This window comes from Saccoglossus kowalevskii, chromosome 11 (assembly GCF_978046115.1).
Source record: "Saccoglossus kowalevskii chromosome 11, keSacKowa6.1, whole genome shotgun sequence".
Lineage (NCBI taxonomy): Eukaryota > Metazoa > Hemichordata > Enteropneusta > Harrimaniidae > Saccoglossus > Saccoglossus kowalevskii.
In genome coordinates this window covers 12,810,195-12,882,283 of record NC_140651.1, presented here as the reverse complement: position 1 = coordinate 12,882,283, position 72,089 = coordinate 12,810,195, and the positions used below count along the sequence as shown (strand labels likewise).

Sequence of the window (72,089 nt, the reverse complement as noted above, 5' to 3'; positions counted from 1 at the left end):
ACAGGTGGCTGATTTCAATGTAAAATCTTTTTTTCCATAAAACTGAGCAGTAACGCAACCTCGAGGTTAAATGTTTCACATGTCAAGTTAAATGTTGCTTTGTTCGTATCCTGATTTATCACTTAGAGAGGGTCTCTATCTTAAAATGACTAACCTTTATATATCAATGATTGGACCCATTCCTGTAACGCCGCTTACAGCTTTGTTTTCACACCTTCTAATTACATCTATTTTCTGTATTTCCCTCACCAGTGTAAGTTTTATAAATGTGTATACCTGTATGAAACAACATGGCCCTATTCGTCTGAGCTAAAGTTCAGGAAAATAAGCTGAGTAAAATATTGAGAAATTCTGCTCATTGTTTCAGTTAAAAAACCCTCTCAAACAATGAGCAGAATTTCACCTTCAAACAAACAAGGGCCCAAACATTTTGAACTAAAATTGGGTGGACAAAATATTCATATTTAAAAATAAACAAATGTTATATTGAAAAGTTTCGGGTGCAAAATATTTCATTAATTTATTAATGATGATAGTGTGTCTCATTAGAAATCAAAATGGTCTTGGGGTTGTGTACATTCCCTATGAATTAAGTTTATCATGAAGTCTAGTCACATCTACAGTCAGGATAATATTAATAAATAGTTAAATAATAATTGCCACACAGCGTTGGGTTACACAGCTATCAGACACACGACTTCGTTTAAACAAGCTCAATGGCATTATATTTATATGTACACAAGTACACTGGCGGATCCAACAAAATATATTGGGGGGTCCAAGCTTCGCTTAATATATACAGAGCGTAAATCGCAGAGAAGCTATGCGTAATCCAGATGATATGAATCGTCATGTGTTTTGGGGGGGGGGGGGCATGCCCCCCTGGCCCCCTTCTGGATCCGCCACTGCACAAGTGTACTACCAGTTAAAGATATTTCATTCAAACCAACAATTTATATATTCAACAAATGAAATTCCATTCCGTAGTCGGTCAAATTATATCCCCACAATCGAGAAATTATAGGAATATCTAATTTAAAAATTGCTGTCACAGATTTTAAAAAGCACACAAAATAATGGCTGCACATAATTGAAACTACCACGACAAACACTATTTTGTAGTGGACGGTCAGGAAAAGGTCAATGACCCGGGGTCAATGATAGCTGGGTAAATTAATTCACATGTTCAAACGTAGTAGTTACATTTAACATCATATACATCGTATAATGAGGGCGGTAAAACAAATGTTCGTCATACGTACATATTGGTCAAAAGCTGGCCTTTTGAGTCAATTTCAAGGCACTGATTTACGTATTTGGTAGATTCTGTCTCCTTAATGTAAAATTTAGCAGGATAAATAATAAAAATGTAATCATATAATTCAGGTGTGTTGGTGTATAACAATTAAACTATATATGAATGTGGGAGCGGACCCACTGAATCAACCGCCCCATCCTGACTGCACGATATACGACGCAGACATTTGCAACGCCCTCTTCAGGCAGGTTCCAGCATACATAGCTCTACGGAATATGGGCTCACCAGATTAGTAAATTACCTGTTGATAATTCTTTGTAAACTGCTAAATCGTGTCTTCTGGCATTAAAAAGAATAGTATGTAATTCGTCTTGATCTAACATTACTCATTTAGTCATTCACGTGAAATTGTTGGAAGTAACGTGTAGATATTAACAATTACATATTTCCGCGTGGTTCAATGCTGTCACAACAACGATGTAAATAATCACGTCGACGGCCACAGCGTGATGTCACAAATTATGGAACTCCAGTGTTGTAAATTACCCTCTGCAGCAACATAATCACTCGCATGGTTCGACAAAGTGACATTGGTACATACTGATGCACGTGGTGGCGATATAATGCGCTTATAGTTTTAGTCATCGTGTTAGGTATAGTAAACTGAGAAGACCGTGACTGGTCGCACAAGGTTTTAAACACCTGCAAGGAATCTTAGTTACGATAGGTATTCACAAGCGTGGTCGGTCAGTCGGCCTGGAGATCTGTTTACATATATTGGAGCTAATGTTTCAAAGAATGAATATACCATATGTCGTTTTATTAGAATTATTGTGAATATTACTCATGCTTTTAATATCGAGTCGGAAAAGTGTATTTTGAATTCAACAACACAACAATGAAGGCGTCGAGCCCTGATAGTGTTTAACACAGTAGCAAAACAAAGTTGCTATTGGTTTATTGACCTTGTGTTTTAATTCAATAACATTTGTTATTAGAACACATCATTGTGGATCATTTGTAACAATTTCATAATGTTCCATGTTTGAGCCTATTTTCCCGTTTCTGTCTTTTAAAAGTGTTTTGACTGTTATTACGCCAACATTTCTAAAATTGAACAACACAACAGCATCTACATTCGAGAAGATGCAAATACTTCTATATATCGACTTGGCTACTGTGCCCGTGGCAGTGGCATATATCCCCATGCAAATACTCACGTTTCTATTCATTTTGTAGGCGATATCTCCCAATGTAGAAACGCGCATCGTGTGTAAAATTTGATTGATTTTCATTTTCTTCACTGCATTAACTGTAGGCAAAACGTATGGGAGGGACAGCCATTATTCGGTTTTGAATAATGATCTGTGACACTTTGTACAAATAAGTATGGTTTTATTGTTCTTGAGTTTGCATATGCGAATTGATTTCTGATCTCTGCTCTGTGCCTAACGAGATGCACAATAATAAGTGTATTAAGAATTTCGGTAATAGCTGTCAAGCATGTGATATTATTGCACAATTTTATTTCTTTTATCATATTGGAATTGATTTTAAGAACCTTTGTCTGTTTATTATGTATATAGTTCACGCAAGGGTTAATGGAAAATTGACCGAGGTTGAATTAGAACGATTTACAAATTTTGACACCCAAATTATCAATCATAGCGCCCTCATTGTTATGAGCTATGTGAAGCTATATGTGACTGTATTATTTTAAGCTGGTACGTTGTTTACCTAGGTACTGTTGACAAATCCCTGTCAGAACAGTAAAATGGGCACATTACATTTTATTTTATTTTTTAAAATTTGAGGTAAGTTTATCTAAATTTAAAAAAAAAATATTTGTCCGTTATTGCGCCCTCATTGTGACTGTTATATTTTAACCTGGTATTGTTGACATATCCTCGTGTCATGTCCGGAAAACGGGAACGTAACACTTCGTTGTAGCTATCGCTCTTTCTTCTTCTCCTGATTTCGCATGTTGAAGTAAGTATTACCGAATTTCAAAAATATTTAATGCATCAAACAAAAAACCAGCCAAGCAAAATTATAGAATGTTTTTTTCTGTGTCAGTTTCAACTCCGCGCAGCTATTATTTTGTTTGCTCTTGGAGTTTGTGCAAGGAACGAGTATTCAATTCAGTGTTCAATTTAGTTTACGTGTTTGATTTTAGGATAACGTTAAGGTCATTTAACAAGACTATGGGTCAATAAAGTGTTTTTTGATCGAAAAACTAATAACTTTTCATTCTGAGAGTTAATTTCGAAGTATTAGGCCACTTTTTCATTTTTTTAATCAGACTGAAGCGTGACTTAATCTCTCTTCGTACTAACAGACATAAATATCTTAAAATCATCTGCATTGAACGGGTGTATTTGCACATACCTCAGACAGAACAAATAACACAGTAGTAGTCCATGCAAGTACGAGACGCATTGCCATTGATAACGACACTATGTGTTCTATTATGAAGACTCGACTATATCAATGATAATATATAACCACTGATTCGAAGCGATATATACTAAGTTTGTGGATTAAAAGAGGGTGTGATACTGAATGAAACGCTTCGCTGAATTCAGAATAAGTACTGTCCACTTGCTGACGTGTATCTATGACGTGAGTAATAAAGTCCACATAGCAAGCAAGATTAGTCGTGGTGACTTTATCTTTGTCAATTATAATAGTAATAATCCGGCAAGAACGTCCAGGGATACGCCGTAGTTGTTTTCGGTAGGATATCTTTCTAAACTATCTTTTATAATAGTGATTCATAATCAGTTCCATATTGTTTCTTAAATTAATATAGAATGGGGCAAAGTCAGTGTCTCAGGTTCGAAAGTCTTACAGCTTACATTGGTCGGCATATTGGCTCTGAATGTAACTCCGTACCCTTCGTACGTTTTGTTCACCTGTGCAAACTGTGCTTGTTTTTTGTGATTTCATAAAAATCGCCCACAACTTCTAAATATTCTTCCGTGACACTTTCCATGACGTTTTCGACTTTGTCTTCACTAAATAATAATGAGTGCAAGGGTCCCGGGATTGATATGGTACATTATTTCACGGCTCGCACATAGGGATTCCCCTAGCGTTAGCAGCCGGGCAATAATAGGTATATCATAATATTACTAATTGTAGTAACGTCAATATAATTAAGAACAAAAGAATCCATTTCTCAGGGGTAGCTCCACCTGTTGTTTATATTACAAGTTAATTTTAACGTTAGATAACGACGCGTGTGTCATTGTGCAGTGAGATTTAATATATACATTTACTGGGAATAAATCAGGAACCTAAGTTATACCCAATTCTGACCAGAAGACAATTTCCGCCAATCACAATACATTTGTGCTTCTAGAATACTTGATAAAAAGCCCGATCCGTCTACGTAAAAGTAACAGTTCAACCTCATGTATATTTTAATCATAATTAACATCTCTTAATATCATTGATTTATGCTCGGTGTATTAAATATAATGATATAATAAATATATAATTATCTGAGTAATTTTAATTCTGCCACTCAAATCAGAATTAGTTTTTAATAACAAAGCATAAAGTCTACGGAATATCACGGTACAATCTAGGTTCGTTGTTCTAACATTAGACAATATACGGTGGAAGCAAAATTGGCAATTTTAGCAGTTTATAGAAAAGCGCATAGGAAATCATCTGATAGGTGTTTTAATTCAGCTAAAGCGATTTTCATGACGAAAATTAAATTCATTTTATATCATATATCTTTCTTTCAGCGCATACCATTTCTCTTTATGGTTGGAATCACAGTTAGTGCAGTGATAGGTTACATTATGTTCGTAGCGGGAAATATTGATGTGTCATCTACCAGACCGATTAAGTCGCGACCTGCATTTATTGAAGCAAATCACTTTGAACCAGTCACAAATGTCGTGTATATCAAAACACACAAAACAGCGAGTACGTCTTTACATTGCATAATGTGTCGCTATGGTTACACAAATAAACTTTCGTTCATATTTTCGAAGTATAACAGGAAAAACGGTCATTTAAGAAAAACTGCTCTCCGCTTATCACGATTCCTTCCGCCGATTGAGAGCACGAACAAGTCTGTGGAGAAATACAACATACTGACTGGACACGTGACCTATTCTAGAAGTCGGATCGGTTCATTCATGGAGGGCATTCCTAAATACATCACTATTTTACGAGAACCAGCTGCACAAATAGAATCGCACATGAATTTTTTTAAGACAAGGAAGCGTGTGATGATGGACGTTAATTTTTTTGCTAAAAACGCTACCAAATTTGAAAATGGAGGCAAGACATCAAGTCGTAATAACCAGATTTCGGATTTGGGTTTAAAGTTCAGTGAAACATCAAATGAAACTACCATAAACGCAACAATTCAAAAACTTGATAAAGAGTTTGACCTCGTTCTAATAGCCGAATATTTTGACGAATCACTTTTGCTGTTAAAACGTATTCTACGCTGGAGCTTTGATGACATACTATACTTGGTAAAAAATCAACGAATGCATCGTGAGAATATTGAACACATGAATTTCGTCAACAAATTTACCAGTGGTCGAGAGCTGATGTCTTGTTATACAAATATTTTAATGAAACGCTATGGAGACGAGTTCAGCATTATGGTCCCCAGTTTGAGGATGATTTGGTTTACTTCAGGCGCTACCTTCATGAGATTAATCGCTGGTGTGGTACGTCGGAAATGGTAGTTAAAAAATCTAATAAATTACGAGTAATAGAATACAGTAGTAAAAATGATTCTTTACTTTGCCAGCATTTGTCGTATTCAAGTATGGATTGGTATAAACACATAGCAGCTCGACAAACTAAAAGACTAAACCCAAATCACATTACTAAACCCAATAAATAATTTAAATGTGGAAACAAAAATATGGATTCCCAAATGAAAAGTACGAGCAGTCCGATCGGTCATCAAAAGTTGACGGAAAGTGATCTCAGAATCTATCAGGCTACATCAACTACAGTTGAAGAGAGCAAGGATTAAATGCAAAACTGTTATTCTTATTAGCTAAACTAGAATCTAGGTAAACCAGAAACTATTTTAAAACGCGAGTGTGGGCGGGAATACCTGTCAGTTGTAGTTCATGAATACTCATATCGAGTTCACAGTATTTTATTTACAAACATGCCGAAATTTATCGGAATTTACAAAAAGGAAAATTAAAACACTGTTCACAGAGGGAGTTTCTAACAAGGAAATCGTAGCCGTAGAAGAGTGCGTACGAGGTGTATTAAATTTACAATGCAATTTGGTGGTAGAGGGTCATTGTGTGGGGCTATTTTAGGCTACCTGCTTTGGATTGCTGGTCTGTGTACCGACGATCAAGAATCGATGGACATATTTGGATATCCTGAAAAACGAAATTATACCGTCGCCACTGAGGTTCGTTTGGCCCGATTTCTATTTCCAACTAGGATGATGTCCCGTTTCACAGCATTATCAGTAAAGGATTTTCTAAATAATCGACAAGACTGGACATCTTTTCGGCAACTTCACCACTTTGAATAGTCACCAGATTTGAACCCCATCGTTCGACTTACAGGTGCATTCCCGATCAGTCGCTAATATCGAGGATTTATATGCGAGTACAATTATTATAGAAGCATGGGAACAGTTCCAGTTGAACATGTCTCGGAAACTCGTCGATACTATGCCAAAACGGCTGAGAGAAGTAATGCAGCGAAGAGGTGGACACACGAATTATTGAGAATGCCGCATTCTATTACTCATAAATGTATGAGCTTACGTTTACACGATACTCTCCACAGAGAAATAAAACGTTTTGTAACCGTTTCGTTCATACTGCCGTTTTTATTCAATCTTGCATGACAATTGTATAATTTTTTCTAATGGCGCCCTCACACATTGATTCTTATGAAACCGAACCCACTATGAAGCAAACAACAATATGGCGTATTCTAAGTATGAACTTTTTTATTCAAAATCGCGACTACGAGTTAGACGAGAATACTTGATACTCATTAATACTTGATTGATATTGGTAACTTCTGCAACTAGTAACAAGATAGCAATCCTCATTCATTCATTCATTCATTCATTCATTGGTTACTGTTTTAATTAGTAATAGTCGCCTCTACTTGTCACATTATGTATATGACTTGTACTTTGTATTACCTATTAACGTTTAGGTAAACAATTATATTTTCAATTATATGACCACTTCACATATTGCAGTTGCAAAGGCCTTGTCGGATTTCCATACAGAAGACTAAGACAGATTTCCACTCATAATATCAAAATTAAAATATTTAGAATATGCTATCAATCTTCGGCATTATTGACTTTTCAGATATTGGATCTGGACAACTTGTGTAGATTTCGGAGAATGTTTTTCCAAAAATCTATTCTATATGCTTTTTGAACTTCAGAGCAATGTTTTAGGTAATTATATCTCACGCATTATGTTATATGGAATTTTTTTTTAAATTTGTTTAGATAATTTTCCCCGATGACATTAACACAAGAAAAATCCCCTTTGTCATCTTGATTTTAAGATATAAACTCATCAAATAAATTCAATAGGGATCATACACCAAATATAAATATAAATTGTATTCGTATCTATTTCTAATCTGTTGATTGGCCAGCTTACATAAGGCAACGATTCAATTTAACTTGTGAAGTTGATTTTTTAGGCAAATAAGGTTGTGGGCGTTTTCTACTAGATAAACGTTTTTCCCAGAGAATAAGTTACACTAAAGGAATTCAGACTGGACCATGTGCATATGATTCGATGTTTAATGTAACCCAACACGCCAGTTATGTAGCCCGAACGTCCACGTGTGGGAATAACAGTCATAAACCCCTGATTCAATCCAATTTTAAAATGCATAAACACACCTTATACCACACCTGGCCAGATTTCAATTTCTAAACTACTCGGATACGGACCAGGGCAAACACTTTTAGTGTAATAGCTCCGGGATGGGTCAGATTCACTCACCATCAATAAATGCACAATACTACACGTGTTGAAAGTATCAGCAATAAACAAGGCAGATTTGTATTCTCCACAAAAAAACACTACACAACACTATGGAAATAATGTTACTCATAAAACAAAATTCAAATACATCAAATGTTAACCACTCTCAGCCCAACCCACTTTTATAGAGCTCTGAAAACAACGATGACTATCGATTCAGTCCCTCGTCACGCGTGTACTCACGGCAAAGTTCTCAACGCGCACGTAGTAGGCTAGTCAATGACAAAGTCAGCGCATTCCAATTTACCATCAAGTCCCGTCGAATTATCAGCGTACCATCGATGGAGGGGTCTTATCAAGTCTTCTGTCGGTTTTATGTCGTCCACCTTCCTCAATTTCCGACACTTCACTTGGTTTTAGCCATAACTATGAAAACACCACTACCACTTTCAAAATGTCGTTCGCGCGGTGAGAGAGTTTCCTGACAGCCTCGTTCGCAGGCCACACTTTCCAGCCTCTCTTTCATGTTTCTATATCCCATAAACAGCCCACATTTTAGTCTGTCTTCCAAATACATTACATTCGGAGAAAATTCAAATCATCAAAGTTAAATAAAGATAAATAATTAACAGAGTTCAATAAAGACTTCTCGTCTCGGTGGAGGAAATAATTAACAAAACACAATTCCTATACTTAACACACACAGTGCGATTGTAATGTTAAACACAGTTATCGGCTGACTTACTAATGAACAAAACATATACGATCGCCAGCACACGTTGTGCGGCCATAGGTACATATATATTCCCTTGAATACACAAACTTTATACTGTAAAATCCTTCATCGCAAAATCAATGCAACGACCAATGCGTAAATAAAAGCATTACCTAAAAACGCGAAATGTCGTTTAGAATATTCTTTTAAGATATTTACATTAATTATATATTATTTAATTGGGTAAATAATAACATGCACCATGTTATTATTATAATTAGTATAATTGCACATAGTTAGTGGAATCATTGTTAACATATCAGCATTTACTGAAGGGTTACACGCCAATCAAACAATCAATTAATCCCAGAGCATATTTTATAGATAAACAAGACTCCAACAGACTGTGAAAGATGTACAGGACATAGTGTAGTTCTCTACAAAGAGAGTGTTGGAAAACAATCTCATCAAGTATGAAAACAAATATTCAATCACTTTATAGTAACTGCTCACCGTGTACGATGTGTTAGCATCGGTTTTGTTTGAGACAAAATAAGCTATAATACAATGTATTTAAGCACATTTTAATTTTTTGTTGTAGAATTTGTTATGTTGTATTGATACCTTATCGCATCTTCAAATGTGATATCGTAGTATAAAAGCGTTTCTAGAAAAAACATGAACACTTAAATCATCTGTTATACCGCCCTCATTTATATCAGGCACGTGATATTAACTGTGGCTGGCTCTATCGAGCATCTGATGTAATTAACCTGGCTATCGCTGACAAATCCCATGTCTAATCCGATGAACGCATATATATCACAACACGTATATGTTACTCCGTGTTGTAGCTAATTTAACTTGCTCTCACTCTTTCTCTGGACAGTTTTTAGGTAAGTCAATATAAAACAGTATGCCAACATTGTTTTGTTCAACTATTTGAAATGACCATTTTTTTTATTTCTCAGATATATACACAAATCAAACATTCACAACAGAATATTGTTCCTCGCGGAAGTTTGAATTATACGCAGCCATTGTTTAGTGTTTTCTTTTTGAAATCTCTGTGAGAAATTTTCAACTTGGTTTTTAAATGTGAGATAACGGCATGATTGTGGGGACAGCATATTTTGACCGACGAAAGAATAGAATTTGAAAAATATTGAATATACAACTACTTCAATAAAATAAATGTTATTTCAAACTAATTCAAACATATTAGTTTTAAGAACATATGTTTGACTGCTAGCACAAAAACTATGTACATATAAAGGTGATGTCCTTGGGCTTAATTAAATCAGGTTGTGTGTTAATGATTGATAGTTGTGTATCACAACGCTGTACGGATATTCTGTAGTGAATGGACTTTTATGGTTTTATGAGATAACTATACAAGACTTGAAGGCCATTCGATATGATTCGTGAAGTCCAGGCATTTCAGATATATGAATCCAGAGCTGCATTAATTAAAACAAAATTGCTGTTGGTTTGAACTCAATTTAGAAAATAAAATGATGTGTCTTATTGTGTTTAATACATGAACCAAGTCGACCCATATCTTTCTATACATTCAGTTCAGAAATGGTGAACGTGTTATTTTGAAAAAAATGTGGATTTGAAATAGCTGTCATTCGATAACTTTGAACTAAATTCGAAAGATTAAATGCCGTACATGTTCAACTTATTGAGCGACGTATCGTGAAACAAGTACATGTGCATATATCCGACGAAGATCCGGTGTTGGAAAGGTGAAATGTGTGATTTTATTAATGTATTTCTGGCCTTAAAATATCATAGGAACATCTTGAATCGGATCTTAAAATTAAAGTCTACGTACGATCCCATTTAAATTTGATGGGACTATACGTGTGTGAGATACTGCTGGACTCATGAAGGTCAATCTATAAGGAGGTTGGGTAAATTTCGCCAAATCAAACAAGGAATCCTTGTCATAAACAGTGAGCAAAACTTTTCTTTGAGGGATAATCTGTTTACGTGTACGTGTACCAAACATTTTTTTTACACTTTCTTTTCTCAGTATGTCGTTATATGTATTTCAGTACTAGATTTCAAAAACTTACTAATTTTAAATTTAAATATCACAAGTAAATACCTCTTCTTGTCACGTAATTCTAGTTCAACGTGCGGGTTCTTAACTGTTTCAAGGAGAACATTAGTTGAGCGTACGAGAATGATTCCTTATTAGAATTGTTGAGAAAAACATAAATTTTACTCATTAATTACCTACTGTCGTCTATGAGACCCCGTTTTTTGGACGTTAGCTACAACGAATAGGGTCATTCGTTAATATTGGATAGCTGTTATTTACAAAGCAGTGCGGTCTCACAGTTACTAGTCATGTTCGCGACTGGTTAAGTTAATAAATGTTAAGTTTATAGCAAATATAAACGACATGTAGGTCACTTTGCTTCATACGGGATACACACTAGCAACATTTATAAAAAAAAGAGTACACAGTTTGACTTATTTGATTAAAAATACCAGAAACAAATTGTAAAATAAAATAGTGTGAAACAATCCATTCAAATACTAAGATAAGTGTGGACAATGCAAAAACAGGAAGGGTAATTAGAGAGAACAAAACAAACTGAGCAGCGGTGCCGGAGAGTGTCTAAACATGAGTATGGGGAGATTAATCAACTCAAGATAGAGACCCATTCATGCGATATATCACATCATGAACAATGTAGCATTTACGTTACAGGTGTGAAACATTTGACACGTTTGACCTCAAGGTTCAGGTGCTGCTACGTTTTTAACAAAACTTTACCACATTTTCTGCTATATTTGAAGAAAGTGGTGAACAAAGTTAATAAACTAATTGGTTATTTCTTCAGAAGCACACAAGATAATTCAATCATTTAAAGTTTTTTCCCATACCTGTTAAAAGTTGAAAATGACAGCCAAGCTACATGACTAATTCGAATTATTTGTTTATCTCCTAACGGGTTCTGGCCAACCATGCCACAAGCCAATTTTCAGATTAATATGTTGATACATACAGTTTTAACATATTCTTCAACTTTGGCGAATTCTGCCTGAAATCCAGGCGAACCATGTGACTGATCAAAATTATTTATTTTTCTGTAAAAGTTTGTGCAAGATCCTGTTTGGGCGAATTCCTTGCACATGTACTTTTGTATTGTATTATCCGATTAAGCGCAATCCTTCCAGTGCAATACAATGCTAGTCAGTTGTGATATGTTATGCGAATCCAAAACGAATAATATTTGATGTGTCACAGTTGAGCGCGTATATAATGTAGTATTTTGCTGGTTCACTCTCCATATATTTGTAGTTTGACATTAGCCCAGACAAACTCGTTTTGGTTCACATGCACGGCTCTTGTCACTGTAACTAAGAAGGCAAATATCCGAAGGAATCGCTGTTTTAATTATGTACATTTTATCGAACAATATTCATGCATTATATTGTATCTGAAATGAAACTTCCAATTCAAACGGACATTCATTATCTTTGCAGGAAGTGACGCAGTCTAGCTCTGCAATTACCACTAAAGTACTGAAATGGCGCCAGCACAACAGCTTGTAAGTGTGATTGGATTGAAGAATATACCACTTTCTTTATCTGGAGTCGATTATTTGACAATCTCTGGTATTATGTGTGCGTCGTTATTTTTAAAATACATCGTACATAATTTATCATTATATCCATATCTTAAAGCCTTGCCGACTATTTTCCTGCTGATATTTGACGTCGTTTTGCAATAATACCTAAAATAATGAACATAGTTTATGTATTATGTGGCTGTCAAAAGCTCACTCACGAGAGTACCGAAAGGTATACTATACTGAAGGTTTAATTTAATTTTACATATGATTTGCACCAAGCACAATCAGTGCATATGTTTATCTTAACGACATGATATCTTATCTATATGGCAACGATACAAAAATTAGCATACTTGGATCGGATGCCACCACTAACAAAATAACGCATAAATACTATCATTTTCACTTTATGATTTACTTTGGAAACAATTTGTGAGATCCAAGTTGAATTTTATCGCATGGTTTGAGCAATGAGATATGTCAGAGTGTTTTATTTCTCATAATACCGTTGCTAATTAATGAACTTACGCGTTTACATTACTCGATCGGTACCACAAGCAGCCCTGTTATTAAAACAGGCCATTGGCTTCAGGCCAATATACGAACATACATACAAGGTATATTGTGCTTGACTTACTTAGCCTTATCCAGAGTTTCCTCAGAATTTTAAAGATCGTTTGAACAACACTCCCTTCCCTTCATTATTCACTCACGTTAACACATTCGTCTTACATATCATGTAGTTCCCTAGTGAAAGTTTCGTGCATGAAAAAATACAGGTGTGTACCACGCAATTACCAAACTGACTTCTTCTTTTTCAAGTTACCACTGAACGCACGATTTTACGGTAATTTCGATTTCAAGAAAGGACTCGGAGCTGTGTAATTATGTATGATAATATGGCTCGAACGAGGATGTTTGCCTAAAATTGCCTTCTTCACTATTTATTACGCAAACACATGTTTTAGCTGCTCAGGAAAAGTATATACATTTGTTACGTGTTACGTGTTGCATCGTGAGAATATTACACATGAATTTCGTCTACAAATTTACCAGTGGTCGAGAGCTGATGTCTTGTTATACAAATATTTTAATGAAACGCTATGGAGACGAGTTCAGTATTATGGTCCCCAGTTTGAGGATGATTTGGTTTACTTCAGGCGCTACCTTCATGAGATTAATCGCCGGTGTGGTACGTCCGAAACGGTAGTTAAAAAATCCAATAAATTAAAAAAAATAGAATACAGAAGTAAAAATGATTCTATATTTTGCCAGCATTTGGCGTACTCCAGTATGAATTGGTATAAACACATAGCAGCTCGACAAGATCCAAGCGGAACAACAACACATTTGAAGCAGTATTTAAAGCATTTAATGTCTCAATTAATTGTTTAAATATGAATGAAACAAATATGAAATCCAAAACAAAAATATAAAAGGCAATAGACATGTAATCTGGGAGAATTAACATTGATACGTTACATTATGCGTGATTAGTTATCATTATCTAGCATGTTACAGAATTGAGATAAAGACACCAAACATCAAATTCAAAACTGACTTTATTATCAACTAAACTAGAAGAAATATATTTATACACGTAAAACAAATGAAACGAATATGTTCTTAAAAATACGTGGGCGGAAATGCACGAGCACATTCCCATGAAAATAAACGCATTTTGCCAATGTACGCCTATTGGTCGGAGCTTGATGTGCATCGAAATATATTCACTCAGTTTGTCAACATTTGATCTACATGACTTATCTTTAAACCTATTTCTTGAGGAAAGGTATCTCAGGTCAATCCCTACCCTTCCATCGGTGCGAATCGTAACAATGTGCTAGTTTATACAAGTACGAACAGCTTTTAGTCTCGATGGCGTATAATTGATATGGATTATATATATGATGAGATAAGGATAAAACATAACAAACTTGGCGCTACTTTCATACGACTAATCGCTGGTGAAACTCTGAAAAACGTTGAAACAAAAAAAATACAAAATTAAATACAGTAGTCAAAAGGGTTCTATATTGTGCCAACATTTGGTGTACTCAAAAAAAATCGAAGACGTTCAAAAAGACATATAATAAATATGGACTGATTCATCATACTATGTCTAATTGCTTTACATATGAAATATCATCGTTTGTTTTGATGTGCAATTATAATGAAGCAAAAATTAAATTTAAAACATTTGCTATGATCATGATTGCATTATATATAAATTACATATGTAAATGAGCTCATTTTGGGTTAAATCGTATTTTATAACCTATTATCTTTTTTAGTTTTAAAACACTTGGAAAGATATTCTGCTCAACAATGTTGTATTTTATGGTAAATGAGGACTAAATTTTGGCGTGTTCTTCACGATTTGTTTTAATTTAAAACATCTGTTCATGTACTTCATTTTTCTGTGTTATTGTAGCTAGTCATCCCACTGGTTATTCAGATTAAAGGGCCGATTAACTGTCGCTACACAGCTGAAATGGTAAAAGACTTTTTTTGAATGACCTAACTTAAATTCAGACAGTTGAACAAGCACAAAACACACGCCTACTATTGTGCTTGGTTCCACAGGTGGCTGTTTTCAATGTAAAATCCTTTTTTTCCATAAAACTGAGCAGTAACGCAACCTCGAGGTTAAATGTTTCACATGTCAAGTTAAATGTTGCTTTGTTCGTATCCTGATTTATCACTTAGAGAGGGTCTCTATCTTAAAATGACTAACCTTTATATATCAATGATTGGACCCATTCCTGTAACGCTGCTTACAGCTTTGTTTTCACACCTTCTAATTACATCTATTTTCTGTATTTCCCTCACCAGTGTAAGTTTTATAAATGTGTATACCTGTATGAAACAACATGGCCCTATTCGTCTGAGCTAAAGTTCAGGAAAATAAGCTGAGTAAAATATTGAGAAATTCTGCTCATCGTTTCAGTTAAAAAACCCTCTCAAACAATGAGCAGAATTTCACCTTCAAACAAACAAGGGCCCAAACATTTTGAACTAAAATTGGGTGGACAAAATATTCATATTTAAAAATAAACAAATGTTATATTGAAAAGTTTCGGGTGCAAAATATTTCATTAATTTATTAATGATGATAGTGTGTCTCATTAGAAATCAAAATGGTCTTGGGGTTGTGTACATTCCCTATGAATTAAGTTTATCATGAAGTCTAGTCACATCTACAAGTCAGGATAATATTAATAAATAGTTAAATAATAATTGCCACACAGCGTTGGGTTACACAGCTATCAGACACACGACTTCGTGTAAACAAGCTCAATGATATTATATTTATATGTACACAAGTACACTGGCGGATCCAACAAAATGTATTGGGGGGTCCAAGCTTCGCTTAATATATACAGAGCGTAAATCGCAGAGAAGCTATGCGTAATCCAGATGATATGAATCGTCATGTGTTTGGGGGGGCATGCCCCCCTGGCTCCCTTCTGGATCCGCCACTGCACAAGTGTACTACCAGTTAAAGATATTTCATTCAAACCAACAATTTATATATTCAACAAATGAAATTCTATTCCGTAGTCGGTCAAATTATGTCCCCACAATCGGAATAACTAATTTAAAAACCAATCTAAAAATTGCTGTCACAGATTTTTAAAAACACACAAAATAAGGGCTGCACATAATTGAAACTACCACGACAAACACTATTTTGTAGTGGACGGTCAGGAAAAGGTCAATGACCCGGGGTCAATGATAGCGGGGAAAATTAATTCACATGTTCAAACGTAGTAGTTACACTTAACATCATATACATCGTATAATGAGGGCGGTATAACAAATGTTCGTCATACAAATTGGTCAAAAGCTGGCCTTTTGAGTCAATTTCAAGGCACTGATTTACGTATTTGGCAGATTCTGTCTCCTTAATGTAAAATTTAGCAGGATGAATAATAAAAATGTAATCATATAATTCAGGTGTGTTGGTGTATAACAATTAAACTATATATGAATGTGGGAGCGGACCCTCTGAATCAACCGTCCCATCCTGGCTGCACTATATGACGCAGACATTTGCAACGCCCTCTTCAGGCAGGTTCCAGCATACATAGCTCTACGGAATATGGGCTCACCAGATTAGTAAATTACCTGTTGATAATTCTTTGTAAACTGCTAAATCGTGTCTTCTGGCATTAAAACGAATAGCATGTAACTCGTCTTGATCGAACATTATTCATTTAATCATTCACGTGAAATTGTTGGAAGTAACGTGTAGATATTAACAATTACATATTTCCGCGTGGTTCAATGCTGTCACAACAACAATGTAAATAATCACGTCGACGGCCACAGCGTGATGTCACAAATTATGGAACTCCAGTGTTGTTAATTACTCTCTGCAGCAACATAATCACTCACATGGTTCGACATAGTGGCATTGGTACATACTGATGCACGTGGTGGCGATATAATGCGCTTATAGTTTTAGTCATCGTGTTAGGTATAGTAAACTGAGAAGACCGTGACTGGTCGCACAAGGTTTTAAACACCTGCAAGGAATCTGAGTTACGATAGGTATTCACAAGCGTGGTCGGTCAGTCGGCCTGGAGATCTGTTTACATATATTGGAGCTAATGTTTCAAAGAATGAATATACCATATGTCGTTTTATTAGAATTATTGTGAATATTACTCATGCTTTTAATATCGAGTCGGAAAAGTGTATTTTGAATTCAACAACACAACAATGAAGGCGTCGAGCCCTGATAGTGTTTAACACAGTAGCAAAACAAAGTTGCTATTGGTTTATTGACCTTGTGTTTTAATTCAATAACATTTGTTATTAGAACAAATCATTGTGGATCATTTGTAACAATTTCATAATGTTCCATGTTTGAGCCTATTTTCCCGTTTCTGTCTTTTAAAAGTGTTTTGACTGTTATTACGCCAACATTTCTAAAATTGAACAACACAACAGCATCTACATTCGAGAAGATGCAAATACTTCTATATATCGACTTGGCTACTGTGCTCGTGGGAGTGGCATATATCCCCATGCAAATACTCACGTTTCTATTCATTTTGTAGGCGATATCTCCCAATGTAGAAACGCGCATCGTGTGTAAAATTTGATTGATTTTCATTTTCTTCACTGCATTAACTGTAGGCAAAACGTATGGGAGGGACAGCCATTATTCGGTTTTGAATAATGATCTGTGACACTTTGTACAAATAAGTATGGTTTTATTGTTCCTGAGTTTGCATATGCGAATTGATTTCTGATCTCTGCTCTGTGCCTAACGAGATGCACAATAATAAGTGTATTAAGAATTTCGGTAATAGCTGTCAAGCATGTGATATTATTGCACAATTTTATTTCTTTTATCATATTGGAATTGATTTTAAGAACCTTTGTCTGTTTATTATGTATATAGTTCACGCAAGGGTTAATGGAAAATTGAATTAGAACGATTTACAAATTTTGACACCCAAATTATCAATCATAGCGCCCTCATTGTTATGAGCTATGTGAAGCTATATGTGACTGTATTATTTTAAGCTGGTACGTTGTTTACCTAGCTACTGTTGACAAATCCCTGTCAGAACAGTAAAATGGGCACATTACATTTTATTTTATTTTTTACAATTTGAGGTAAGTTTATCTAAATTTAAAAAAAAAATATTTGTCCGTTATTGCGCCCTCATTGTGACTGTTATATTTTAACCTGGTATTGTTGACATATCCTCGTGTCATGTCCGGAAAACGGGAACGTAACACTTCGTTGTAGCTATCGCTCTTTCTTCTTCTCCTGATTTCGCAAGTTGAAGTAAGTATTACCGAATTTCAAAAATATTTAATGCATCAAACAAAAAACCAGCCAAGCAAAATTATAGAATGTTTTTTTCTGTGTCAGTTTCAACTCCGCGCAGCTATTATTTTGTTTGCTCTTGGAGTTTGTGCAAGGAACGAGTATTCAATTCAGTGTTCAATTTAGTTTACGTGTTTGATTTTAGGATAACGTTAAGGTCATTTAACAAGACTATGGGTCAATAAAGTGTTTTTTGATCGAAAAACTAATAACTTTTCATTCTGAGAGTTAATTTCGAAGTATTAGGCCACTTTTTCATTTTTTTAATCAGACTGAAGCGTGACTTAATCTCTCTTCGTACTAACAGACATAAATATCTTAAAATCATCTGCATTGAACGGGTGTATTTGCACATACCTCAGACAGAACAAATAACACAGTAGTAGTCCATGCAAGTACGAGACGCATTGCCATTGATAACGACACTATGTGTTCTATTATGAAGACTCGACTATATCAATGATAATATATAACCACTGATTCGAAGCGATATATACTAAGTTTGTGGATTAAAAGAGGGTGTGATACTGAATGAAACGCTTCGCTGAATTCAGAATAAGTACTGTCCACTTGCTGACGTGTATCTATGACGTGAGTAATAAAGTCCACATAGCAAGCAAGATTAGTCGTGGTGACTTTATCTTTGTCAATTATAATAGTAATAATCCGGCAAGAACGTCCAGGGATACGCCGTAGTTGTTTTCGGTAGGATATCTTTCTAAACTATCTTTTATAATAGTGATTCATAATCAGTTCCATATTGTTTCTTCAAATTAATATAGAATGGGGCAAAGTCAGTGTCTCAGGTTCGAAAGTCTTACAGCTTACATTGGTCGGCATATTGGCTCTGAATGTAACTCCGTACCCTTCGTACGTTTTGTTCACCTGTGCAAACTGTGCTTGTTTTTTGTGATTTCATAAAAATCGCCCACAACTTCTAAATATTCTTCCGTGACACTTTCCATGACGTTTTCGACTTTGTCTTCACTAAATAATAATGAGTGCAAGGGTCCCGGGATTGATATGGTACATTATTTCACGGCTCGCACATAGGGATTCCCCTAGCGTTAGCAGCCGGGCAATAATAGGTATATCATAATATTACTAATTGTAGTAACGTCAATATAATTAAGAACAAAAGAATCCATTTCTCAGGGGTAGCTCCACCTGTTGTTTATATTACAAGTTAATTTTAACGTTAGATAACGACGCGTGTGTCATTGTGCAGTGAGATTTAATATATACATTTACTGGGAATAAATCAGGAACCTAAGTTATACCCAATTCTGACCAGAAGACAATTTCCGCCAATCACAATACATTTGTGCTTCTAGAATACTTGATAAAAAGCCCGATCCGTCTACGTAAAAGTAACACTTCAGCCTCATGTATATTTTAATCATAATTAACATCTCTTAATATCATTGATTTATGCTCGGTGTATTAAATATAATGATATAATAAATATATAATTATCTGAGTAATTTTAATTCTGCCACTCAAATCAGAATTAGTTTTTGATTCAGGACAAATGATATTTGGTGTGTCAGTTGATGCGTGAATGATTTTAGTATTTTTCTGGATTATTATGACGAATACATGTATCAAGAATTGAAACGCTAAAATGGTTGCATGCAAAAATGAGTGAGACAATGTTTAAATGTGTAAAAAAAAGTACACTCTCGTAGTTTTAACGAAGCACATGTCATCACATAATGTCCACACATCATATTGTATCTGAAATTATGGTTCCAATTCTAATGAATATTCATTATCGTTACAGGAAGTGAAGTACCGTTCTAGCTCTGCATTTCCAACAATAGTACAGACATGGCGCCAGCACAACAACTTGTAAGTGTGATGCGAGTATTTGTATGATCATTTATAATGTATGCAATATTATGAATTGACAACGCTGGTTACTATGACAACGTATCAAATTTGGTTTAAATGTTTTTCTGGTTCAGTGCAAACCAAACCGTGTGAATAGTTGAAACATTTAAACGGCAACTGTTGTCATTAGTATAAGAAATCTTGACAATTTTATCAGAGAAAAGATAATCTTATCATATGCACCGACAAACTACATTCATAGGGCTACTTCTTAGTTGTTATTTCTTAAAATAATTCAGCTCAATTTGCACAATATTGGATGATTCTTATAACCAGAAACATTGGTGCACTATTGTAAACATCGCGCAGTTCATATGAGGAAACACAATACTATTACTTTGTACACTCACTGTAATCGTGGTTGGGGACTACATCCAGTGATCGTTATCTCCGCTCAAGAGTTAGCGGTTGTATAACAGTATTTTAATAACAAAGCATAAAGTCTACGGAATATCACGGTACAATCTAGGTTCGTTGTTCTAACATTAGACAATATACGGTGGAAGCAAAATTGGCAATTTTAGCAGTTTATGGAAAAGCGCATAGGAAATCATCTGATAGGTGTTTTAATTCAGCTAAAGCGATTTTCATGACGAAAATTAAATTCATTTTATATCATATATCTTTCTTTCAGCGCATACCATTTCTCTTTATGGTTGGAATCACAGTTAGTGCAGTGATAGGTTACATTATGTTCGTAGCGGGAAATATTGATGTGTCATCTACCAGACTGATTAAGTCGCGACCTGCATTTATTGAAGCAAATCACTTTGAACCAGTCACAAATGTCGTGTATATCAAAACACACAAAACAGCGAGTACGTCTTTACATTGCATAATGTGTCGCTATGGTTACACAAATAAACTTTCGTTCATATTTTCGAAGTATAACAGGAAAAACGGTCATTTAAGAAAAACTGCTCTCCGCTTATCACGATTCCTTCCGCCGATTGAGAGCACGAACAAGTCTGTGGAGAAATACAACATACTGACTGGACACGTGACCTATTCTAGAAGTCGGATCGGTTCATTCATGGAGTGCATTCCTAAATACATCACTATTTTACGAGAACCAGCTGCACAAATAGAATCGCACATGAATTTTTTTAAGACAAGGAAGCGTGTGATGATGGACGTTAATTTTTTTGCTAAAAACGCTACCAAATTTGAAAATGGAGGCAAGACATCAAGTCGTAATAACCAGATTTCGGATTTGGGTTTAAAGTTCAGTGAAACATCAAATGAAACTACCATAAACGCAACAATTCAAAAACTTGATAAAGAGTTTGACCTCGTTCTAATAGCCGAATATTTTGACGAATCACTTTTGCTGTTAAAACGTATTCTACGCTGGAGTTTTGATGACATACTATACTTGGTAAAAAATCAACGAATGCATCGTGAGAATATTGAACACATGAATTTCGTCTACAAATTTACCAGTGGTCGAGAGCTGATGTCTTGTTACACAAATATTTTAATGAAACGCTATGGAGACGAGTTCAGCATTATGGTCCCCAGTTTGAGGATGATTTGGTTTACTTCAGGCGCTACCTTCATGAGATTAATCGCTGGTGTGGTACGTCGGAAATGGTAGTTAAAAAATCTAATAAATTACGAGTAATAGAATACAGTAGTAAAAATGATTCTTTACTTTGCCAGCATTTGTCGTATTCAAGTATGGATTGGTATAAACACATAGCAGCTCGACAAACTAAAAGACTAAACCCAAATCACATTACTAAACCCAATAAATAATTTAAATGTGGAAACAAAAATATGGATTCCCAAATGAAAAGTACGAGCAGTCCGATCGGTCATCAAAAGTTGACGGAAAGTGATCTCAGAATCTATCAGGCTACATCAACTACAGTTGAAGAGAGCAAGGATTAAATGCAAAACTGTTATTCTTATTAGCTAAACTAGAATCTAGGTAAACCAGAAACTATTTTAAAACGCGAGTGTGGGCGGGAATACCTGTCAGTTGTAGTTCATGAATACTCATATCGAGTTCACAGTATTTTATTTACAAACATGCCGAAATTTATCGGAATTTACAAAAAGGAAAATTAAAACACTGTTCACAGAGGGAGTTTCTAACAAGGAAATCGTAGCCGTAGAAGAGTGCGTACGAGGTGTATTAAATTTACAATGCAATTTGGTGGTAGAGGGTCATTGTGTGGGGCTATTTTAGGCTACCTGCTTTGGATTGCTGGTCTGTGTACCGACGATCAAGAATCGATGGACATATTTGGATATCCTGAAAAACGAAATTATACCGTCGCCACTGAGGTTCGTTTGGCCCGATTTCTATTTCCAACTAGGATGATGTCCCGTTTCACAGCATTATCAGTAAAGGATTTTCTAAATAATCGACAAGACTGGACATCTTTTCGGCAACTTCACCACTTTGAATAGTCACCAGATTTGAACCCCATCGTTCGACTTACAGGTGCATTCCCGATCAGTCGCTAATATCGAGGATTTATATGCGAGTACAATTATTATAGAAGCATGGGAACAGTTCCAGTTGAACATGTCTCGGAAACTCGTCGATACTATGCCAAAACGGCTGAGAGAAGTAATGCAGCGAAGAGGTGGACACACGAATTATTGAGAATGCCGCATTCTATTACTCATGAATTTATGAGCTTACGTTTACACGATACTCTCCACAGAGAAATAAAACGTTTTGTAACCGTTTCGTTCATACTGCCGTTTTTATTCAATCTTGCATGACAATTGTATAATTTTTTCAATATATGAATAGTATCGTAGGTAGTTACTGTGGTGCTTAAATACTGTCTGGCTGGTTTGTATATTCATTGAGTTAATTTACAGTATGTGGTGAACTTATTATATGACAGTTTCCAAAGTCCATACTTGCGTTGCAGTTAGTAACGTATACAAAGGAGGACAATAATTGATACTTATACTATGTACCTAATGTGCAGCTTATCTCGAGTATGATTAACTCATGACAGTTGACACACAATCCAAGCTAATGTTGTCCATATCTTACAAGTAAATAGTAGCATAACAACGTCAGATCTGAATCTTAGTAATATGTATAGATCGTACACGTGGCATACTTACCTCATCATAAGTACATATTCGTTGAGGCCAGGTATGACAGTTCAACTTATATATGTACGAACCGTAGAATTGTGCATGTGTATACGTGTGCACAAACCTAGTTGACGTATAAGTTGATGTTGTATTGTGGTTAAAACAGACTGAATATCGTGTCATACTGTTCTGGCTAATGGCGCCCTCACACATTGATTCTTATGAAACCGACCTCACTATGAAGCAAACAACAATATGGCGTATTCTAAGTATGAACTTTTTTATTTAAAATCGCGACTACGAGTTAGACGAGAATACTTGATACTCATTAATACTTGATTGATATTGGTAACTTCTGCAACTAGTAACAAGATAGCAATCCTCATTCATTCATTCATTCATTCATTCATTCATTCATTCATTCATTGGTTACTGTTTTAATTAGTAATAGTCATCTCTACTTGTCACATTATGTATATGACTTGTACTTTGTATTACCTATTAACGTTTAGGTAAACAATTATATTTTCAATTATATGACTACTTCACAGATTGCAGTTGCAAAGGCCTTGTCGGATTTCCATACAGAAGAGTAAGACAGATTTCCACTCATAATATCAAAATTAAAATCTTTAGAATATACTATCAATCTTCAGTATTATTGACTTTTCAGATATTAGTTCTGAACAACTTGTGTAGAATTCGCAGAATGTTTTTCCGAAAATCTATTCTATATGCTTTTTGAACTTCAGAGCAATGTTTTAGATAATTATATCTCACGCATTATGTTATATGGAATTTTTTGAGATTTGTTTGGATTATTTCCCCGATGACATTATCACAAGAAAAATCCCTTTTGTCATCTTGATTTTAAGATATAAAATCATCAAACAAATTCAATAGCGATCATACACCAAATATAAATATAAATTGTATTCGTATCTATTTCTAATCTGTTGATTGGCCAGCTTACATAAGGCAACGATTGAATTTAACTTGTGAAGTTGATTTTTTAGGCAAATAAGTTTGTGGGCATTTTCTACTAGATATTTTTTCCAGAGAATAAGTTACACTAAAGGAATTCAGACTGGACCATGTGCATATGATTCGATGTGTAATGTAACCCAACACGCCAGTTATGTAGCCCGAACGTCCACGTGTGGGAATAACAGTCATAAACCCCTGATTCAATCCAATTTTAAAATGCATAAACACACCTTATACCACACCTGGCCAAATTTCAATTTTATAAACTACTCGGATACGAACCAGGGCAAACACTTTTAGTGTAATAGCTCCGGGATGGGTCAGATTCACTCACCATCAATAAATGCACAATTTTACACGTGTTGAACGTATCAGCAATAAACAAGGCAGATTTGTATTCTCCACAAAAAAACACTACACAACACTATGGAAATAATGTTACTCATAAAACAAAATTCAAATACATCAAATGTTAACCACTCTCAGCCCAACCCACTTTTATAGAGCTCTGAAAACAACGATGACTATCGATTCAGTCCCTCGTTACGTTTTTTACTCACGGAGAAGTTCTCAACGCGCACGTAGTTCCCAGCACCAGGCTAGTCAACGACAAAATCAGCGCATTCCAATTTACCCTCAAGTCCCGTCGAATTATCAGCGTACCATCGATGGAGGGGTCTCATCAAGTCTTCTGTCGGTTTTAGGTCGTCCACCTTCCTCAATTTCCGACACTTGGTTTTAGCCATAACTATGAAAACGCCACTACCACTTTCAAAATGTCGTTCGCGCGGTGAGAGAGTTTCCTGACAGCCTCGTTCCCAGGCCACACTTTCCAGCCTCTCTTTCATGTTTCTATACTCCATAAACAGCTCACATTTTAGTCTGTCTTCCAAATACATTACATTCGTGACATTCGAAGAGAATTCAAATCATCAAAGTAAAATAAAAATAAATAATTAACTGAGTTCAAACAAAGACTTCTCGTCTCGGTGGAGGAAATAAATAACAAAACATAATTCCTGTACTTAACACACACAGTGCGATTGTAATGTTAAACACAGTTATCGGCTGACTAACTAGAATAACCATTGTGAACAAAACATATACGATCGCCACCACAAGTTGTGCGGCCATAGGTAAATATATTCCCATGAAAACACAACCTTTATACTATAAAATCCTTCATCGCAAAATCAATGCAACGACCAATGCGGAAATAAAAGCATTACCGTAAAACGCGTAATGCCGTTTCAGTAACCAAACACTAGAATATTCTTTTAACATATTTACAGTAATTTTATATTATTTAATTGGGTAAATAATAACATGGACCATGTCCGGTTTATATTAAGTAAATGAACATTTTTGAATACATCCATTTCACTTGAAAAAAATATTTTATTATTATAATTAGTATAACTGCACATAGTTAGTGGAATCATTGTTAACATATCAGTCAGTCCTCAACAATGTATTGATAATGTAATGTATGTTTTTGCTTCGTAGATGATGAGAGGGTTTTATTCTGCAATAGATCCCGGTGTTTTGTGTCCATTGGATTTTAAATTTATATTGTTTATGTGTTTTGCAAAAGAAAACTTTCTCGAACAATCATGTTATATACCTCGGGTAGTCTTAATTACGTACCCTGTTTTAGGCATTTACTGAAGGGGTACACGCCAATCAAACAATCAATTAATATCAGAGCATATTTTATAGATAAACAAGACACCGACAGACTGTGAAAGATGCACAGGACATGGTGTAGTTCTCTACCAAAGGAGTGTTGGAAATCAACCTCATCAAGTATGAAAACAATTATTCAATCACCTTATAGTATCTGCTCACCATGTACAATGTGTTAGCATCGATTTTGTTTGAGACAAAATAAGCTATAATACAAGGTTTTTGTTTTGAAAAAAAGCATGATACCTTTATGCACATTTTCAATTTTTATTGTGGAATTTTTTTGTGGTATTCATACCTTATCGCATCTTCAATTGTTCAATGTGATATCGTAGTATACAGATTAAAAGCGTTTCCAGAAAAACATGAACACTCGAATCATCTGTTATACCGCCCTCATTGATATCAGGTACGTGATGTTAACTGTGGCTAGTTCTATCGAGCATGTGATGTAATTTACCTGGCTATTGCTGACGAATCCCGTGCCTAATCCGATGATCGATTATATCACAACACGTATATGTTACTCGGTGTTGTATCTAACTTGCTCTCACTCATTATCTTGACATTTTGAGGTAAGTCAATATAAAACAGTATGTTAACATTGTTTCTGTTTAACCATTTGAAATGACCAGGTTGTTTTTATTTCTTTATTTTAATTATGCGCAGCCATTCTTTAGTGAGGTAAGTCAATATAAAAGAGTATGCCAACATTGTTTTGTTCAACTATTTGAAATGAGCTTTCGCGGAAGTTTGAATTATACGCAGCCATTCTTTAGTGTTTTCTTTTATAAATCTCTGTGAGAAATTTTCAACTTGGTTTTCAAATTTGAGATAACGTCATGATTGTGAGGACAACATATTTTGACCGACCAAAGAATAGAATTTGAAAAATATTGAATATACAACTGCTTCAATAAAATAAATGTTATATCAAACTAATTCAAACATATTAGTTTTAATAACATATGTTTGACTGGTAGCACAAAAACTATGTACATATAACGGTGAAGTCCTTGAGCTTACGTAAATCAGGTCATGTGTAAATGATTGATAGTTTTGTATCCTAGCGCTGTACGACCATTTCTATATTGAATGGACTTTTATGGTTTTATGAGATTAAAATGAATATACAGGACTTGAAGGCCATTCGCTCTTTTTGAATGGAATCATGAAAAAAAAGTACATATGTTCGATATGATGCGTGAAGTTCAAACTTGATCGGTCTAGGTATTTCAAATATATGAATCCGAACTGCATTCATTGAAACAAAATCGCAGTTGGTTTGAACTCAATTTAGAAAATAGAATGCTGTGTCTTATTGTGTTTAATACATGAACCAAGTCGACCCAGAAATAGTGAACGTGTGATTGTAAAAATATGTAGATTCGAAATAGCTGCGATTCGATCATTTTGAACTAAATTCGAAAGATTAAATGCCGTACATGTTCAACGAATTGAGCACCGTATTTCGGCCATATTGAATCAGATCGCAAAGCAAGTACATGTGCATATATCCGACTGAAATGCGGTGCTGGAAAGACGAAATGTGTGATATAATGTATTTCCGGCCGTAAAATATCATAGGAACATCTTGAATTGTATCTTGAAAATAAAGTATATATGTACGATCCCATTTAAACTTGATAGGACCATACATGTGTGAGATACTGCTGAAAGGGTCTACGAACTCATGAAGGTCAATCTATAAGGAGGTTGGTTGTAGTGAGCAAAGTTATGGTTAGCAATCACCAAATCAAACAAGGAATCCATGTCGGAAACAGTGAACAAAACTTCCCTTTGAGGGGATATCTTTTTACGTACACGTGTACCCAACATTTTTGTTTACACTTTCTTTTCTTGATATGTCGTTATATGTATTTCAGTACTAGATTTCAAGAATTTTCAATATCACCAGTAAATACCAGTTGACACTTATGGTCTCACGCAATTCTAGTTCAACGTGCGGGTTCTTAACTGTTTCATAGAGAACATAAGGATTCCTTATTAGAATTCTTGAGCAAAACATAATTTTACTCAATATTTACCTACTATCGTCTATGAGACCCCGTTTTTGTACTTTAGCTACAACGAATGGGACCTTGCTAAATATTGTATAGTTGTGATTTACAACGCTGTGCGGGCTCACAGTTACTAGTCATGTTCGCGACTGGAAATGCCTATGGTCTTTACGACAGTTTGACATGTTAAGTTTATAGTGAATATAAACGACATGTAGGTCACTTTGCTTCATATGGGATACACACTAGAAACATTTATAAAACTGAAATTTAAAAGTAGAAATAAGTAAATAAGAGTACATAGTTTGACTTATTTGTTTAAAAGCACCAAAAGCAAAGTTAAATTAAAATATTTTGAAACAATCCACTCCAATACTAAGATTAGTGTGGAAATGCAAAAAACAGGAAGTGTGATTAGAAAGAACAAAACAAACTGAGAATTGGTACGGGGGAGTGTCGAAACATGAGTATGTTTTAACTTATTCTTCAATTTTGACCAATTATGGCTGAAATCCAGGCGAACCATGTGACTGGTCAAAATTATTCATTTTTCTGTAAAAGTTTGTGCAAGAACCTGTTTTGAAAAATGCCTTGCACATGTACTTTTGTATTGTATTATCCGATTAAGCTCAATTCTTCAAGTGCAATCCAATAACGGATAATATTTTATGTGTCACAGTATATAATCTAGTATTTTGCTGGTTCACATATATTGACATCAGACCAGATAAACTTGTTTTTGTTCACGTGCACGGCTCTTGTAACTAAGGTGGTAAATATCCGAAGGTGGAATCGCTGTTTTATTTATGCACATTTAATCCAACAATGTTTATGCATTTTATTGTATCTGAAATAAAGCTTCCAATTCAAACGGACATTCATTTTCTTTACAGGAAGTGACGCAGTCTAGTTCTGCAATTCCCACTAAAGCACTGAAATGGCGCCAGCACAACAGCTTGTAAGTTTCATTGGATTGGAAGAATATTACACTTTCTTTATCTGGAGTATATATCCATATTTTAACACCTTGCTCAGGATATCATGATGACGATGTGGTTTACTTTGGAAACAATTTGTGAGATCCAAATTCAATTATATCGCATGGTTTTGGCAATGAGATATAGCAGTATGTTATATCACTTAATCACGTTGCTAATTAAGGAACTTCCGCGTTTACATTACTCGATCTGTACCACGTGCAGACCTGTTATTACAACAGGCCATTAGTTTAAGGCCAATATACGAACATACATATAAGATTGTGCTTGATTTAGTCTTCCTCACAATTGTAAAGATTCCCTTTCCCCTCCATTTTTCACTCACATTAACCCATTCGTTTTACATATCATGTAGTTCCCTAGTGAAAGTTTCGTGCGTGACAAAATACAGGCGTGTACAACGCAAGTACCAGACTGACTTCTTCTTTTTCAAGTTACCACTGCACGTACGACTTTGCGAGAATTTCAATTTCATGAAAGGACTCAGAACTCCAATTATGCATGATAATATGGCTCGAACGAGGATGTTTGCCTAAAATTGCCTTCTGCACTGTTTATTCCATATACATTTGTTACGTGTTATAATTAAGCTACAGCAATATATGCCAAACACAAAGTTTATACATACACCGTCACCATTCTGACCACATCGTATCAATAGAATTACAGTCATTGAAATTATATCATTATTTTGCACTGTGGTATAATGATTTTTGGTTTTATTTCAGTACATATCATTCCTTGTAATGGTTGGAATCACCATCATTGCAGTCATATTGTATAGTGATATCGTAGGGAGAGATATTGATGTGTCATCTACGAGAGCGATAACACCACAACATGCTTTTCTTGAGGAAAACTACACACACCCAGAAAAAATATCGTGTTTTTCAAAACACACAAAACAGCAAGTACGTCATTACATTGCATAATGTGTCGCTATGGTTACACAAATCAACTTTCTTTCATATTTTCGAAGTATAATAAAAAAAAAATGGCCACATAAGAAACACTGCCCTTAATTCATCACGGTTCCTACCGCCGATTGGGAATACTAGCAATTCTGCAGGGAAATACAACATACTGACTGGACACGTGACCTATTCTAGAAGTCTGATTGGTTCATTTATGGAGGGCATTCCTAAATACATCACTATTTTAAGAGAACCAGCTGCACAAATAGAATCGCACATGAACTTTTTCAATCATCGTGAGCGAGTAATGAAGGGCATTGAATTGTTTACTAAACATCCATCTAAATTTGAAAATGGTGGCAAAGCAGCAAGTCGCAACAATCAGATTTCGGATTTGGGTTTAATGCTAAATAAAACATCTAATGAAACTACAGTAAACGCAACAATTATAAAACTTGATGAAGAATTCGACCTCGTTCTAATAGCCGAATATTTTGACGAATCACTTTTGCTGTTAAAACGTATTCTACGTTGGAGTTTTGACGACATACTGTACTTGGTAAAAAATCAACGAATGCATCGTGAGACTATTACAGACGAATTTCGTCAACAAATTTACCTGTGGTCAAGAGCTGATGTCTTGTTATACCAATATTTTAATGGAACGCTATGGAGACGAGTTCAGCAGTATGGTCCACAGTTTGAGGATGATTTGGTTTACTTCAGGCGCTACCTTCATGAGATTAATCGCCGGTGTGGTACGTCGGAAACGGTATTTGAAAGATCCAATAAATTACAAAAAATAGAATACAGAAGTAAAAATGGTTCTATATTTTGCCAGCATTTGGCGTACTCCAATATGGATTGGTATAAACACATAGCAGCTCGACAAGATCCAAGCGGAACAACAAAAATACATCTGCCGCATCATTGACCAGTACGTCTCAATTATTATTTTTAAATATGAAAGCAAAACAAACGTGCAATTCAAAATAAAAATATACAAAGCAACCTGAATTCGACGTCACCAAAAATAGACATAATAGGATTCCCCTAAATGCGCCTTACTTCACCTTGTTGTCAACAACATTGACATGCTACATCACGTGTGATTGATTGATCTAGCACTTTACAGCAATGACAGATGAAGACAGCAAACATTATCTAAACTTAAATTAATATAGATATATAAGTAAAACAAATGCAACGAATATGTCATTGAAAAAGCGCAAATGCAAATGCACATTCGAACGAAATGTGCCAATGTCGGTGTGTGGTGACACGTGACACGGTTACCTAAATACAGTTATAAAAGACGAAAACAACAATTCATACATATCTACTGTGCAGGGTAGCCGAAGAACGCCTGATAAAATATCAACAGATATTTGAACTCAATACTAGCTGCATCTGACCTACATGCCTTATCATTAAACACATACAGTCTGTATTTGTTGAGGCTAGGTATCTCAGGTCAACTCTGCCTTTTAGTCGGTAGTTGATATCGATTTTGCGATTCAACTACAGTCATAAATATGATAAGATAAGGATGGTGCGAATCGTAACAGTGTGCTAGTTTATACAAGTACGAACAATTTTTAGTCTTGATGGCGTCTAATTGATATCGATTTTGCGATTCAACTAGAGTCATAAATATGATGAGATAAGAATGAAGCATAACAAACTTGGCGCTACTTTCATAAGACTAATTGTTGGTAAAACGCTGAAAACCGTAGAAGATATAGAAACAGTAAATTAACAAAATGAAATACAGTAGTCAAAATGGTTCTACATTTTGCCAACATTTGGCGTACTCCACTAAACGCAGAGACGTTCAAAAACGCATATAATAAAATATTGATTGATTCATCATACTCATGTCCAATTAATTGCTGTAAATATGTAATATCATCGTTTGTTTTGTGATTGCCATAAGCGATGTGATATTATAATGAGCAAAGATCAAATTTAAAACATTTGCTATGATCATGATTATACTATATACAATATAAGTGAGCTCATTTTGGATTAAATCGTTGTTTCTGTATTTTATAACCTATTATTCTTTTAGTGTTAAAACACTGTGCGCGCTGGACAGATGTTCTGCTGAACAATATTGTGTTATATGGGAATTATGAATGCATTTGGGCGTTGCCTTCACATACATTCATGAACTTCAGGTTTGTTTCTGCAATTTATGTTTTGTAGTTCTTAATGAAATTTCTACATGCATTGTAACACACTAACTTTATGACTTCACAAATCCCATTTTCATGGTACCATGGTAATTTTTAGTGCATGTATAAAAACGTTATTCGTCAAATTTGTTTTTACAATCTCAATCATTCATACATTTAATATTAATAGCATTAATTCATATTTGAAATCGCCCGCCCCTCTGTTCACATATCTCACTAACGGTAAATTTAAATTTACACATTAAACTAATTTGATATAGGCAAATTTGAAATGTTCTTCACTTTAATTCACATACCTGACTAATATGGTTTGCGCTTATTTTAAATTGCCTTCATTTAAATGTACATATATCAATAATATGGCTAGAACATATTTGAAATGGGCCTCATTTAAATGTACATACATCAATTTGAAATTACTTTCACCAAAAATAACATATTTAATTTGAAATTATTATGACACCCCTTAACCACATACATGAACATTCAAATATTGTGCATACAGCTAATACATAAGATAACGTGTGGTATTTCGATGAGCAGTACTACTATTTTTTTTGTCCGGGAACGTTGCTATGAAAAGTTGTATTATTAAGATTAAGACTCTTTCTAGCAATGGTTCCTTTCGTTATGGACAATGATCACATGCAATGTAAATACACTTAAAGTGTTTATAATCTGCATAATTGTGAAAAGTTTATATTATATTAGTGTTTTTTTGCAACATTTCAGAGATGATTTTGCACATAACACATTATGTAAAGGGTTTACATTAGAAACAAGTATTGGAACATTTTTTTCCCAACAGAAACATGTATAAAATGCTTATTATTACAACACTTATAAAAAGTGATTTTACTAGACATACATTTTGTAAAGTTTTTTTATGATTACGACACGTAGAAAAGTTTCTCAACCGAAGACATGTTTTATTGAAGTGTTTACTATTTCACTAGACACACATTTTGAAAAGAATTTCAACCAGAAATATGTATTGAAAAAAGTGTTTATCGTCGCAACACTTTGAAAAGTGCTTTCGCGCCAAAAGCAAACTGAATATTGACAAGTACTTGTAACAGAGACACATTTTAAAATTTATTTACACTGACAACATAGTAAAAAATCATAAACATTATAAGTCTGGAAAACGAAGTATATCAAATGATGCGTTTCATAATCAAGCACTTTGCACTATTGTACATTAATCATAACATACGATGAACAAATCACATAATCAAGTAAGTACTTACTCCTAAATATAAACATTAATAAGGTAAGTTCGATTATAACATATATAAAAACATATATAATTGTAAAACGATATTATCAATCGCATGAAGATGTGTCCTTGAATTATGTGCAGCTGAATAAGTGTGCAAACCAATAAAAAAATCATTCTTCATTTATCGCGATCCCATTCACACTCACACGACATTTATTCTATTCTATTTATTTCATTCATCTTTCACTTCTATTTGTCAAATGATTTGATTGCTTATTTTCACACCTTTTAAAATCACTCCCTAAAACGGGAAGTGTGGTATATCAAACTATATTTACCTAACAAGAGTTCTTTTGGCGTAGAAGACGAGGGCACTGAACCAACAAAATAAATTCCGAATATTAGCAATCTTGTCCCCTTCGGTCATAAAATCTGAAAAGTATAAAGTTATCAAAATCCAGTGAGTAATGTGTTATTAATTATCATTATTGTTTCAAGAAATGCAATATTCGAATCAGAAGTATAACTGTAATATAATATCATTGCTGTTATAAACTAACCCACACGTAAGGTGAAAATATGTGCACACAACCATTAACACGAATTGAACTGCATTTTCCTGTTGAATATCAAATAATTAAGAATTACCACGCACCTGTGAAAATTTGCATCTAATTTAAACGATCTTCTCAAGGTCTCTAATATTACATAACCATTTAATGTTATTTCATAGTAGAAACACTTTATTTTTTATCAAAAACGTGTTGTGATAATAAGCACTTTTTATGCATGATTCTGAAACTATTTCCAAATGTGTGTCTAGTAAATGTGTGTCTAGTTATTTATTTATTTATTTAATCTGGTGAAATATTTAATCTGTTCAAATATGGATGTGCTGGATATGCTCAGCCAGAAACAAAATATGGGTCTTTTTGCTGTTAATAAACATACTTATTCAATAATTATTATAGCACGAATTATTAGTATTTAGAATAAAATTCACAATTTACACTAGTACATCCAGCAAATTATTGTGGCTCACCTTTTGTCTTGACGGTCGTTGCTGGTCCAACTTAGCAAATTAAATGTTCGATTCTTTTTTGATTGTTTTTTTTTTAACTGCAATAACCCTCATTTCTCTAAATATAACTTTAAACAGTCGTTAAATCCATTCAGAATCTAAATTTTATGGTAATGAAATGTAAACTAACGATGGCTTTACAGCGTTGTAAAATACAGCTATCAAATATTAACACATGACCCCATTCGCTCAAGATCATAGACTAACCTTGATATATACATGGTTTATGTACTACCAGTTACCACTATTGTTTTTCTTCACTCTTGTCATTCACTTATTTCTACTTTAAATATGGCTGTTTTCATAAATAATGATAGGGTGTGTCCCAGTATGTAAATAAAGCAGTGAAATATATTCAGTGTCTACAATCGGGGGGGGGGGGTAAGTCAATTTCCAGTAGTGACTGTACAGCTTTATGAGCAAAATTAAACGAACTCGAACTCGCCGTATTTTATTTAAAATATAACAGCCATATTTACCACCCTACTGAATAGATTATAGCAATGAGGGCGGTATAACCCAACAGTTGGTTCTGATGTCGTTCGGCCGGCGAGGGCGCCACTCACTCCTACGTGTTAAGCTAGTAAATGTCTCTCGTTGTATACGTCAAGACAGCTCTTTTTTTTTTTTGATCGATTTTATGGTTTTATGTATAGAATCTTTACAATGTCAGAACTATGTCTTTAACTCTTTAACTTTAGAGCGGGGAGTCGTCACCTGCGCATGCGTCATTGAGCGAGTCATTGTTTACAAACAAGAGTCTACCCATGATCCTTTGCGTTTTTAGCGTGTGTTGTTATCGTCTGTTGGGACTAAATTCCCGCGCGTGCGCAGGTGACGACCATCTGGCTTTGCTAGACTGATCAGCAAATGAATTTTATTTGGAATCCTGACGGATTATAACCATCCGGCGGAAAAATATGCCTCTTCCATGCCTTATAGAGGCGGCGCAATTTTACTTTTAAATTAGGTCATAATGTCTTCTACATACGCTAGTCTGATTATCACTATGACTCTCTGGCGGATTTGGTGAATATATCCAGAAACTTGCTGTTGATTTTTTCTTTTAGCAGGAACGGCATTGGCTTCCTACATACAGAGACAATTTACTCAGTGTCATCGCGTGGTGGACAGATTCTTTTTCCTACTTCGTTTATTGTACATTCATTATTGAATCATCTCTGATTATTTTATTCACGAGGTTAACAATTTAAAGCTGTTTATATCACAAATCTACTAACATTCGTTGTATTTTATATTCCTGAATTCTACTGTGATCCTTTGAAAATACGGTTTTCTGTTACAGCTAAAGAAAAGAAAAGGTATGCCGCCGTGTTATAACACCCGATCTCAAATCTATGTTTCAAATCTATTTACATACAATAATAATGGTTAGGCAGTGATCCTCGAAAAGGCAACATTGCATTCAAATACATGCAAGCGTTGTTTAAAATCATTTATAAAACCTCGAGTTTCAATATATATTTTGATCTGTGTTTTTGGTTAATATGATGTTATTACGAGGATACCTCAAATTACGTACGAAGACAGCCTACAGCGTAAATATCGACCGACGCGCATCGGAGGTCGATGCGACGGCGTACTGTCTGAGTACATACTTTGAGGTATCCTCGTAATAACCTTATTATTATACATATTTTCCTTGCAATGATACATCATGGGAATTCCGAAATTCAAAAAGTTGTTAACAGAATCAGCGAACTTCTTTGTGTGGAGTCCGGTCAAACTCTGATGGCTGCCTTGTTGATTTTATTATTATTAGAGAACGTTTACGCGCGTAATCATTCCATATTTGGAATTCTCATTTCCTAATATGGTAGGATGAAAATACCCCGTAAAATACCGCAACATTACGGCACGCTGTGACTTATGGCGTTACGGTGACAGATGTATAAGAATGTTTACTATTCGATATCGTATCTGTATGAGGACTGCATATTGTTAACGCTTTTGTGGTTGAGAATTGCCTACCTATCACAGACGTGGCGAGTAGTGTGACGGTTAAAGTTGTGAAAAGGGGTGGTCGATAGCTTGATTTGAGGGTTAAAAGTGGTGGATAGAGGAAGGAAGTGCCGGATAGCTAAACACAGGTCAGTCAGTCTTCCAGCTTAGACTTCATGCTTCTAGCATTTCTAGCCACTTTCGAGAAAGACAAAATAAACTTTAAATTTGCTTCAACGTGTGAGAGTAAATGGGAACCTCCGCTGTAGATTGGCGCGTGCAGCTGACGTCAGGTAACCAAAGGAAATAGAACAAAGCTTGAAAACTTCTTTAACCAATCAGAATGCCGGAATCATAAATAGTTAATGTCTTCGTGTAGCTTGGCGGGCCATAGTACTTGAGACGGGAACAGCCATACTTCAAACCAGCCTGCACCATTGAGGACACCACATCGACGATAATAATCATCAAGCGCTTCAGTCCGTGATTTGTCTGTTATACTGCCCTCAAACGGCATGGACTAATCATAGAAGCTGACAAATGAAAACGTGGCCTCATTGCGAGACAGTTGTCCTGTCAGAATCCTTATAAAGTGGAGTATATCCCCAATGTGTCCATTCATGTGTCTGTCGTAAGGTATATGCTATGTTTTGAGGTAAGTCAAGATAAAACACGAGACGCAAGTTTGTCAAAATGTTAGCACACAAGCCGATCGTTAAAGTGTCAATCTACTCATTGCCTGATCAATGACTTAATTAAGTTTGTGGTATTACTCGTTTGCACTTGCTTGGACATAATGACTATCGTTATAAATCTTCAATTTACTGTGGAATACTTCGTGGTGTAAAACAATTAGATTAAATGTGTATGTATGCTACATATGGTGGCAGTGTAACGGGAGATTTTATTTCACCAGAATATCGTGTATACATTGCAGCAACGTATCCATAGAACACAGAATTTATTATACTGACCTTGGGTTCAGTAATATGTTGCTGGTTGCATTTCTGTTAGTCATATTAAGTATGTCATATCTAAATAGTGCAGACATAATTGTGTACGAGTCAGGTCAAATAGCTGCACTGGTTTATTGGAAACTCAACGAGAGACCGTCTGTTTACATAATAAATCATATTGTTTGGGTTAAGGTCAAGAAGATCGTCACGAAACATACAGTCGGTCGTTATCTAGATTCGAAACGGCAAGTTGATGAAATAAGCATGGTCATGTCGATCGAATCAGGTCGAATCGCAACTGTAATAGACAAAAATGAAGTGCGACCTAATATTGCCGTGGCAGTGAGGACAGCGTGAATTTGCGAATACATTTCATACAAAGTTATATTTATTGGGTATGAATAATGAGACAACCGGGTATGACAATTGAAACAAGCGCGTGTGTCAGTGTGTCACCCCTGTAAATGTACGATTGTGATTGGATGAGAGGCAGATTTATTTTATGCACGCTGGTCTAATAAACCTGATATTCCACGATTTTCTGTGTTTAGAAGTAGGTCATAAACGTAAAGAACACACGGTAAGGTTAAGTTATTTTGTTAAGTGAAACGAAAATTTTATTTTGCGCTACGGACATTGCGACAATTGGGTAATTGGGCTCAAACGAAACGCATGAGAAAGTAATTTTACAAAAGCTGCCATATAATACAATTATTAGTATTTTTCCCCCGATAATGTTACACGTTTTAAAGAAGTCTGATGTAGAATACTTCATTAGCAGATTCGAAATATTCGAAGTATTCGAAATGTGGGCGCTGTTTTTGACGACCATTAATTAGTTTTCTAGAAACATTTCGCCATATTATTACATGTTCATAATTCGTTTATGTTAATTACATGATAGCGAAGCTGACGAAGAATTGGTATTAATACAGCACGTTATAATAGTTTCCAACGCCTATTTTCTTGTTTTGTGTTCATAATTAATATACAATAGCAAATTACAAATTCTCTTATGCCTGTTGTAATAGCGCGTTAATTTCCACTTTTCTATAGTTTATTAAAATATGCATACAAATTAATGTGGTATGGATTGAACAATTGAGCGCTTCTTCTGCTCACTAGTGTGTGACAAGCTCGGTATTTTATGATGAGAGCATGGCTGTACGTTTTTGTCCAGTCCAATTATCAATTTAGATGATGATTTTCCAGTATGTCCAGTATCTACTAACCAGACTAGAGCTGATATTAACATACCAATAATTCAATCCAAATTTAAATCACAACACGTGGTATGTATACGCCACATATTGAAATGAGTTCGAGTCATACACCAGACAGACAAATATGCTGTCGAGATTCATTGCAAAATATTTGTTTCAACCATACCCGAACCGACGACGTTTCGTAAACACGAATAAAATGCGTAAACGACTTCGCTTCATTGATGCACAGAATTTTATTTCCACATAGCAGAGGTTTCAACTTATTTTCTCTGGATATAAATGGCGACAACTAGATATCATAATAGGAATACACGTGGGAGGTCGAACCAAAGCAGAAGGGCTCACGCTATAAAACTTCATGGCGTGTTGGCCTGTTAACGATAGTGTTTATTATATATGCAAGTCCTCGCATGAACAAAGATGGAATCAGCACAGCTTGTAAGTAAACATGTCCGACTTATTGTTTTAGTTGTTACAACAAGATGGACGATAAATGTAATACTTCTCTATGCATATGTAGCATATACAAACACGTACATACAAAATTGCTTACATATTTCGATATCCAGGCAAAAAACGACGTTACTTGTTTTGGGGGATAATTATGCTTAATTAATTCTTCAGAAATTATGGCAAGTGTGTGTAGTTTGGACTGTACTCAACGATGCGGCCCTGGAGGGCGTATGTAACACTGTAAAATACTGTATTACTATGGTTAAATATGGGTAATTATGGTAGTTGGCGTATTGATGGCGATAACAAGCAAATTAGTGCGTGTCAATGAGTTGATACAGTGATCATTTTGTTGGTGTTGTGAAATAATATTGGCTTAGCTATATGAGAATTTGCTTGTTTCTTGTTTTTTATGCCTTTATTCATCCATTACCTCTGAGCGTAACAGTGGAAAATACGTAATTTCTAGAAACAGCATTTTTGATGTGCACTGGGGTATACAATTTCATTTATTTTGTGTTTTTCAGTTCTTCCTCACGGTCCTTCTGATCAACGTCACTGCAATGGTGTGGTACAGCATCGTGTTGTCCAGAGATATCGATGTATCACCTATCAAGTCGATAGAACCACAGTCTGCGTTTCTTGGAAAAATTCATTTGAAACCGATCAACAATATCGTGTATATCAAAACACATAAGACAGCGAGCACGTCCTTGCATTGTATACTTTGTCGCTATGGTTACAAAAATCGACTGTCTTTTCTATTTTCGAGGTTAAACAGGGATAATGGTCATTTGAGGAAAACAGCTCTCCGCCCGTCACGGTTTTTACCACCGATTGGGAACACGGGCAATTCTTCTTCGTTTAAGTACAACATCCTTACTGGGCACGTGACTTATTCCAGGCGTCGGATTGGTTCATTCATGGAAAGCAACCCTAAGTATATCACCATTTTACGAGAACCAGCGAGACAAATAGAATCTCACATGAACTTTTTCAGGCAAAGAAAACGTGTAATGAATGGACTTAGATTATTCACAGAAAACGCCACCAAATTTGAAAACGGCGGAAATGCCGGAAGTAGAAATAATCAGATCGTGGACTTGGGATTAACGCTCAGTGAAACAGCTAATGAAACTATTATAAACGAAACAATTCTAAAACTTGATAAAGAGTTTGACCTTGTTCTAATAGCCGAATATTTTGATGAGTCGCTTGTGCTGTTAAAACGTATTCTACATTGGAGTTTTGACGATATACTGTATTTAGTAAAAAATCAACGTGGGCATCGTGAGAATATTACAGATGATTTTCGTCCAAAAATTTACAAGTGGTCCAGAGCCGATGTTTTGTTATATCAGTATTTTTATGAACGGCTTTGGACGCGAATAGAGCAGTATGGACCCGGATTTGAAGCTGACTTGGCTTTCTTCAGGCATCGCCTACGTGAAATTAACAACTGGTGTAGTACGTCACAAAAAGTAGTTGTTAACAAGGCATATAAATCAAAACAACTAGAATTCACTAGTAAAAATAATTCTACATTTTGCCAGCATTTGGCGTACTCCAGTAACGATTGGTATAAACATATAGCAATTCGACAAGACCGAAATGCATTCTAAAACATACTCGGTCTATAAAGTACTATTCGCTTTCCAATTGTTACAGAATGTACAAAGCGTCACTAAAATAAATCTGAGGCACAGTTTGCCGCCAAGAGTGTCTTTTGCGCCCACTGTTTTCCGCACCTAAGTGACCATGGTATTACGAATAGTGAGCGCGATGACTACCGTACAAAAGTGTCACTCTTATCACGCGGCGGCCATTGACGTTCCAGTCCTAACTTTCAGGCCACAGTTGGATTCGCTACTAATACGGTCCATCAACATAAAAGTGAGGTTTGGAACACAAAAAGTCAGTTATGGTGACCGCATGATACAAGCGACTGGTACGCTATTTATTTGAAGGGCAACAACAAGTATCGTGGCCATATTGCCCACAACGTGATCTCGGCGGCCATTTATATACTGTGCTATCTATTAGTATGAACTGACTCATCGCATGGAAAACTGCTCAACTTTCATTAACAGTAGTAACTGATAACTGCATGTCATCAATATGCCTGCATGCCATCACGTATATGTGATATGAGTAATTAAAATATCGTCGACAAAAAGTGTAGTTTAACTTCTCATTATTTATTTCTGTTTTATTATTATTATTATTATTATTATTATTATTATTATTATTATTATTATTATTATTATTATTATTATTATTATTATTATTATTATTATTATTATTATTATTATTATTATTATTATACATAATTTTCTGTTGTTTATGTTGTTAGTAGCTAATATTAGTTATAAATTAATTGATTCTATCGTTGCGAGCTGAGAAAATAATCGAAAAACTTAATTGTAAAAGTGTTTTTGAAACACGTTTGGCATATGGTAGCATAAATAAAATAAACACTGAATTTTCACAATTTGTATGTCACTTGTTTAAGGTTCGTTGAGGAGTATTCTATGATGAAATTGCTAAAATGATTTCATTTATTCGTAAAAAGGACGTTGCTGCCTGCCGACGACTGGCTTTGAAACGTTCCATTCAGATCGGAAGGCGCCCTCTCGTGCCCATCTTCCTGTATTGTGCCAATATTTAAACCTGAACACGTGGTTATTTGCGTGTCTCTGGATTACCTCCATCACGAAGTTTGTATAATAACAATAATACCCACGCCAGAGACAGCTATGAAACTCGACTTGGACAAATTCACTTTATATACACCCTCGGTATCACTCGTGTTAATATCATGAAACTGACTAAAATATCGTGATATACTCAGCCCTAGAGTTGGTTATTTCTTAATTCGATGTGACGCATATTCCATTAAAATTAATCAGAGTTGCCTTCTATATAGCCATTATTCCATTCTTTTTCGAATTTATAAAACAACTGTTTTATTCGAGTTACTTTGAAGCTTGAGCGAACTTCCCGGCAACGTTACGTTCTCCTCTGGTTAGTTGGGCTCATCGAGCTGTCAAAGCAGAATTCGAACAATGGTGCATGACGGGATTTATTGTAGCGAATAAAAATAATACCTAGGTTTATGAACGATTTAATTGTTGGCTAAGTTACTCAAAATTGAAAGGGTGCTCAAGTTCTGCCTTTTCATATAATTACCTAGTAGATGAACAATCAACTAGCATACGAGTGATAATAAATTGTTAGCTGGGATGAATTTGCGATGTTTGCCGAGCATTCAGGATGGCTGCCCTCCCCCAATTCAGTAAATACCGATAACTTCGTTGCATAATGCTATTATAACGTGTACACTAGTTAACTGTAGTACACTTCAAGAGTGCCCGAGAAGGTGTCGTGCACTGGTCGATAGCAGAGCACGTCCCATATCTCAAATCAAGGAAATAGCACCGAATACACGTCCTACAGGAAACATGTACAGCGCGCCGTGCCGTGTATTCGGTGTTATTACTTTGATTATTATTTACGATTATTTGTCTCAGTGACCCCAAATCCAGTCATTCTGTCTGGATTAATCGTAGCAATGTACATATATATGAGTATCTTGTACATAGTTGTCGACGTCAGAGTTGTTCAGATTCAGCCCTAGTCGTTGAGGACAACACAGATGGGCTGTTTCTGGAAATCACTGACTGGTTATGGCGCCCTCACCTGTTGATTATGTCGAAAAAAATATGTAATTTGGAATTAACCTTCCATTCGTGTCTACCTTGTTTGTTTGTATATATTTCACGGCGATTGAAACCATGACAACGGGTTCGCAATGTAGCATGTGTTGGGCGCCGTTAAATCATAGTGTGTCAATATTATAATGATTTAACAGTTGTTGTTTTTTTATTTGCGTACTATATAATAATAAATAACAAAACGTCAGATGTTGTTGCCTTAGTGGGCTGGGCGAAGTTGTTATTTTTTATCTAGCTGCAAACTGTTTTATGTTTATCGTATATCATGAGCCTAAACATGATAATGTCTTGATTGAAAGGATGTAATTTTTGCAAAGCTGGAGACTGTCGTGCAGCACGTGTTCGAATTCGTCGCGAAAACCACCGCCCTTTAACAAAAGAAGAACAGTAAATTACGTGGATTAATAATACGGAGATGATAAATATTGCGGTATTATTGTAAACAAATTATTACTTGATTGTAATTTAGAGAAGCGTGACGAAAATAACATTTTTTCGTCCTAATTCCTTCGTTGTTTAGAAGAACAACAAACTTAACTTCGTGCACACACTACGGCATACCTTAAAATAACCCTGGCAGAAATCCAATACTACTGCGTCGATATCAGGGGTACGCGGAATTTGGTTAGCTAACTTGTATTTTAATGAGGGGAAGCGCGGATACGCTTTGAACGTAACGGCCTTATAGTGAGTGGTCTTAGTTAGCGTAATATAGCGTGTGTTGTTTATGTAGTTAAAGCATCGTGTGTGTAAATTATAATGATTTGTATTCTTATATGTATACACATAATAATAATTATATTATACCTACATGTCAATTGTCTGAAAACGTCGTTCTAATTAACTGGGGGGGCGTTTTTTAAGTAGGAAAGCCATAGTTAAATGGACGGTATACCACGGTTTTTTGTGCTTAGAAGTAGGCTTCAAACGTGGCAAATCCTTTTTTCAACGGAAATCGACACAAAATGTGCCTTGCACGGGCGTGTATTTGGGGTTCAAAAGAAAGGCATGAGAATTAGTTTTTCAGAACAACGCAAATATAACATTTTGAGTTTTGAGTTGTCGCTCCTCAAAAACGCAGTCAGGCACTGATATGTCACAAATCAGTGTCCCTTTTTAAAATTATGTCAATTGGGACGATTACGCGTGCGAAATACGGGTGTGAATTTGAGCTCCCGCTCGAGGAATTTATAATCGTTATACGCTAGTTCCAGGACCAGTTTCATTAACCCACGGCTGCAAATAGAGCGTTTCAGATGCCGTATCATACTAGTAATTGAACATGGTTTTGGAAGCCTTTGTATCTCTGTAATTAACTTTAAATGAACTTGGTTTAATAATTAATATAATAGGAATAACCGCCACCAGCGGCGAGTATACCACTCAAATTTTGACAAGTTCACTCCATATACACCCTCGCTATCGTTCGTGTGTATATGTCGTAAAACTGGTTAATATCGTGATATACTCGTTTCTGGAACAAAACAGTAAAATAGAGTATTAATATGTGAATGAAAACTGTAAATATCACGAACAAAATTGCTGTTTCTGCCAGTCTCCGCCTTAGTGCACCAGCGGATGCTAATATTTTTATCTAGTTAAAACTGTTTTATCTTCAACCGAACGTAAATTCATGAGCCTAAGCAATACAATGTCTTGATTGGAAGAGTGTAATATTTGCAAGGGCTGGGCCGTCGTGCAGTGCGTAATAAAATTTCGTTCGAGCAAACAATGTATTAGTAATTTACGCCCATTGTAAACGTCGCATGAAACCCATATCCAGTCGTAAACGACTCGTCGCAAAGACCTTTTAAAAAAGAAGGACAGTAAATTAGGCGGAGCATTAATATGCAGAATGAAAACTGTAAATATTGTAGTAATCTCGTAAACATGCGATTATTCGGGCATAATTTGGAAGGCATGCACCATGGGCAAAATCACATTTTTTTAGTTTTAAATTGTCGTTCCCTGGTTGTTTAGAAGAACAACAAATTCACTTCTTTTAAGTACTACTACGACATACCTAAAAATAATTCTGGCAAATATCCAATACAACTTCGCCGATAAAGGGGGATACCCGGATGACTCTACGAAGTTAGTTGGCGAACTAACACATCTAGTAAGAGGGGGTAATAATGGACTGTAAAAGCCTACGAGTGTATTTAACTCAGATCGGCTTGTGAACATGGAAAACGCAACCTCAATAGATGTTTACGTCGACAATATATGATCTCATTCATTTGATACAAGAAGCGCACGTAAAAACCAGGTAATGGAAATTGTATAGTTTTGTATGTATGTATGTATGTATGTATGACGTATGCACATAAGATATGAACTATACAAAGCATGTAAAGATGTCCGCTGAATTGTGTGGAAAGTTGGAGATAGATACAGTGTGAATTTCTACGTAAAGTGTAACACTTGCTTCTTCACGCATAACCAATGCAAGTGTGGACTATCATGTCCTTCAAAGGAGTGTGTATTAAGAGATCGAACAATGTACACAGGGCTGGATTTAGAAGTTCATTAATAATTTAGGTTGGACATTTATCACATGAATAAAACGTAAACACAAACACTTTAAGGGACATAACGACCTGAGAAAAAATAGCATTTCACAGATTCTGGTTGTCTGAACTAACATAGGCTTGGAAGAATGGTCACGACAGACCTGTAACAAACAAACAATAGCCTATTGTCAGACAGTCCATCGACTCCTTATCTGTGTTGATCTTTTGACTTTGTGCTTACACTAAACATTTTATCACGACCACATTAACGCAAACTAATGAGCTAGACTAAATCCCGCCGGGCACACTCTGTAGAAAATGCCGATATTCACATGTTTACGTGTATCTCGTGTCAAACGCATTCACCAAGAGTAATCGGATCTATATTCAAACGGGTCAAATCCATTGTGCTCGTAGTTGGGGTGGGGATATTGTTTCTGATTGGCGTGCGATCACGTGAACTGTGAACTCAACATAGAAAAGCACGAAGTGTAATTAGTGATGAAACAGTATCCTGTTACTGACACACAATCGCCGCACACTGTTTTAAAACTTTCGAATGCTGAAGTGTTTCGTTGCTAATGCGTCTGGTATGTGTTTACTCCGTAGTGTCAAACACGGATGTACATGATCAATAAACGTGATTCCAGTGCCAAATGCATCTACTTAATCTGAGTAATAGTGCCGTATCACGATGCAAACTACTGTTTTTGTAGTGTATAGTTTATCGATTGTGTTTACATAATTCTGTTGTTATACAATTACAGGTGACGAACTGTAAACAAAATGGCACAAAAGCCGCAAACGGAAGACTCTGAGTTGAATCTGAGTCGTAAAAACCTGTACCAATTACAGCCGTATTTGACAAAGAAACGAGGAATTAAAAGGTTGAATTTGATCGTCAACATGCTGACGTCACTTCCGCCTGAGTTAATTAATATGCACGATCTTGAAGAGATTGCCTGCAGTAACAATCAGTTTGAGAACATACCTGTTGTTGTCTGCAAACTTGTTAATTTGATTTTGTTGGATTTCGCGGGCAACAGATTAAAAGATCTGCCTAGCTCTATTGTAAAACTGACGAAGCTGACGAAGGTTTTTTTAGGTTGGAATAATTTCAGTGATTTTCCAGCGGGGTTGTGCAAACCTCGAGACAGCGCCCTCACTGAACTACATCTTTCCAACAATAACATCAGCTCAATTCCCGAGAAACTCTCAAATCTCCGGCAGCTGAAAATTTTCGACATTAGCCACAACAATATTAAATTCATTCCCACGTCAATCGGATATCTGATCAACCTGACGTCACTGGATGTCAGCTACAATGACATCACAAATCTCCCGGATGATATATGCGAATTACAAAGACTGAAGACCCTGAAGGCATCGACCAATCACATCACAGCTCTGCCGCATCACTTCGGTGCGTCGCTTCACCAGCTGACGTTGTTGAACGTTGAGGGCAACCCTCTGGAAGATCCACCGATTGATATCTGCCAGCAAGGTATCACAGCTATAAAAATATACCAAGATGGGCAAAACAGTTCTTCAAATTCGATTTGCACAACATCAGATAGAGGTAAGACGCAAGGAATTACGTAATGTTCTAGTATTTCATTACGTGTCCTATGCCCACCTGTTGTTACTATACTCTTATAGACTTGTTTGCTCTTTCAAGGAAGTGGCGCCCTCTAGTGTCAAAAAGCTTCGGTGAAAAGTGGGTGAACGGTGTATCGTATAATGTGCTTGGATCGCTCGTTATTTACAATGTATTAAATATCAAACACTTTATGAATTATTGAAGTACGGCTGCAAATCAAAACAATGATAAAGCTGTGAAAATAAAATAAAAAAATAAAAATATTATTCTTATAATATTGTAGATGATGTATCAAGTATCACATCAGCTGATCAGCAAGATAATGTCACGGGGTCAACGACCGAACGGCAAATCACGTCTTCATTGTCAACATATGGGAACCTGGATCAGAATGAAGATCACATTTTAAGATTTAGTATCACACCAAATATAACGGTGCGTAGTTTCTATCTTCTTAAAACAACGTATGTTAATTTTATGTGGCACGAGCGCATACATTTTTATTTTTGTTCTTGCGACAAAAAGCCAGGAAATCGATTAATGGGATCCAACTATTAAACGCGTGGTTATCATAAACGCTATACCGATGACCAAACTTCAATAAATTCTATATTATCATATTTCAATCATGTGGGTCAGTCTAACTTAAATGCGCCTATCAAAACGGTATGTAATCTAAGCATGATAATTTATGCTAATTCTAATTATTCATCTCTTCATTTAAATCCCGAATCCAGACATAGCGTATCAATCACTTGATTGCACTGCCAGTTAAATTTTATTGGATATGCTTTCCCGTGGAACACCATCTTGCCTCTATCTTGAGCTTTAGACATAATTGAAAAAAAGTCTGTGTATTCAAACTTAGATCACTTAGTTACACCATGTGCATGCTTGGATTTACCCCCCCCCCCCCGACGCCACTTATGGATCAGTTATGCGATCAAAACAGGTGCGCACTTCAGCAGCGAACCCGGCTGTCATAAAAAACGGTGGGGGGGGGGTCTCAGTAAGTTAATAATAAACTACAAATGAAACAAATCTTTTAAATAATGTGATTTGTAAATCAAAATGAGTGTTGACATAATCGGCTCCTGTCGTCGAGAGCGCAATATATCACGCACAGTACGTCATGCTATTGAAACCGAACAATACCTAAATACTAATATATGATGTGTTCAGTGATTTGTAATATTCTGACAACCAAACGTTACTGCTTTGAAAGCCGTCTTCTATTGTGTCGATTTTGATGACTGTATAAAGCACCGCAGCGAGTGTATTTGTTACGTGAGCGCCGCCACATGTTGGTTATGTCACCCTGTGCTACTTTTAATCTACAGAAGACCCAGCTGATAAAATTATCTGATAAGATGAAATTTGAAATTCCACCAAACGCAGTCAGTAAAGAAGTTATCATCACAGCGAGGGTCTTGAATGAACCGTCATGTCCAGTGGTATTGGCAGATAACGAATTTATCGTGACAGACTTTCTGCAGTTTACTCCAGATGGATTCCTTTTTCAGAAACCAATCATATTCATGTGCCAATGCCCCGGTGATCTAAGAAACGATGGAATGCGGGAATTCGTTGTAAGAACAACCAATGACAATGGGACCTGGAATGATCTCAGCACTTGGCAGGTATGACTACCGATATAAAGACCATGTATATGAAAAATGACATAAATAAATAATAAAATAAACAACCGAATGATATAATGCCTAAATAACGACCAAACAAGTGAATAATTAAATACTAATACATGTAGTGAGATAATGACTAAATAACGACCAAATATTTGCATACGAATAAAGACACAGAGCTATTTATGGAGGTGTTTGCACCATCATATACACAAACAGTCATCTAAAATCATGTAACATGTGTTGACGCCTCGGTGTTTTGTTCTATTTACCTGGTTATTTATCTGATTTTGTATTTCAGGAGGACGACGTCTTCAAAGCGGAAGTGGAACATTTTTCCGAACTTGTAGCTGTGTCGAAAGTGAAACAACACTCGGTGATATTGTCTAATATTGAAACGATCCGAGTGTCTTGTAATCGGAATGATATCTCAGTCGATGTACAGACGCCACACGAAAATCAAGACCTCATTCACATTGTAATGGAGGTATATATACGTGCATACATTCGTTATGTGATCAATTGATATACAGGTGTTCATTCAGATACAGGATGACGTGCATTGGACCGTTAGTGATTATGTTATACATATTAAATAGGATTGAAGAAAATTTCAAATTGCATACGCAATCAGTTATGATATAAATGTGAGATCGAGCTTAGATGAAACCAACAATTCATCCTAAATGTAGCTAGCACTGACGCGAATGAAGATGAAAAAACAATATATTTATGAAATGTGCTTTTTAAAAGTCAAAGACAGATATTTTATTCAAAGAATGCAATTCAAAATAATTAAAAAAAATAAAAAAAGCATTTATGAAACATAGTTTAATTGCTGTTTACCTTAGTGTATTCTTTGTTGATATGGATACGTAATATCATGGTGTTATTACAAAGATACCTCAAAGTATGCACGAAGAAAGTACAGCGGAAGTATCACCGACGAGCAGCGGAGGTCGATACATCTTTTCCCTCCAAAGGATACACCATTGGAATGCCGAAATTCAAAAAGTTTAGAACAGATTTAGCAAACTTCTGTGTGTGGGGTCCGGTCAAACTTCGCGCTGGGGTTTCCAGGTTTGATTTACATGTATTATTAGAGGAAACTTAAGCGCGTAAACGTTCCATATTTAGAATTCGCATTTCCTTATATGGTAGGATGCAAATATCCAGTGCAATACCCCAAAATTGCGACACACTGTAACTTATGGCGTTACGGTGACAGATACATAATCATTTGCGTTATTATATTATAATTATAATGATAACTTATTTGATTTGCGACTCAAAGTAATTCACCAGAAACAAGCAATATATACTAAATTGGCATTACAACAACTCACCCAATCCCTCTTATTGTGTATTCATAGCGTCAGTGCGTGGACAGAGATACTCTACTCCGAGCATGTGAGCTTGTTGGTGGGTACCAAGACGACTACATTGCCGTGGGAACAATACTCAAGTTACAACAAGACGGGAAGGCACTTTCAAAACCAATCGCTCTCAGTTTGCAGGTGCCAGAACTACGTGCAGTCAGTCACATGTCCATCGTCCAACTTAGAAAGAAAGGGCTTCTAAGAGTGATCAGAGATTACAATGACCATAATTGGCGTGACATCACCAATGACGTCATCCATGACGAGGATGTAATCACCAGTGTGTCATTTACTGAACCAAGGCTTCATTGGTAGATATTATTATTATCTCTATTATTTATTTATTTCACATAAATTATGAAATAACACTTCATTGAAGGGCGTTAAAATATGACATTTTAACAAAAAACCTTGTTAAAATTGTTAAAAAATTAAACGATAAATACATAATCATTTCTTGGCGTGTAAATATATCTATCAAATATTTCGTTCAATAGTTCCAATACAATTTTAAGGTCAGTGACCTTTCCAAAATAGCAATTTAAGTCCTGTAATCTTAGAATATCAAAGCGCAATACATTACACAACATTTGGTATTTAAGGGCTCGTTCATTAGAGAAGTTGGTTTTAGCGTCTTCTTACAGTGGCACTGCGCTTTACCATGTTCATGAGTTCGAACCTCACGTGTGCCTGTGTATATGTTCGTAATATATTATAATATAATCGATTTCTAATGATTCCTTCCTAAGGAACCCAAATGTTACTGTTAGGTTTGTTCATCGATATTTGTAATTATTTCCATCAACAATCTACTAACACTTCAAATCTTGTATTACGACTTAATGGCTGATCGTTATGCAAACGTGTCTGATATCACTCGTCTCAGAGAATGTTACAACGTCTTGTTCCAATTTTGTAAATACACCCATTACATATACGTTTCGTATGTTTTCAATTCACACGCAGGCCGGCCAGTCGTTATGCAACAATCATCACAGAACCAGGCGTCAACGTAGAGGCCATTGCGCAGATGGCAACTAGGATGTCGAGCAAAGGATGGCAAATAGTCAATCTTATTCTCTTGCAAAACGTCAATAATCCCAAGAGTCTGTATGTAGACTGCGTTAACAGCGAGAAGCTAGAACCTCTGTTGTCAAGGTTACAGAGCTCTGGGTACGAAGCGAGAGGCACACTCCCCTACACACGTGACATTGACTTGGCAGAAGGAGAGATGGTTGACTTGCATGTAGCTGGGGAGTATATTAAGGAACAGCGACGTGGGGAAAAGTACCTCACTTTCTATTCGCGACGAGACAACCATATCATGTTACACGTCTCTCTCACCAGAGATGCCTTCGATGGCAACGTAGCGTCTGGAGACGATTGCACGGGTCATGTGGATTTCTTAAAAACTCAGAACAAACAGAAGAAAGATATCATATTGGATACGTTATGGTTTGGAATCCCAAAGGTACGTCCAGACTACATGTGCTTACAATTAAAGTTGTATAAATAACTGAATTAAGAACTACCACAGTTAATGCTATACAGGCTTTGACACATAGTATACGATCAGTTTTGCCATTGAAGTCAGATTCTCCTCCCTAGTAACTAACTAGTTGAATATTAGGTATTCTCTGAAATTATTGGTTTATAGCACGTGTAGCTACCCGCATGTTTGTTGTACTGCTCGTTGACACGACTAGAAGTTAGAACGTCCTGCTAATATATTATGGGAAATGAATGTAAATTCTGAAGTGTGTTGATCTTGTCCAGGGCCACATTGAAATAACTTCTTATATACCTAGGATTGACCTATATACCTCGGGTTGACATATATACCTCGAGTTGACATATATACCTCGGGTTGACATATATACCTCGAGTTGACATACATACCTCGAGTTGACATATATACCTCGAGTTGACATATATACCTCGAGTTGACATACATACCTCGAGTTGACAACATGAAAACACTAGGTGGTATACATGGCTAGGTTTGGCTTAGTTTCTGTAATCATATACTAGTATCTATGCGATATTATTTTATATTATGTATGGGAAGTAAAAGTTATCAGGTATAATGTCTGCCGCTTTTTCCCCTCAGCCTGAAAATATCTCGCCTATGTCTCCTATCTCTGGTACGATTGGAACACCAGGTACCCGTGGAACGGATGGTGTCGCTTTTTCCTTCGACATGGATACTCAAGGTATGAATGCTGATATTACCATTTTTGTACTAAAACAACTTGTTTTCTTGTAAATTGGATTCTGGTATTTAGTGAAAATCATGCCGCTCATATCGCGATGCGTTGAGTACTGAAATAAATTTACATTGAAATTCTTGAGAAAGAAGTCAACAACATTTAACTATTTTGTGTATTATAGCTTGGTTGCCGATGGCAACAGCTGAGCATCAATAGCGTAACAATATGCCGTGGAATGAGGTGCCATCGATATATTGAGTATATTTATTTTTTCGTGTTTTGTTGATAATATCATCAGCGTTATGGTGAAAGTGACGATTGCCATATTATGTCACCTTCTTGCAGGCGTTGATAGTGCAATTCAAATACTGACACCAAAATTAGGCCGGGATTGGAAGAGATTAGGTCGAACGTTGACTGTTTCGGATCCAGACCTCGCCGTGATAGAAAGCAACGATTCCCGCGATTTAGAAGAGCAAATCTACCAAATGTTTCGGAAATGGAAACAAAAGGAAGGGAACAGAGCAGATATTTATGTGTTGGTAGAAGCACTTAAAGCAATAGATCGGTGTGACTTGGCGCATACTATCAAGAGATGTTGTGGACTCGGTATGCATACATTTTCAGTTGTCATGTGCCTACACGCAGCCATACACACAATGGCAAACTTCACCTAATATAATGGTCTATTTTATATGTTTTGCGAAGACTGCGCATTCAACCGTGCAAATCGACGCCAAGTGAGGACTGCTCTCACTGGTCACTGATCGTGTCCCTCATGAATACTGCTCAAAGATTTTTTTCAATACATGTGTAAAAGAAAACGTATTTGTATGCACGCGGTAAATTCTTGCACGTACTATATCTCGTGAACTGAAGGTGAATTTTGGGTTATTTTGTCGAAGGGGAATACGCAGGGATAGATGTAACAACACGTGTATAGTAGTTGATTTACCTTGGTCAATAGGCATACATTCACACTTAAAAAAATAAAGAGGCGGTGAGTGTGAAACGTTATCACAGAATACTCATATAAATACATTTTTTATATAAAAAAGCGCTCCAAATTTCCCTATTGTCACCGACATTACATAAATATAAAATGGGCTTGTTTTCATTAATGACCGTAATTCGGAATCCTTTCAATTTACTTACTGGGATAACTAAATGTTTCTTACAACAGGTCAATCCAGTACTAGGCCGAAAACACAAGCTGCATCTCGTGTTGTTCAACCACCTTCCACGGACTGCACTAGATCTAAAACCCAACTACCGTTGGCACGAAAAGCTACTAAGAAACCGGCTGTGAGGAAAGCACTGCCTGTGTCAGCGGTTACTGTACAAGGCCCGGTTGCTGGACTTACAGGGCCTAAACTGATCCTCTACAGTAATTCTCTGGAAGTTACCAACGCAGCAAAACCAGCACCGAGAAAGGGAAACACAAAAAAAAAGTAAATTTAATTCATATACAGATTTGTTATTTATATTTCCCTACTAGACACATAAGAAACTCATCCAATACAATTTATTATAACTCCCTCTACGACATCAGACAGTAGGATAGAACTCAAACGCAACTGGTATCTTCAAATACTATTATCCCATTCCTCCTCGATCCATCACGTACACTGTTACCTTGATCCATGTGACGAAGATAACGATGATATTTAGAACCGTTGATGGGATAAATGATGACGAGAGAGTCTGGAACCCTTTTATGGGTGAAAACAAATATCGTTGCTCTCTCGCTTTCGATGAGATTTCGGCGGCCATTTGAGTATAAAATCTATTGATCATAGTGTTGTGTATTAACTATTGTTTACGCGCTTATAATGAAACAGGATTTAAAATCCTCCATATACCAATGTATTTGCCTTATCATCGCTGTGCGATGTTGAAATACTAACCTTGCTTTTGCACTGACAAATCAAACATGTTACTAGAAGTACACGGTGTTTGTGCGAAACCTTTCGGTCGGTGGTCGTCGCGCTGCGCATGTGCGACATTTGTGCTGATAAACATGCTAAACGCATTTCTAATGGAACTCACGAGTACGAGTTTTGACCTGGGCGCGACGTGCACTAATTACCACCGGTGACTCCTTCGATACCTTCCAATCACAATCAGTTTTTACTCGTTGGTCCGCGCAAAAGACAAAGTCGCCATCTTTGCCAATATAAGACCAATATCTCGCGCATGTGTGGCGCGACGACCACTGCTCTTTAGAATTGTTATTCCGCGTTCATTACATGCTATGTGAAGCTGTATTTTTGGGCGGTTACTGTGACGTAGCAAGGTACCCATCTGCGTACAGCGATGCGTGTTCGTATCTTCGTAATATTCCTACAATTCATATTATATTAATTTTTCATGTTTTTTTGCATCAATTTACAATACCGAAATGCAATGTAAACAGATCAGAGTTAGATCTGGTTATTAATTTTGCTATGAAATCTGTGTTTGCACTACTTGGAATATGAGTAGTGTTTTTTCCATTTCAATATTTACATAATATTTACATGTTCGTGTTCATTTCATGTAAATCCAATTATTATACAATCTTCGTGTTTTGAAACTATTAGTTTTATTGTACCGTTGTTAGTAGCTTTTTCGTAGTACACTTTGCTTTGAGGGTTGTCTCTACACATTCCGTCGTCACATCCACACGTTGGATTTCGTATTGGATAAAGTGTTCTATTTTTAACCGGAATGATAAATTTATATTTTGCTTATATATATTGTACAATATATACTTCGATATCATTGAAGATGAAAGAGCGGAGCTGTTTATATAGATGATTGTCTGTCCGTTAACAATTATATTTTCGACTTCTTCTTGAAAACTAGCAGATCAATCACTGTGTATGTAGGTACCTTGGGTAGACCGCTGCCAGTCTTGTTGATTTCGTGATGATATCGTCAATTCTCTATTTTTCCTGAATATTTTGCTATATTCGACTTCTTCTTGTAAACTGATTTGACACTTGGTATTAACTTTGCCATGGTATCAACATGGTATTAAATTATGGTATCATCATGGTATTAAATTTGCCATGGTATCAACCAAATAAACTACCACGGTTGTGATGTGGAAAGAACACCCTGGGAACACTAGTAGTCATAAGGAATACAGTTAATATCTCATCGTACAGAGCATTATCAACTTAGTTTTTGTCACACAAAGACAGCGGAGCTATTTCGACTGTTTTGTTCCTTGTATATATGATATGTTAATACATCGCACGAGTAGGATAGAACAGAACTTACGAACAAAATGAAAGTACGGGAAAATAAGCATAAATTTTGAAAAATGATAAATGAATTATAACGCAATATTATTATCATCAACGCAGTTGACTTCGATCCTACAGTTTTCTTGATTTGTGTAACAGTTGATGACGTCACCATATACCTTTTTATTATTATAATATATCTTTTCAACATTTTTATTACGTGGATTGTGTTTTCAACTGACAAACGTGGCACGATATCGCCAATCACATTTTGTGTGAATTTGAACTTGAACTATATATTTATTGTATATCATTGTTGATGTCATTTGATCGATAAATCCATGTCATTATTGTTATAATTGAAAAGTTGTCACGACAAAAGATGTTTTTTTCAGTGGTTAGGAGCAGAACTCACTATCCATTCACGAAGATATGTATTCTCTGTTCTACGCATATCCTATGAAAACATACGAATTAACAACACTGAAATATAACTGCATTATTCACGATGTATTTGCATTTGGACATTGAAACATCTGTCAGTTCGGTACTAAAGTATTACAGGCTGAGGGCTGTTGTCAATGTCTTACTAATCGGCTACATGCGCCGCCAGTGTTGCAATCGAGCAATGAATATTTGTTTGAAACATACGTAGTATTCGCACTGATGTTACAGACTTTATCTCCACTGTAGAGCTAGTGTGTATTTTTTTAAGCCAATATCATGCTTCTGTGGCAACAGAATAATAACACAGCGTTAACAACGAAGTTCCAAATTGAACACCAAGCGTGGTATCCCGTGTGAATCATCAGAGAGGTTCGAGTTATGCTTTTTAGATTCGCTGTCGACTTTGTCGAGCGGAGCTTATCATATGAGTGATTGTCCGTCGTCGTCCGTCGTCCGTCGTCCGTGTCAATGTTTTACTTATTCGACTTCTTCTTGAAAACTACAAGCCTGAATGCTTTGATACTTGGTGTATATGTACCTTGGGTAGACCTCTCTCAGATTTTTCCATTTCATGATCATATCTTCAATTCTCTAATTTTGGTGCATTTTGTTGTCATTTTTGGTAAAAAGTGATATTTTCAACTTCTTGTTAAAAACCGCAAGTCCAATTGCTTTGATATTACATATGTAGGTACTACATGTGGACCTCTCTCAGATTTGTTCATTTTGTAATGATATCTTTAATTCTCCAATTTTGGTGAATATTTTTGTCATTTTTGGTAAAATGCGATATTTTCAAATTCTTGTTAAAAACCCCAAGTCCAATTGCTTTGATATTACATATATAGGTACTACATGTGAGTCTCTCTCAGATTTGTTCATTTTGTAATGATATCTTCAATTCTCTAATTTTGGTGAATATTTTTGTCATTTTTGGTAAAAAATGATATTTTCGACTTCTCGTTAAAAACCGCAAGTCCAATTGCTTTGATATTACATATATAGATACTACATGTGGTCCACTCTCAAATTTTTTCATGTCATGATGATATCTTTAATTTTCTAATTTTGGTGAATATTTTTGTAATTTTTGGTAAGAAGTGATATTTTCGACTTCTTGTTAAAAACCGCAAGTCCAATTGCTTTGATATTACATATATAGGTACCACATGTGGACCACTCTCAAATGTGTTCATTTCATGATGATATCTTTAATTTTCTAATTTTGGTGAATATTTTTGTCATTTTTGGTAAAAAGTGATATTTTCAACTTCTTTTTAAAAACCGCAAGTCCAATTGCTTTGATATTACATATATAGGTACTACATGTGGACCACTCTCAAATTTGTTCATTTCATGATGATATCTTTAATTTTCTAATTTTGGTGAATATTTTTTGTCATTTTTGGTAAAAAGTGATATTTTCTTCTTGTTAAAAACCACAATCATTTATGGTGAAAAATGATATTTTTGAATTCTTGTTTAAAACAGCAAGTCCCATTGCATTGATACTATGCATATTGTTCATTTTCTAATATATCTTCTGTTCTTTAATTGAAATGTGCATTGCTAACAGCGGAGCTATCTCAGCCGAGAGGCTGCTTGTTTTTAATTTCGATTATAATGCATCTTAAAAAACGTAGTGTGTATAGACTTAGTTGTGTAATCATATCGGTGTATCTACTTCAATAATTAATAATTTTACAGCTCTTTAGCGGAATTACTCTTCTATAGTGGAACACAAACGCGCACGCAATCGTGAAGAGGAAAGAGCAATCGTTCTTTGTCGGTGGTGGCGCTGTTAAATATTTCTTACAACTCTCATTTAATGCGTGTCAAATCGGCAACGAAATTAAAATATACATATAAGGACACAGTGTCCATTTCGTGTGTATATTTATTATGTATAATATTCTATTAATTATTATTATTCTATAAACACACAACTTTTACATTATTATACAGTGAATCTTTCAAAGTAGAATGTATCACTTTTGCCTAACGCCCTTGAATGAAGTAGAAGATTGTAAAATATCAGCTCAATCTGGGACTAAGAAGAAAATCTGTTACTATAGACGTTATCTATTTATCCGTTATACAGATATAACGAGAGATTTGATTGGACAGTGCATGGAAGAATATATAGTGCCAAAGAGGGCGCACACAATACAGTTGGCTGTATAGAATAGTGGTGAGGCGATGGCCGATTAAACCCTGGTCGGCGAAGATGCCTTTTTTTCAGACATAGTCTGTATTGTTAGACGCACGGACATGACATGAGTATATTACGTTCGGAATTATATAGCCACACAGTTGCAGAAAACAGCACGCCTGTATTACATCCGACTATAGCATGTGGTCGATGTAATCATGCGTATACACATGTGCGTGCCACTAAATAAATCAACAGTCCGTTCTCGCTGCAACCATTCTCTGTTATCAACTGCCCGTTCTCGCTGCAATCGTTCTCTGTTCTTACAAAGTGGGTATCAGCCAGTTTAAGTTCTGTGAATACGATGGCAAATGTACCAAAGTTATCAGTTATACTCATGACCATCGGGGTAGGAATATTGCTGCTATACGTATCAACTAACAGGTCGGTGTTGAGGTCGTTTTTAAAACAGAACGGATTCGGCAAACGCAAATTTAATCCATCGCCGTTGCAGGTATGTAGACATGCCCTTTTTTAATATAGATTTATTTCATCGGATGTCAATTACGACTTACGTAGTGGTCACATGGGTTAACAATTTCCACTTGTTTGTACAGCGTCATTGGACGTTGTAACGTATATCGTAGTGATTATAACAAGGTTAACAAGGCAGCAACTATAGCATGGATTTCTGCTGTAAGACAATTTAGCTTGAACTAATTTTCGCTGAAAAGACTCTTTGGCTGTTTGGTATGAAAATTATTTCATTGATTTTTGATGAGTAGAATGCTGGATTTAATTTTCTATTGATACATTCCTTCAAGCAAAAATGAATAACAAAATGACAAAAGGGAATTTGCAGTATTAGCTGAATAGCTCGGCAACTTGTTAAGATCTGAATTATACGATAATTCATGAATGTTTTTCAGATAAAGCCAAAATTTTGAATACATTTACTATGACTGGTTTTGTTTGCCGGATTTGTTGATTAAATCCACTCGTGGTCAGCCATGCTTATTAGATACTTTCGTGGAAGTAATTAAGACTTCATATGTACATTTCATACACTGACATGTCATGTGACTTGAGGGAACTAATAACTTATAATTGTACGTAGAGCATATTGCAAACAGCAGTCGAGTCTTTTTCTTGTTCGTGTGGTATATATCCCCGTTATTATTATGACACAGGAATCGGCCGGCCATCCACCATTCTTGACGGATTGTCGGAAATCGCCTTTATTCTGCTAGCACTTTTTTCTAACTTGATATATTTTGGAAAGCCACTGGCGTAATACCCATTCAATGCATTATAATCAGTGTAAGCATGTACTGCAATTAAACATCCAAAAAACATGTGCTATATCATATATAGAATTTATGTTATTTATATAACATGTTATATATCAACAGTTAACAAAAATAATATGAGTGATTTGTATAGTTTTTAAAATCAAGAAAAAGGCTTTTAATTATGCTGCGAATCATAGTTTGGTGATCTGTTTCTCATGACACCATTGAAATTATATTTGTCTTTAAAATATCCATTACACTTTTGGGCGATTTTAAATCATGGATCTTTTCGTGAAAAACAAGATAAAAACGTACCTTTGCCATGAAAAAACAAGGAAAATGAAAACAAAAATTGCTATGTGTGGAAATTTGATCTACCGAAATATCAAAAAATGTTCTCTCTTGACGCCAGGTCAAGACACACGACTCTAGACTGCCAGTTTGATGGGATTTTCCAGATAACTAGAAACCCAATACCACGATCTAACATACTATGTCGATTTCTAAGATCGCAATTTCACATTTCTCACAATGTACTCAGTATCAGGACTGGAAATGTACTAGGTCTAGTGCAATTGTCGCATACGACCTATGTACCACTTCCGTGTCACTGAGAATGTTCTAGAACCGTACTGTGTCTGGGTGGAGTATTCTAGATTTTGTTTAGAAACTGGTTGAATAGGTAATAGAACACTGTAGGAGGCAATAGAAGGTAATGGAACATTCTAGAAATTGGTAGTAAGTTCCAGACTCATTATGTATGCTGATGTAATGGTCTATTTATAGACAGTGTGGGTATATATAGGGGAGTTGTTCAGCACTGAGATCGGATCGGAGATCTCGTTGAATTGTATTGGAGTTTAAGTATCTAGTTATTGGAGTAGTGGAGTTTTACCGCGTTATTGTACTTGATGTTTGCAGAGTATAATAATACCAGTACCAGTTGAAACCTCATCTGTTGGCTCCGTATTCGTATTTTATCATCACCGCCAGGGAAGTCTTTCTGTTACTGTTGCCATTTTGGTATATTTGAACCATCACGCCTGTACTCTACCAATTACGGTAATATTACGTTGCGTGTGACAGCAATTAATATAGAATTTGAGATCAATGCTCACATTGTTATTCGAGTTAAGATGTATGTACGACACCCCCCCTGCCTGTAAAAATGAAATGCACGGTCCCTTCTAAATGGGAAATGTGACTGATATATTTGACTCTATATTTGAATTTGAACGTTGGACCGAAATTTGAGAGAGACACGATCTCTATTTGTGTATTTGCCAGTATGAACAGAAGCGCAAATACCACCATGTCTGTAGTGTAGTATGCTAAAACCAGACAAAGCACAGTGCAATGCAACAGGACGCTTTTCCATGTAATGTGGATGGTTTTTGTGAGTTCTATCATTTATAACATATTGACTACACAGTATCTCCGATATTTTCTATATCTTGGGTTTATAAAACCATATGGTAAATGATGGTTTGATAAGATAACAATTCTGTATTCAAAGATGTCATCACAACCTTCCCACTACACACTAAAGGCATAACTGGAAAATGTTTTATCTATGTTCCAGGTTCAAACAGAGTCTTGGCAAGTATGTCTGAAATTCAGTCTCCAGTAGCTTGCTTTTTGTTCTTATTTATTCTGTTTTTGAAAGACAACATTGCTACGTGTTTCTGCATATTTAATTGTAAAAGGCCGCCTGTCGGCCTTTTTGAATTGACAGACACAAATATATTCATATGTGTATATGTATGATTAGATGTATGAACTGGATTCGTCCGGCCATCCGATTTGTAAAGCAAAGTTACCTGCAGAAAGACACAATTTGTATTTAAAATATCTTGCATTTGAATAAGAAAAGAATGTAAGTCTATATATATATCCCAAGATCTATGCCATATCTGATCAACCCAGACATTTTCAAGATGCGGCACTAGAAAGGCATACAATAAAACAAAATGTCGCTCAGTTTGAATTCGATGTAAAGAATGACAAATAAATTAATTGAACTAAATAATTCAAATATTATTTGAATAATTCGAAGCCTTGTTTTCGATCCAGGGATGTAATAATTTCAATAAGTCGCTTTATTTCTTGCATTGATATGATAAAGTGTGCACGTGTAATTTACACGTAACTTAGTACATTAAGAACTAAATTAGCTAATTACATAGTATGAAGTAGTAAAATATCCATCTACACAATCATCAAGCATGTACTTAGTTTCAATCCACTTGAGTGTAAGCTTTTAGGATGATACAAAACATAATGAAAAAAATAATTAATGTTTGACTAATACGCATAAAATTATTTGATATTGTCAATTATAGTAAAATTAACGCAGATACTTTACAAAGAAGAACCCAAAGCCAAATATGCAAATTAGACATTGGTCTACACAGAGAACCATGTAATGTTCCAAGCTATTTATGTAAAAGTATGTAATGAAATACGATGTCACGTGTTTAGCTTATTCCCATTCCCACATTGACGCCCCAAAAAAGATCTTCGAAGAATTGTCAATAGGGGTTATTTTTCCTGTTCACACCATTTGGCGGACAAACTAATACGCAAACAAGCCGGTAAAAAGCATGATCATTCGAACACTGTTATTACAAGGCTGGTACGAGTAGATATATTTGGCGTGGCGCTACTCAAAAAAATTTTGGCCGGGGCCAGACATTTTTTCAGCGTTTACCTACTAACTAGTGTGATTGTGTGACTTGCCTGCCAAGTTTGAACCAAATCGGCTCAGTGACATAAAATCACAGAAGAGTTAAAATGCTGTTCCTGGTTAATCCAACTTTGGGGTCTAATTTCTCGGTAATGAAAAAAAATATCAAAAAATATCATATAGTAACTGTGTGCCTACACTCAAGTAGAGTAAGCTATGTGCGAGATACATTTGGCGCGAAGCTATCTAAAAATCATTTATTCGCTGTTGCTATGGCAACGGTGGACCAGAAATGTTTTCAAATTTTACCAGCTAGCTAGAGTGAAGGTTTGACCTGCCTGCTATGTTTTAGCGAAATCGGCCAAGCCAAAAAAATCACAGAAGAATTAATACGTGAAAACACTGGAAATCACACACACACACAAAAGCGACAAAAACATAACACTCTTGGCGGAGGTACAATTTGCCAAAGAAACGTTTTTTGGGGTGACGTCAGCAGTTTTTTATAGTAGCTTATTTGTACCAGCGCAACGGCTGCTTCAGTACGACGCCATCTGTTTCGATGTGGACCTCGCTCACTCTACTAATAACAATATGGCAAAATGCAGGGGCCGGTTTCTGTTCTGTTCTGTGTATGATTGCTAAAAATGAACATGTGTTAATGAAACAGTAGTGCGTGTGATAGTACGAGGTTGCGAAATGAAGATCACAACACATACACGAAGACAGTGACGTGGTCGAATGGGCCGTTGCGAAGCGTGGATCTGTGACTTTGATTTCGACTCTTTTTGTCGTCTAGGTATACTCGGGGCGGGTTCTCCAACCTCGGGGATTATTTCTCGGGGGATCTATGTTCGTTCATTCCAACTACCCACAATTTCATAGATTCAGTCTACGAGCAGAGCGGTGGCCGAAGCTATCCTCAAACCAACGCAAACTTTCACCTTTAGTCAACTACCAGTTAAATATAATATGTTTAACTCTAGAAGACTTCGGCATAAAGTCCGCCCTCTACAGGTCTACTAAGCAAGCAATGACAAAGAAATGTCTCGTACAGATGTTAATATTTAGCCAATCATAGATACTTAATTTGACATTGAGCTAGGTATTGGGGTATAGCCTTACATGTTTAATGTACACACGATATGTAATATCTCCAGGTTTCAAATAAGTCTGCATTAAGAGTAGCACTTCTTAGTGCTGACCCGACCAATTATAATGAGTTCACCTGGGTCAACACTGGCTCGAATCCTTTAGATACCATCTGTATTCTTTGCGGCATCCTTATGATAATATGCAAATTTGTTTACAGGAATCCGTAACAGCTCTGGACCATAATAAAGCTGTATCGGTCAACCACCAAACTACCAAAAACGTAGCTAAACCGAATACCCAACCGCCAAAGCAGAAACCAATTACTACTAAGCAAGTATTTCTGCTCGGGGATTCCCTAGTGAAAAACGTTTCCCCGGTGGACGTTAAAGCAAAAGTGACATCAAGACCCGGTGCTACAACGAAGGTTGTGTGTGATTTCTTAAGTAGTGATAATCCTGGTGCCAATCTGTATGATGAAATTATTCTTGAAGTGGGTACCAATGATATTAGATTGAGGAAATCACCGGATGACATAATCTCCGACTACACGTTGCTTATCAAGGAAGCTAAATACCAGTCAGATGGTCATGTTAGAGTTTCGAGCATTCCACCACGATTGGATATTAATGTTCAACCTGTGATCAAAGAAGTCAATCTAAAATTGGCCGAACTTTGTAAGCGTGAAAACTGTGCTTTTATTGACAATGATGCTACTTTCATTTTCCGAAATGGAAGTACTGACTCGTCTTTGCTTTCTGATGATAAGTTGCATCTAAGTGTTAAAGGAGTTACGCAGTTATTGGACAACGCTCACCTGTTGAAGTTATTTAAAGCAAAAGGACTGAAATAATCGTGACCCCAAAAGCCTTGTATAATAATAATAATAAATATAGGTGCAAGCGGCAATGGTTGGGCTCCAATTTGAGAAAAATGCTCCTTAATATAAATTATAAATTGTTTGTTTGAAATGAATGTACGTTTCGGGTATGTGGTGAACTGATGTTTTGAAAATATAATTTTTCGAATTGATTGATATGGGTGGAGGCATAGTGGATATGGCTACCAACAATGTTCTTTCATACTAAGTATATTGCCTGTTATGTTTTCTCTAAGAATGACGTCTACGCGTGGATGAGGTGTTGATTGTTCGTATGAACATATCCCAAGCATGTACCTCGAATACTAGGGCCCACATTTTTGGAACGTTTTTACTGTGTTTCACACACTCCGTGTGTTTTATTAGGCGTTAACTTGTTAGAGGGTGTCCAAAATACGTTGACATATTCGAGTAAGTGCAAACATTAATCTTATTTAAACAGAGGTCTACTCATGTATTCATGTTCATTGGTTGCAAGTGGACAGAAAAGTAAATGCGCATGATCTGAACTTTGACCCGTATATAAACGTTATAATACAGGATGCTGAATATTAAAAAGAATCAATTTACCTGAAAAATAACAGTTTATGTAACCAAATAGATCCCATTTCGAGAGTAGTAAAAGTTGTGTACCTAACATTACTGGTGTGTTTTTATATACATTTGTCAACAAATATATCATTCATTTTGATAAGTCGATGTGTTCTAGTAATGTGTAAAAATAGACAATATAATGTTCAAATAGAGATGAAAAAGACGTTGAAACTGCATTTATATAATAACACACAGAATGGCAGATATGACTTAAGGTCTCATGCCAATAATCAACCAATGGCTGCTCGTAGCATGGGAAATTACTCGTCTAATGATATTCCATCATATACAAGATCAACAAGAACTTTATTAAACTTTCTTATTTCTCTTAAGGTCCCATACCACTAATCAACCAATGGCTGCTCAATTTAAATGCCTTGCAAGAACCAATGCAATTTTTTCAATATTTTGTTCTCAGTTGTTCCCTGTTTGAGGGCGTGATCACCTGGGTCAAAGGTAAGACCAACATGTGGTCTTTTGTTTACTACTTAGCGGCCGTGTACCTGTAGGTTTATTCTGTGTGTATTTGAATGTTCTAATCTTGGTGTTTTCCAGTAATTTCTCTAGGTGAAATTCAAATACAGTAGGTGTGTCTTGTTTACCAATTAGTGGTATGAGCCCTGTACTTGACTCGCTGAACTGACGGTTCATTGCAATTTCGTTTGCCATTCCATGTAAAACATTGTGCATTGTGTATGGTTTGTGTCAACAATAAGTTTTCGCGTATCTGTTGACTGACTTGGTTAGCTAATTGCTAGTGAATGGCTGTGTTATATCTGTCATCATTTAGGCTCATGCGAGGTCATGGACGGAACTTGACTCAGTGATTTGGAACTAATTACGATATAACCGTCGCCATCTGGACCGCTATTTCTGACAGTTTGGTATTTGCAGTTATTAATATAGCGAACGATTAATCAAAAGATATGACGTGTTCAGTACTTAGTTTGATTGGTTATGTGCAAATTGAATGTGTGAAGGTTACGCCTTATGTCTTCAAACTTCTTTGTAATTGGTTAAGTTTTGATACGTAATAAATAAGTCCTTGGTCCCAGAGAGAGAGAGCTCCACGAGTTGAGAGAGTCTTGGTTAGTCCTGGGCAGAGTCTCCGACGAGGCAGTTGCCTTGAGACGTTCTCGGTGTGGTTGAAGTGTCATGAATTTGTTTTTGCGTATCTGTTGACCGACTTAATTAGCTGATTATTAGCGAACTGCTGTGTTATGTCTGTCATCGTGTAGGCCTATTTGAAGTTTTGGACGGAACTTGGCTCAGTGATTTGGAACTAATTACAAGATACCGTCGCTATTCTGACATCCGTAGTTATTAATGTAGTGAACGATTAATCAAAAGATATGACGTATTCAGTACTTAGTGTGATTGGCTTTATGATTGAAGGTTACGCCCTAGAGTCTTTTTACTGCTTTGTAATTGGTTAGAGTTTTGAAAATGAATAAAGAGAGTTTGAGTTGGTCTTGGCGAATACAGCACGATAGACGCAGTAGAAGAGAGAGTGCAGTCCTGGAGAGTCCGAGAGAGTCCAGGGGCGAGCCTTGAGGCAGTCCAGTCTTGGGCGAGTCTTGGTTCAGCCTTGTGAGAGTCTTGGGGACTTTTCCCCAGGGCGCTGTGTCTTATAGAGTGCTCCAAAAGATCGACTAAGACGAGAGCTGAAACGTATTTCGTTGTATGCGTCTTATTTGACTGTAAAGTATAAGTGACTTTCCCGATCCCGTACCTCAAAGGGACGATATAGAGAGACGAGACGAGCTTCCCCCCTGACAGTGTGGAGACCCCGAGAGAGAGAATTTCCCCCTGATACGAAGACTAGCTATTGAAACGTATTACGTTCTGTGGGTCTATTTGACTGTAATGCTTAATTAAGTGACCTTCCCGGTCCGGTACCTCAAGCAGACGTGATGATAGAGACAGGCGAGATTTTCCATGACATTTGTATTGTTATTTGGTGGCATGTCTTCATGTGATTCGATTAAAGGAATATTCATGCATATCAATGAGGTCTACGTGAATTATATTATAATGCATATTCGAACACATTGCGAAAGCGGCTAGTGCCCAATGAAAAATAGTGGTGTCTAAATTTGCATACATCTGGGTATTACGAAATACAAGTGGAATCACCCTCACTCCATAGTAGTTCACACACTTCAACACATTTGCGTTATTTGGTGTCAAGATATGGTGAATTACTCATTCATTTAATTATTAGAAATCTGACATAAAGACAAACTTATATTTGAAACTACTTAGGCAAATTGGCCCCTTCCCAGTCTCCCCTAAATCAATTTTCAAATTGAAATATTTTGCAGTTACATGTTTTAATACCCAGTGGCACAAGTTATCATTAATTGGAAGCTGCATACCAAAATGGACGAAATTACTAACGGCAGAATATATGCAAAGTGGTAAAACTGGATATACCAAATAACGTCCATGAAACCCCGTATTACCCAAGATTTCGTTCTACTATAACGGCTTTCTGCTCGATTCAAAATGTTTACGCTACGTGTTTAATTCAGTTCAGCGTCCGTCACTGTAAAATTTGCATATCGTACTGCATATTTTAATGAGACGACAAAGCCTGAACGATGCTGTAAATATTATGATAAACTGTTACGTGTAGAGAGTCAAGATAACATCTAGCTTTTTGTTCTGAAAGATTGATTTGATAATATGACCTTTGTACAGCAATTCATTTGGTTTTAATGTACGATTTCTGAAGCATGGAACATACAAACAGATGAAAAACAAAGAATGTGACTCTGTAAATTTGATCAAAAAGTGGATGATATTATTCAGAGGTAAACATTGGCATCGCACAAACGACAATTAGAGTCACACTTTGGTATGGAAGTATCCACATGAATATTCCAAATGAGAAATGCATATGCATGCATATTTACAAGGCGTTTAATAGAAATATATACTTGATGATTGTTCAAAATTTCGCTCTTGATTGATTTATAATATACGTACTAGCAATTCAGAACGCATGGGATATTGAACAGTTCTTTACATGAATAGTTCACTTGTTCGCAAACAATTTAACTTACGATATACCAGTATTATAATCCATGCTATTGAACAACAAACGTATTTTCTCCTATTCAATATAAGTTTTCTGTCTCTTCTGCTGGTATATATCATAACGGTATATTGATATTGTTCTTTACAGTTCAAAACATCCTACCCAAATTCACAAACTTTCATTCATTTCACAGAAACACCCAATCAAAGGTCAAATTTCAACAATAAGTCACATAGTCTCGCAGAATGGTCAGGAGGAACTACAAAGCGGTATCAAGAAATCAAAGTCCAGCAACGTTGGTTTGCCGATCGATAGCCACGAGGTACAACTTCTAAATAGCAAATTACAAAACGACGTTAAAGAATCGAGCACGAAATTGCATAGTAACAAACCAAACCCAAATGAAGCTCGTTATTTGTTACCACTTGTTATCTATGGCCACCAAGGACCCAACTCCATTTACCATTCCTATCGGTTTGCTATTAACTACGCCTTACAGCAAAATCGGAGCATAGTACAGATACCATTCAGGTCCCACGACGGTAACAATTTTGAGAAATTTCACGAGACATTTGACACCGACAAATTATCTGAATTGCTCCCAGTAAAGTCGATTGGAGATTTTAGAAAAGATTGCGGGCGGGATATTCCTTTCGAATCATTGGTGAATTTGCGCGTGTCTAAACTTGAGGAAACTGTTTTAAAACGTGCGTCATTGACAGAGGGAACCTCCGTGTACTCCTCAAATAACCCAGAGTTATACGAGAATCTTCTAGGTATCCAACTTCCAATTATTAAAGATTACGGTCCTAGCTGGTTTGAATCCGCAATGCGGTATTTTTCATCCATGGATATACCCTGCATTGCCGTGTTCTTAGTCGATAGCCGTAGGGTACATGACAAAGTTAATGATTCTATAGACAATTATGGGAGAATTGACAGGTATTTAACAAGAGCATCGTATATTCAAGAAACGGCAGACAAAGTAGCCAAACAGATCTGCAATGGTGAGGATTTCGTTGCATTACATTGGAGAAATATGGGTACTGCTGGGTAAGTGAAATATTATACAGTTCAATACTATATAAGTAAATATGTTACACCAGAATATGTAATATGTCACGTCAAACTTACCAAGAATTTTTTTTTGTGACGGACAATTTGCTACACATTAATTATTAATAGTATCATAACACCAGTGTATCCGAATGACACTGTGTCAATGATTGTCTAGCCTAGTCAGCAAAAGTAGACAGTATTCACATTTACCTATTCTATTTCTAAAGCGAATTATTAAAGTTTGAGAATTGTGGAGGTTAGTCATGTAGTTTGGTCGCCATATTAGTTTTCTTCTAAACAGGAAGTGTTTTTTTGCTGATGCCACAGTTATCCCATTTGCCACGTTGCATCTCTCATCTGAGCTTCTTCGGGTAGTAGAAAATTAAGTTAGTCACATGATTTCGTTGCCATCTTTGGTTTCGCTAAAAATTAACAATTTGTTTCTTAAGAATGCTTTAATCGATCAACTTGATATTTTGTATACAGCATGTATGACCATAGCTTCTCAAAGAGAAAAAAATGGTCACGTGGTTTGGCCGTCTTTTTGTATTTCCGGCATAATGTCCACAATTTAAGGCATTTATTTCTCTTTAATGCTTAAATTAAATATATGCCTTAAAAATGTACTTGCTGTTTTTGACAAGTTTTAATCAATTTAAAACAAAACTAGTAGAATTGAACTATGCAACTCACTGCCGATACTAATGAAATAGTGTTTTTACCCAGGTGTCGTCATGGTGAATGCGAAAAGATGGAATTGCTGTATAAAAACATTCCTACATTAGTTGAATGTATTGATAAATTCGTGCGTTCAAATAATATACAATGTATATACGTATCAACAAAAAGAGGTGAGGTAAGAAAACACTAGAGGTTGAAGATGATATAGAGCCAATGATGTACAACTCTTGCTCATATATTGATGTAAAAATACTGATCTGTTGAAATAATTCAATTGACAAAAGTTTAGAAGTTGTTTTAAGTTGTGGATCGGGTGATCGTGGTGCAAGTAAATAACACCGATTACACCAAAGGGTAAATGTGATATTCATGTGCGTGGTCACTTGGGATACGAACTAGTGTACATCACAGCTCACAACTGCAACTGCATCATATCTCACAACTGCAAGTGGAAGCGCAAACCACTGCAAAACGGTGATGACCGGTAATGAACATCCCATTACCATACACACACACACGCGCGCGCGTACAAACATGAAATCGTAGATATAGGAGAACACGGTCATTCTCTGCCAGTTACTTCACGTGTAATAACAATGTATATATTTTGTTGAGTTGAATATACAAAAACACAGTCTCTCTGGCAGCTACTGTACATAACTATGATAATTCTCTCTACTTTCAGAACCCGCTAATCAGTGGATTGAACAGTACATCTTTAACGGTGTATAGTCAACAGAGTATTTTACAAATACCAACGTTAGCCAATGACTTGAATATATTTGTGAATGACCCTTACAAGTTTTCACTGTTAGAGCAGGAGATATGCATACGTAAGTCACCATTGTCACCTTCTTTATGATCCATACGGCAGTGGATCTCCTCTGCATTAACACACAAATCCGAGCGGATTTAAATTTAAAAATTTGAAACAGAACTCCTTACTGTAAAATCAACGATAATGAGATTTTATTTTTTGGCTTTCTGAGGGTAAAATCTTATTGATTCAAACCATTCTTAACCTTGACACTTTAGATATCTGGTCTCTCACTGATACAAAAAAGTGTGCGATTTAGAGACAAAATTCCAACTGTAAAATTATCGAATATTCGACGCTGAAGACGAACATGAGCCTGGCATTGAAAAAAAAATGAAACGGTGCATGGGTCAGTGTGTATACCGAGTACAAAGGTAGTTTCCGATGTTATTGTTCTCTTAATTCTCTCAATGCAAATATTATTTTTTTATTCGTTTTTCTTTTTTATTATCAGGTTCAAAACTTTTTATAAAAAATCGCTGGTCTACCTGGTCTGATTTTGTGTTGTTCGCGAGAGATTCTCAGAAAAAAGAAACGGTGGATTTTACAGACATCAAAGGCATCCCGAGAACGTTATTAGTAATAAAAAGTCTCGTAAGGAAGAGAAGGAGGAAGTAGTATATACTGATACATTTGACCACAGAACTTGAAAACAGCATGATGGAGATTTAACCTCAGTTTTAGATAAAAGAAAATACAAATTCCGACGTGCAGCGTGGGTTATAAGTCTTCATTTCCAATAATGTATTAATTTAATTATATAATGGTACAAACTTTAGGTCATTGTTTAGTTTTAGACAAGTTTGTTATCTTTCAGCCAAAGCGGATATTTATATTATTTACTTTACATTTCATCAAAATATCATTATGTTTTTAACTACGAAGTTGACCCATTCTGGTAGCTGCACCCTGACACATGTAAAATGACAGAATGTAAGATTGGGTTTTAACATTGCTTATGAATTTGGTATAGGATTACAAGATTACGTGAGATATTGAAAGTCCCTGTTTTCTAAGCTATATGATATGATTTAACAATTCTTTTATGAAGATACAAATGCATTCTGGGAGCACGTGCAGAGCTTTATTGGAGTCTCTGGACTATTATATTTGATAATCTGAATTAGTGCTACTTGTTTGCAATAAACGTTTTCTTTTCAGCACGTCCAACAATGGTAATATTTTCGGCTCTGTATTTAATTCTGTGTTCGAATTTCATTGCTAACGCTTTGAATAAAGTTACAACGCATGTGGACACGCCAAATAATGTTGTGTTGGATATTTGTCTTATAATTATCTGTTTACAGTGAGTATTTATAATCCCCGTCTGAATCGTTAAATTTAAAGAAAAAATATATTGCGATTGTGATTATAAATTGCCAAACGATATTCTAGGGGTGTGATATTATTTCCGTTGAGGTGGATAGTTTAATGCAAGTGAATGACACCGACTACATACATAACTAATGTACTGCACACACTACTTTGGGAGCAACGAATAATACATTGACTGCTACTTACATAGAGCCTCGCTCTCGTTCGCGTGGCACAAGTCGCGCCCGCTATCGACCAAGCGATTCGGTAGTCGCCCGTCCATAAAACAATAATGTATTTGAGGCGTCCATAATAATGTATATTGTGACGTTCTTCTGGGTGTACCAATCGACGTCATAAAAATTACATTCTCTTCTATCGACTATCTACAAACTGACATGTTTGTTTTTTCCGCCATGACAAAGAGTATTTTTGCACCCCAGTCTCGTTACTTCCGCGAAATTATCTCGTCGCTAGAGGGCGCCACTTGCTGGAAACGTGTATTTCATGTGAAATGTAATCATCGAAGCGGGACAGAATGAGGTTGCAAATTTAATTATTAGGTGAGCCTGTGTGCTACCTACAAACAGAACACACATAATTCAAATACTCACACAACAAGCTTTATTATATATATATAAAAAATGTAAACGT

At 35.9% G+C, this 72,089-nt stretch overlaps 4 protein-coding genes and 1 long non-coding RNA gene across 6 annotated transcripts; all 5 read left to right on the top strand.

The window, feature by feature from the left end:
• Positions 1–28,942: 28,942 nt before the first annotated feature.
• On the top strand, positions 28,943–30,010 carry LOC146736205 (uncharacterized). The gene is made up of 2 exons (XR_014930907.1): positions 28,943–29,014; positions 29,783–30,010. It is a non-coding gene; the product is annotated as an uncharacterized LOC146736205 (long non-coding RNA).
• A 172-nt stretch (positions 30,011–30,182) lies between these two features.
• Positions 30,183–30,902, top strand: LOC100378215 (galactose-3-O-sulfotransferase 3-like). Its single transcript, XM_006815098.2, has one exon. It carries the CDS (start codon positions 30,183–30,185, stop codon positions 30,900–30,902), a length of 720 nt encoding a protein of 239 aa, XP_006815161.2.
• Positions 30,903–39,033: 8,131 nt separating this feature from the next.
• On the top strand, positions 39,034–40,688 carry LOC102800473 (galactosylceramide sulfotransferase-like). Its single transcript, XM_085505207.1, has 2 exons — positions 39,034–39,051; positions 39,594–40,688. Exons 1-2 carry the CDS (start codon positions 39,034–39,036, stop codon positions 40,686–40,688), a joined length of 1,113 nt encoding a protein of 370 aa, XP_085361333.1.
• Positions 40,689–44,882: 4,194 nt separating this feature from the next.
• LOC144349959 (p53-induced death domain-containing protein 1-like) lies at positions 44,883–55,744 on the top strand. Of its 2 annotated transcripts, XM_078008305.2 has the most exons (10): positions 44,883–45,069; positions 46,081–46,892; positions 47,197–47,348; positions 48,254–48,553; positions 48,858–49,043; positions 49,930–50,246; positions 50,902–51,406; positions 52,046–52,148; positions 52,491–52,754; positions 53,329–55,744. In XM_078008305.2, the coding sequence occupies exons 2-10, from the start codon at positions 46,100–46,102 to the stop codon at positions 53,598–53,600; spliced, it is 2,892 nt and encodes a 963-aa protein (XP_077864431.1). In that variant the 5' UTR covers positions 44,883–45,069; positions 46,081–46,099; the 3' UTR covers positions 53,601–55,744. The 2 variants fall into 2 exon arrangements, with proteins under 2 accessions (XP_077864431.1, XP_085361899.1); XM_085505773.1 differs by lacking the exon at positions 52,491–52,754.
• A 2,517-nt stretch (positions 55,745–58,261) lies between these two features.
• On the top strand, positions 58,262–71,388 carry LOC102800588 (uncharacterized). Its single transcript, XM_006815100.3, has 5 exons — positions 58,262–58,491; positions 67,758–68,617; positions 69,350–69,479; positions 69,990–70,137; positions 70,576–71,388. The coding sequence occupies exons 1-5, from the start codon at positions 58,342–58,344 to the stop codon at positions 70,737–70,739; spliced, it is 1,452 nt and encodes a 483-aa protein (XP_006815163.2). The 5' UTR covers positions 58,262–58,341; the 3' UTR covers positions 70,740–71,388.
• The last annotated feature ends 701 nt before the right edge of the window (positions 71,389–72,089 follow it).

What these genes read in the sequence shown, in the direction of transcription:
- LOC102800588 (XM_006815100.3), top strand. Translation starts at nt 58,342, where the DNA reads ATGGCAAATGTACCAAAGTTATCAGTTATACTCATGACCATCGGGGTA. An exon ending in TTAATCCATCGCCGTTGCAG is followed by an intron (nt 58,492 to 67,757) that starts GTATGTAGACAT and finishes TTCATTTCACAG; the next exon opens with AAACACCCAATCAAAGGTCA. An exon ending in AGAAATATGGGTACTGCTGG is followed by an intron (nt 68,618 to 69,349) that starts GTAAGTGAAATA and finishes GTTTTTACCCAG; the next exon opens with GTGTCGTCATGGTGAATGCG.
- LOC100378215 (XM_006815098.2), top strand. Translation starts at nt 30,183, where the DNA reads ATGGAGGGCATTCCTAAATACATCACTATTTTAAGAGAACCAGCTGCA.
- LOC144349959 (XM_078008305.2), top strand. Translation starts at nt 46,100, where the DNA reads ATGGCACAAAAGCCGCAAACGGAAGACTCTGAGTTGAATCTGAGTCGT. An exon ending in ATGATCTCAGCACTTGGCAG is followed by an intron (nt 48,554 to 48,857) that starts GTATGACTACCG and finishes TTTGTATTTCAG; the next exon opens with GAGGACGACGTCTTCAAAGC. An exon ending in CAAGAGATGTTGTGGACTCG is followed by an intron (nt 52,755 to 53,328) that starts GTATGCATACAT and finishes TTCTTACAACAG; the next exon opens with GTCAATCCAGTACTAGGCCG.